At 42.3% G+C, this 55,837-nt stretch overlaps 1 protein-coding gene across 1 annotated transcript; it reads left to right on the top strand.

The window, feature by feature from the left end:
• The first annotated feature begins 6,379 nt into the window (after window positions 1–6,379).
• DCBLD1 (discoidin, CUB and LCCL domain containing 1) lies at window positions 6,380–54,857 on the top strand. The gene is made up of 15 exons (XM_062632441.1): window positions 6,380–6,788; window positions 22,346–22,558; window positions 32,114–32,251; window positions 32,819–32,870; window positions 33,602–33,674; window positions 35,336–35,469; window positions 40,128–40,168; window positions 41,447–41,662; window positions 43,477–43,607; window positions 45,463–45,610; window positions 45,704–45,820; window positions 47,256–47,346; window positions 48,379–48,428; window positions 49,966–50,085; window positions 52,523–54,857. Exons 1-15 carry the CDS (start codon window positions 6,395–6,397, stop codon window positions 53,038–53,040), a joined length of 2,436 nt encoding a protein of 811 aa, XP_062488425.1. The 5' UTR covers window positions 6,380–6,394; the 3' UTR covers window positions 53,041–54,857.
• The last annotated feature ends 980 nt before the right edge of the window (window positions 54,858–55,837 follow it).

Raw genomic sequence — 55,837 nt, 5'->3', positions numbered from 1 at the left:
ATTTCATAAACAAGCACAATACCACATTGAATACTGTAATTAAAATATGAGAAAATTTGTAAACTTAAGCACATATTTTTTTGAAATTAATATTAAAAGCGGACAAAGGTCTTTACAAAGACAGATAACTTTTGATCAGTTTTTTTACATTTAATAATTACCCTTATTAAAAGCAATTGACAGTGAACTCTTAAACTATATATACAGTTGCAATACGCAGCTGTGACAGTTATGAATTACAGGAATTTGACCTTGTAGTTCATTGGTGCAATGCTCTGATGTTATGTGGAAAAGTTGCACAAGAAGCTTTTTCTCTGTACATAATGATTATTGCAGATTTATGAGCCATGCTTCCACTATGCATAACTGGCTTACTTCTGTGAAGCTCACAAGGAATGCAGACTTCCATAAGGCCCAAAGTGAGCAAAGGGAGAGGGAATGGAGCACAGTCCCACAAACCACTAATTACTGAATTATTAAGCATGATTCTCATCCTTCTCTCTTCAAAGAAATCAACTGAAGGGAAAAAAAGAGCATCTCTATACTTGCTTTTCAACCCCTGAGTTCATATCACACCCTGTAAGAAAACTGGACCATAGCATAAACACTTGAAATTAGGAAGGACTAGATCTAAGGTAAATTGGATGATTTCTGTTACATCAAGCAGGCACTGAGCTCATACTTTATTTCCTTTCAGCTCTCTAAGCTTTTACTCATATAGCCAGGGGTACAGTGATCAATAAAATAGTATGTAAACTGCTCTCTCTACATGAGAATTAGTGCCACACTCACTACATTAGAAATCATGAAACTCTGCTTGCTTGCAGTCACCTTCCAATACTCCATGCTTCCTTTGGAAGAATATAACTAGACCGATTGTTGTCTTTATTAAAAAGGCATGTGAGTCAAACATAATTAGTTATTCCTGGAAGTGACCATGGGATTGCTTAATATTTTGCACAAGTAATTTCTTAGCTCCTACTTGGATGCAGCCTCATAAACATGAGTAAATGATTAAGACTACTTGTTTCTCATGGAAAAAAAATGCAGACTGTGCAAATTCAGCTGCGAATTCCCCTTAAAAAAAAACACAAACAAACAAACAAACAAAAAAAAACAAAAACCCACATGCTGCAGTTAAAAACCACTTATTACCTATATATTAAAAGTTATTACTTTTTAAATGTATGAAGGTTAATACCTTAGAGAAGCAGGAAAACTCTTTAAAACACCTATAAAAAAAAACAATGATAGCTTTGTCACTGACAAATTGATCAAGCATGCTGCCAACTAGTAAGTTATAAAATAGTAGGCTTTGTTTTGACAAAGAGTGTCATGAATCTCTAGATCATAATATTTTTCAAGGCAACCCTAAAACAATATGTTTAAATGAAAAGGAACATTTTGCCCCATATTTCTTGACAGAATTGAAGACAGCAGCATGGCACTTCTGGTTGATCGTCTTCAAAATCTGGATGATCAGCAACTTTATTTCATTTTGCTTGAAAGTGAGTAAAATTATGACCTAAGACTACCAAGCAGCTGTGAAAAACTGCAAAATATGTGACAGTAGGACAAACAATTAGTCTTCCATTTGAGCTCATAATTACATCATAATAGGTGACATGATTGGATAGGTTACAGTAATTAAAGTGATGAAAAGTGCATATTCATCCCCTGTATGGCTCTCATTAGAGTTACACCCAACTGCTGCTGTTGTAGTGAATAAGGCTACATATCCTCTCAGTCTTCAATTACCCCATAGGCATCTCCTGCCAGTGCTGGTAAGGGCCCTGCTGCTGCTCCCACCCAGAAAAGACCTATCATTGTCTGCTGCTGCTGAAAATAAAAAAGTCTCAAAGCATGATGCAGTTGGGTTTTCACTCCCAAAGGTTGTTACCCGAATTTATTGCCCACAATTTCTCCTTCCATGTTCTTCAGGTCTAAGAATATTTATGGTCTCTCCCCAGTGGGGATTTTTACTAGCAGGGTAATTGCATAATGCCAGTATTACGGTTCCAACCCATCCGTGCGGGTGTGGCCCGCAACCTGTGCCAGTACAAGTTAAACTGTTTCTTCTATCTGAAGTTTTGTTTCTGTCTGATTTTTGCTTCATGTTTCTGCTAAAGTAACGAATCGCTCGGTCATTGTGTATCCTCGTAGTCACTTGCTCAGAACTACTCTAAAAGTGGAAATGTTATTTTACTAACTCCTTTCACTCCTGTGCACTTCCATACCCGGTCAGGGATGCTTGCAGTAAGCGTGGGTGGAGGTTGGTGATGTGAGACTCACCAGGACCAAAGCTGGCTCTGACAAGGACAGCCCAGTGCCACAACTTGTTAAAAAAGGAGACCATTTTTGCAGCAGTAGTTAGGTGAATATCCAGAAGCCCAGATGAATGCTAGAGGTCAGCTCATCTCCAGATGGTTTAAATGGTGTACAGACTTAAATAGAGGGTAGCGTTACACTGGTTGAAATGCTTTTGCTGCTCCATGGGCATGGACTTAGACTTCCAGTAATATAAACACTGCACAGTATACCACGTCCATTAAATAAATACACAAGTGTGTCTGAAGGAACTTGCCATGCCACAGCCTTGCAACAGCGCTGACTTTGCTGTACCTTAACCATTTTTAACAGAAGGCTCATAACCATATTCAAATGTTGAATCTAGACACACCTCAGGCTTTTATTTTATAGTATTTTCTGATTATTATTATTTTTTCTTTAATAGAACAACCATACACACTGCTGGCAGAGTGCAGTACCTGAATACACAGAGATCAGCAACCAGAGTATTTTGTTCTCAGCTTTATCCTGTAAATCCATCATAATATTTGTTTTGCACCAATGACAATGCAAAACCTGGCCCATGTATAAAGGCTGTTAGAAGGTCTCTCAATCTGCAAACTATTTGCCTGCTAAATTATGAGATTAACATACCTTTCAATGTCTAGAATTGTTCTTTTGCTTCATAATTTGTAACCTCAGGTCCTCTCTAACTCATTGTGCCTTCCAGTTCCTCCTCTTTCTTTTACTGGGTCAGCAAAGAAAGTCCTTACAGCTTATGAAACAGGAACTTTCTTGTCAGCTGCACAAAAGCAAGACTGCTGCAGTAAGATGAAGTTTAAACCTCTTTGTATAAATAAGGTTTTTTGTCTTTTTTTTCCTAGAACATGTATGAAACAAGATGCTTTTGGAAGAAAGTATATATACGGTGTCAAACTTGCAAGATAAGCTTAGGTAAACTCTTCAATGCGTTTTTCCCTCCTCCTCTGCCCCAGACAAGCTACCAGCTTAATATCACACAAAGCACACAAGGATTCTCAGTATATAACAGTATGTAACAAGTATAGGTAAGAATGTAAATCTGTCAAGGTTTTGACTGTACAGGCCTACAAATGAAACCTATGTATGTCCCCATCATACTGACCAACCACCTTCTAAAATGTTTTGAGCTGACTTTGTCCTGACATCCTGTTTTGCTGTTCATCCTGAGGCAAGGTAGACATACATGGAGTAAAAACATAGTTTCTCATTTGCAGGTGGCTGTGCAGTAAAGGTATCCATATAATGAATACTAGATGAAGCACATTATCCAGTTGTAGATGACTCAGTTAAATACATTTGCATTAAACACATGAAATACTCCTAATCCGTATGCTTGGAAAACTAACTGTACAAGGGCACATGCTCATGCTCAAAAGTAGCCTGTCTACATCCTTGGGTGAATCCTGTCTCTTCCAAATTAAGTCAGTGACCAAAATCAGCTGCATTAAGCTGTCAGAAGTCATCTGCCAGGGAGTTTTCATGTTGTGAAGCTCCCATTGTGTGACATCCCCACAAGTTATTAGTCAGGCTCAATGTATGCTTTCTTTCTGAATTAATCTTCTGCCTTGGCTTCAAGTCCTTGCCTTTAAAACTGTATTTATCTAAAAGCCGCTTTTAATTCTCCTCCTTACAAAAGGAAACTTGGAAAAGTACACATGAACAAATGTAGCAACGTGACAGGGGTTATACAAGTCTTCAAATAACAGCTTTGAGAGCTACAGACTACTCCATTCATCTTAATGATTATTTAATTTTGGAAGCTGACAGTAAGTTCCTTGCCTACAGCATATTCCAAGCTGACAAGGAGAGGCCATGGTAAAGTAAGGTGAATTTAATATAAAAATAAATAATATAGAAGCTTCTGCACTGATTGTGTTATTTATTATCCTACTGCAGTCAGTAGGAAAGCAGTGCTCCGACACCTACTGCAGTTTCCACCTGAGCATTATACACATTTGCAGTGGGAAACGTGGCCTTGGACAAGCAACCAGCTCCTGCTGAGCCCAGCGGTGAGAAGATTGAAAAGGCAGCCTGCCTGACCTCCCTTCCACCAGTGCTCTCCTGTACAGTAAACTGCTTCACCAGTCATGAAAGAAAAACAAATACTGCTCCCAGATACTTTACAGCTCCAGTCTCAAGGGCATGACTTATCATTTTGCTACAAATCGTTGTAACAAAAATAACTGCGCAGGGAAGAATTCTCTAACTATCTGTCCCAGAGGGCACTGCAAAGCCTCCAACGCCCAGAAGGAGAAAGCTTCCTTTCCCAGTCTCAGCCAACCCACCTTCCTCCTCCGTATGAGCTTCCTAAAGGCATGTGACAGCCAAAACCCCTTCTGGCTTTGCTGCTAACTTGCTTGTACTCATTACCAACCACCTAAGTTTTACCAAGAGCTCATCTCTAGCAACATTATCTGCAAGCAGAGGTTTTTGCATATTAACTTGCCCAAGATCGCCAGACCCAGTGTAGCGTACTGTTGCCTCCACAAGGTTACTCGAGATTGACTTGCAGGACTTTTCTGCCAGTATTTTTGACAGCCCTTAACAAATGAAACTAAACCCTGCCCTATTATTAAAGAATATATTCTAAATCTCAGCTGATGACACACAAATCAGTACAATTCCCAGTGCCAACCTGTGTATGACTGACTGGTTTTGATTGCCCACTGGGATTGGTACAAATCTATAACCTATCCCTATAACCACAATATTTTCACCATCTCTGTGTTCTTTTTAAATCCAGTCTTGAAACGCTGTGGCAGAGTTTGACTTTCTCATCTCTTCCCCTCCATAATCATCCACATTTGTATGGATTTCTTCCTGACAATCTGTAAGACAAATAGAGGAACGGGCCACTTTTATTCACATGGATGTACTCCTCTTTGAAAGTCTCTCAGCCTTCACAGTCTTGAATCAAGTGACCCATCACAACCTCCTTTAGTCAGAAGGTTGGTGGCATTTGCTGACAAGGTCCAGTGAGGATTAACCAGAGTGCTAAACTGCTGCAGCAACAAACTCTCTGATTTACACCACATCTAACATTTTAGTTTAGATTTCAAACTCTCCTTTGCAAAGAAGGGGTAAGTCTCAAGTACTAAAAACCTGTGTTAAATACATATAGCAAGAATATAATGTACTGGGTACATGATGAAAAATATGTCTGATCACATATGGTGTCTGAAAAGTTAAAAACCAGACATTAACACTTGCAAAACAAGAGCTCAATTAGAATAAAGGTTTACTAAATTTGACTCCTAAAATACAACAAAATCTTACAATTATCAGCTGTTTCTAGGACATGCAAGTTTTTTACACACTTCAGCTTAGCACAGCAGCGCAGTATTTCTGACCTGCCAGCAATGTGAACCCATCAGCTTCTGCACAGTCAGACGGGCTACTTTGAATTCTCCGGCACACTTTCAAAAGGCCAGCCGCTGGGGCCTATTTAATGTGAGTCTCCTGCGGCTGCTGGCACTGCAGCCACTTCCTTGCCATGCACCTGCGCCCATCCCCCTGCCACAGGTCTTCTCCAGAGCGGGGCAGCTGAGCCCGTCCCACAGGGATAGAGCTGCCCACAGCATCCTTTAAAACATCCAGAATAAATTCAGCCCAGAACTTTAGTGCACAGAAGCAGCTCGCACACGTTGAACACGCGTGTTGCAGCACTGCGTGGAGATGCCGCCCCAGGAGGCGGCGTAGGCGCGGAGAGCCTCAGCACGATCCCGGCTCTGCCGCAGGGCCCGGAGCTCCCGCCAGCCCCACTCGTGTCCCCACCGCACCCCTTCTCGCTGTGGCAGCGGTAGCACCGTCAGGGAATCAGCCTGCACGCATAATCCTGTCTGCTTAAAAATATATATCTGTATGTACGTGTACATAAGCGATGCTTGGGGCGGCGAGGGTTTGCGGAACCCCTCCCCCCCAACCGTGGAGACACCCCGCAGCCCCGATGCAGCCGTGGGTGGGAGAAGCAGCACCCGGGGAGCTGAGTAGAGCGGAGGGGAGAGGGGCCGAGCCAGCCCCTCGGTCCACAGCAGGAGGAGGAGATACCCTGCGCTGCAGCCCAATGGGAATAGTGGCGCTTCCCTTTCTCCCGCTTCCTTTCTCCACCCCCAGCTCGGGGCTGGGGAGGCGGGAGGCGGCGGTGCTGCAGCCTAGCCACCGGCGGGGCGCGGGGCAGTGGGAGCCCCGCTCGGCCCCTTTTCCACCGCCGCAGAAATACCTGCGGGGGACAAGGATGCTGGGGGGCAGTTGCCCCTCTCTGCGGGAGCCGCCCCGGGCAGGAGGAGGAGGAGAGGAAGAGAAAGGAGCAGGAGGGAAGTGGGGAAGTTGCGCCTTGCGCGCCCCGCCGAGAGCTGGAGCCATGGGCCCCGCCGGGGGGGTGCGGGTCGCCCCCTCGCTGCTACTGTCGCTGCTGCTCGGAGCCTCGGCCCCGCTGTGGCTGCGGGCGGAGAAGCTGGGTGAGTGCGGGGAGAGGGCGGGGGGTTCGGCGTGCGCGGCCCCGGGGGCAGCCCTGAGCCGGGACTAGCGGCGGGGTTATGGGAGGGGGTGTCCACATTCTCGCCTCGTTTCTTTGCGGGAGCGTAGCCTGAGCTGCTCTCGGGACTGCATATAGTTGACCTGGTTAATCTTCGCCGGGTTTATTCCCGCGTCTGAGTAGCTGCGAGATTAAAGTGTTAACCGGCCTTACGGTAAATGTACACCACGGCTTTCGTGATCTTTCATTAAATAGGACTCTTTAAAGTCAAATGAGTGAAGGAAAAGTCTCCGGCAAGTTGCAGGCGGGAGGCGGGCAGCGGCTCCGCCCGGTCCCGCCGCCACCCGGGGCCCGTCTCCGGCCGCGCCTCGGCAGCCCCGGCGGGCGACTCGGGAACGGCGGCCGCGCTTGGCCACCGGCCGCACCTCTGTTGCCCCAGAGCCGGAGCTGGCAGCCCCTGTCCCACAGCTGCGTCCAGGCAAGTCCGTTCTCCCCCTGCGTCGCGGAGAGGGAGAGATGCCCTTACTTGTGCCTTGTGCCGGGACAAAGTTTCGTGGGAGTCTCAAGAGGGGGGATGTTGCAAGACCTTTTGCGATACTGAGATTTGCTAAAATTAGGGCCCAGGTAATATTCTCTTTATCCTGTGTTTCTGTGCGGCTCACGGTTAAGCTTCCTGTGTAAATTACAAGCGCAGCTGACCTCCTGCTGAGGAGCTGCAACCTTTTGGCTGTAGCATTGCATGGCCCGATGCATCTATTTTAAAAGTGTTCACCAGCAACTGGTAAAATACTTAACACTGGAAATTAAGCATCATAATGAGTTTGACAACACATTCGGGCAAATAGTCCCCATATTAACTTTCCAACTTGCCTTCAAATTCCAGAAACCAAGTGCTGTGCATTAGCATTGCATCCAGGCAGTGGTACAAAGTACTTTGTTTGGCTGATTTATGCGTGTTTTCCCCATAACTTCCTATTAATGGGGCTTTCAGATGCATGTCTCCACAGAAGGGAGAACTTGGTATGAGTTGTGTCGCCTTTCCACTTGCCAGCTACATGCCAGCTTTGCTATTCTGTCCTCAATATGTTTCCTCATTTTGAGACTCCAACTTGATATGCTCCAGGAAACACAGATGTAGCAAATTAAAAATATGTCCTCAGTCCCCTCTTTTCATCAGTGTTTTGGAGGTTATTTTTGTTAATTTCCTTTTTCACAAGGTTTGTCTTGTGTGTGATAACATAAAGGAGAAAGTAATTTGGAGAGTCAGTTAGAAATAGTACGTTTGCTGGGATTTTGGGGGAGGGAGGTTAATGCAGACAGTGATGCTCAGCAGTAAGTATGAATCCCATTCCTAAATTAATTAGTAAAAGCACTTATGTCGTATTCATGTTAAAAATGTTTCTGCTATCAAGCCAACAGCATGGAAATACAGGTAATATTTCACCTGGTTCTCTTTGGACCAAACTTGGATTTACAACATAGTCTGTTCAGTGTCCAGAAAGCAGAAGAGATTTTGACTCCTGTCTTTCTTTTCTCCTTAGGGGGCATTTGTTTATTTCCATTACCCTATGGAAATACCCATTTAGGGGCTAAGTGTTATGAAGTCACACCGGTGGAGGAGATAAGTGGATACAAACTTCCTGTTACACAAGCTTCTTGACTTGATGTAGAAGTTGTAATGGAGCACGAGAAGTGCCAGAGTGAACCAGGCTCAAGTTTCAGCTAATTCTGTATCCTGTCACCACTGGTGTCTTCCACCAGCTGGTTCAAAGATGTGCTGGTTTAAATATATTGATTTTAAAATACCCATTTTTAGACGTAAAGTAGTACATTTTTCTGGCTGCTTATGAGTTGGCTGCACAGCCTACTTTTTTTTCATGACCAGCTTACCTTCCTCTTTGGTTATTCCTGGGAGATGCTACAGAACAAGGATGAAACTGCTGTTACAGCTTCTGTTCACTTACTTAAGTTTTAAACTAAAGAAAGGCCCCTTTTTTCACTATGGCTTAGTTACTTCATAGCATGGCTCATATCTGAGTGTGACTTGGCAGAGCTCAGGTGGCAGCTCTTTTGCTGCTCTTGAGCATGTTAAGTGTGTGTTGTCCCAGGACATCTATGAAACATGGAATTTTGTTGTTCATAGAATAATGATAGAAAGGGCTGAGCATTTAGGGAACTGATTTTAATTAAAACATGTTTATAGGCTTAGTAGGTCTCACCTGGGGACACATCACATCTATGACTGTCCATGAGTAATAAATAGCTTTGGGATTTATAATGACAGGTTCTTATTTTCCATTTTTATTTTGCCGTATGCTGATCTTAACTTCTCTTGTGGTTTCAATTGCCAGTTCTTTGCTGACAGCTATGAAATGTAACTTGCTCCCCATCTCCCAGGCTCACCCAGCTATGCCTGACCTGGTATCTCTTCTCACAATCTCCTTTCAGATGTTCAAACCCCAGGCAGAAGGCAGGCAAACCTGGACACATTATCTTTACCTTTCACCGATCCCTGTTTCATCCTCTGGTCTCATTGAGCAAGACCTTGAACCATGTAATTATGGGCAGCAGAAACCAGAATTGAATCTGAGTCTTTCTTCTCAGAGTTTTTGAGTTATGTTCTATTACATTTTTGTCCAGCAGGACTTAAAACTGACTTGAGGGTTGGTTGGTTGTAGGAAGATATAAAAGGAATGGGGATTTTACTCTACTTTTAAGCCACTGCTCTTGCTGTAACTCATTTATTTTTGCTTCAAATAAAGTGCAGCAATGAAACAAGCTCATGTGGGATTTGCAGTTCAGCATCCAAACATGAACTTTGCTTGCAGTATTCGTGGGTCTGTTCACTGTTATGCCCAGTGACCAGTTGGAAGAGTTGATGAGCGTTAGACTTTTAAATATGTTGAGGCAAGGCTGCTGTTTAGTGTGCCAACAGCATATGCAGTAATTATGAGAGATTATGCCTGTTCTCAGGGGCTCATGCAAAACCCATACCAAAGAATATTGGTATGATGATGCTGATCCACTTTGAATGCCCATTTCCAGCAGTTTGAAATGCAGACAGAGATGAGTCTTTCTTGTATATCCCCCCCCCCAGTTTCTGAATATAAGTGATTGGTAAATTTTCAGTTTGTTTGCATTTTGTCCTTATGTCTACCTCCTTCTTTGGCTCCATCTCTCCTGCCTTGTGAATCCTGACTAGAATCACTAAAGAGGGAGGCAACAGTTTTCCAGTTGCAGTTCATAAGCAAGGCATGTGCCCACCACATGAATACTGCAATGTTTTCAGTCGTACAGACTTTGCTATAAATAGCTCTAAGCTCTTTATATGTACTTCTCTTTAGGTTATCAGGGGATGTGTTTCAAATGAAATCAGAGACAGGGAGGCCACTGGGAGTCTCGTTGATACTGGTGGGAGAAAAAAATGCCTTGGGAAAGTTGATACCTGCACATGCAAGTAAGATGCATGGCTGTTGAATCATATTTAATGCAAATCATTTGCTGATTTGCATATTCAAAACGCATTCATTTAGATTTATCAAACCTGTGTCACCCTTAGTCCACTTGAGATACATACATAGCACAGTAAAAACTAATTTGAAAACCTGACTTGGAGGATGGTTGTGGTACTTAGAGGTGCCTAATTACCTTCTTAAAAGCACTTATTTAGATACCAAAGTAATATAGTTTTGAAAGCCCATCTGAGCTAACACACCACACCAAGAAATGTGGTCCTAAGTGGTGGCGGGCACTGAAGTCCTCAGTGTAGACATTGCTGTAGTTTGGGGCCAGCTGTATCGTATCAGATCCTCTCCTGTGGCATGTATTCATCAACACATGGGTTTGCACCATCTGCTGAGAACAAAACAAGCCAGGCAAAATCAAAATAAAATTCTTCTGACTGGGTTCAGTGGAATGGTGTTCACTCCCAACTATCTGCAATAAAAAATGTTAATAGCAATGCATAAGAATTAGCACACAACTTCCCCAAAAGGTTTAATTAGTGTTACAACTGGGAGTAGGAAACTTCAAACTGGGACAATCTAATAGTGGTGTTTAAATAAAAAAGGATAGTGGTTTGACTAGTTTTAAGAGTATACAGATATCTTCATTTTTGCTTTCAGAATAAATTATGAACTAATTAAACTGATTTTTGTCTGTGAAAATTATGTGAGTACTAAAGCCACATTTTTGAGGTTGGCTGGATGCTTGCACATAGAGAGGCTGCCAGTAGTTATGGTTGGGTTGTTGATCTGGTATAATTAAGCCCGGGAGCTGAGAGTATTATGAGGAGGAAACATTTTGGTCTTTCATTCTCTCTCTCCCTGTCTCCTCTTTTGACAGAGACGGGACTTGCCTCTCAGGAGTTTCCTTACAAGATGTGAAGGCCTAGTGTGGTGGTGGTGGGACTTTCTCATCCTCCCTGAGCAGGATTTCCAGTCCCAGTGCGACCTTACTTACTATTTCTGTTCCCTTGTGGGATGGGGTTGCTGTCTCGTGGCAGCAGCTACCTGTGCAGCAGCTCCATGCTGCTCTTTCACATAGACAGAGGGAAGGAGGAATGATCCTAGGCCCTGCTTTCTTTGCGCATCTCCAGAGATCTTGAATAAAGGTGTTTTCAAGTGCCATGAAGAGGGACAGGAGAATAAACGGGTAGAGCAGAGCAGAATAAGGTGAGAAACCCAAACCCAAGGCCTCCTGCAAGACCAGGATCTTAGTTTTGATAGTTAGCATTACACACTGATGTACAGCAGCACATCAAGCTGCTCTTGTAATTATGATAATGTTCATCAGGAATTTAGTAAAGATCTAAAATGCTGTTTCTTCCTTCAACTGCTGCAGAAACCTTGTTTCCATCACAGCTTTAATCTGTGATGTTCAAGTTTCTGGCACTACCACCTCAAATCGTTCAACAATATTGGATTTCAGTCTAATGCTTTGACATTGAAATCATGTTGATGTCATCTTCCAGATGTTCATGTCTAGTGAATAAAAATTGTGTTTGTTTGTTTTATTTCAAATTACAAAAACACATGGAGAGTTCTGGATGTGATCCCTTATGCTATACAAAGGCCTGTGTGTCCTGTTAGAAATCAAACAAAACTTTTCTTCATGGTGTAGTAGGAGAGACCTCAGAACACTGGAACCATAGGTGGATTTCTTTGCTCATCCGAACAGAATGGCTTTGTTATATGCCTGAGCCTTGTTGTTGCAGCTGTAGTGACTGCACAAAAGGGAGGCATGCTGCTTCTGCTTGAAACTACTTGTGTTTTGCTATGGTGCCACACCAGGTCTGTGTTGCTGGGTTGCTTTGACCATAGTTAGCTATGCTTCATTTGTAAAATGAGCTCATAATAGAAAAAGTCCATTTTATCCTCCAGATATGAGTAAATGTATTTTAATCTGTAAAACGAATTCAAGCATCCCACACATCCCTGTCCACTGGGAGGCTTTGACAGAAGGTCCATGGCTAACACCAGAGCTGTTGCCCTCTCTGTTGTCTTAGCTTGCTGCCAAAGCCAAGGGTTTGTATTAACCCATGTTTCTTCTGTTAGCATAATTCAGGGTGATTGAAGTTGAAATGCCTGGAAGCCACAGAGCTGGAGGCTTTAAAAAAGAATTTCAATAGATAAGCTGTAATATTAAGTCTTGTGCCACATGCAAGGAGTGGTGGTCATGTTAGCATTTTGAGACCCAAGAAGGAGTCAGCACTTGCTGATCTATTAGTATTTTGGCACAGATAGAAGAGGCATAGTTAAACTCATGGTCCTTAAAATGGGTATCTGAGAACATGCTGATTTTCAACAGTGCTAATGCTTGTATTTTGACAATGAATCTGCTATTTTTTAGATGGAATTCAGCCCCTGTGTTCTTTTGGGGGAAAGCAAAATAATATTGTATCAGGATAAATTAAGCAGTTACGTTGAGGTATTCACTCTTGAGATGAATTAAAAACTTCAGACCTTTTTGCTGTACCCTGTTTCAAAACTTGAGACTGTGATTGTTTGATACTACTGCTAATCAAAAAATCCTGTCAAATAAAGTGAAATTATGGAGTTTCAGTGTAAGTGTTGTGCGCAGGATGGCGTGCGCTATTTTTTCAAATCTATTTGCAAATACCTAATGCAGTCTCATTAACATGTCACAGAAGACACAGAAATGGAGCTATGGATCATAGACAGCACCACAACCAGCACTGTAGTAATGGTGTGGCTGCTTTGCTTTTTTTTAATACTTCAAATATTTGTCGCAGCAACCATATGTAACCAACATGAACCAGAGTGATGGCAGAAATTCCTGGTTTACAGAGTCTCTGAGCCTACCTTTCTGGTTAATGTCTTGGTGATGAGTATCAGGCAGGTTGGCTGCACGAGAATACTGAAAAAAGGCATCTCTTGTGTTCAGTGCTCCAGGTCGGAAACCTGATGTAGCTCTTTGGCTGCATCTTAGTTAATTTTTGCTTTCATTTCTACTGGAGTAGTGAGGAGCCACTTGTTAGATTGCAATAACCAAGGAGGAAATAGCTAGTTGCCTAGAAGTTGGGTTGACTGAGTCAAAAAGCAAACCAGAAAATTGTGTCTTGCTGATAAATGGCAATTATTGTTTCCATCATAGCCCACTTATTTTTTTTCTTGAGGTATTTGTTAATTTGTACCTTGCGGATAATAGGGGTCTGTGTAACTTGCTTTGAGAAGAGTGGTGTGTTTTCTGTTGTCCTTTCTTGCTAACAGATCACATATTCCACCTAGGCATACAGACAAAAAAAGTGAATGTGTTTTTTCAAGTAAGCTGGGATGGGTTTGATTTCAAGAAAAAAAGACCACTCTTTGTCATTGGTAACTGTCAGTCTTGCTTGACTTGTATCACACTAACAAGGGAATTACATATTAAAAAATAAGGGGGGGGGGGGGTGGTTTCATTCTATCATGTTCAGCCATTTCCTCTTACGCAGATTAAAGCTGTTTTGAAATCTTGCCTTCCCACCTGCTACTGTAACTGGAACAGCTCTGCTTCAGCCTCTCCTTACCCTGGTGTCTCTGAATTTCCTGTCCCTGCGGGTTTGTCAGTCCTTAGCACTACTGTGAATATTCCTATTCCTGTGCAACCCAATATTCTAGTCTGGCCCTGAGTTTGCAGCATATGTTTCCCACACAGTCCAAATTTGGTGCAATATACTGTAAGTTAATCTCCAGTAAAGCATAGTGAAGAGAAAAACCTGGGAAGAAAACAGATGGAGAAAGTAGAGCAAACAATTTGCATATATATATGTCTCTCAGTTAAGATTAGCATTTCCTACTTCGCCTGAAAGGCCCTTAATAAAAATCCAACTGCATGTTTGCCCCATATCAGCAGAATCTGAAGAGCTGCCCTACTGGCACAGTGTCCGCCCAACCCAGGGGGAGCTCAGCATGGGGTGGGAGGAGGCTCCAGCACCCACTGTGGCCCCACATCCCTGCCACATTGCTGGGGTGCTCTGGGCAGAGGGATAGGAAAAACTCTCTCTGTGGGATATTTATTCCCCTTAGCCTTTATAGCACAGGAAACCTATGTAGGGTCCCGAGTTACTCTACATGGGTGACTGGTGGAGGGGCATGACCATCTTCCCATTTACTTACAGTCCTTCAAGGTTCCATCTGAACATACAGCTACAAGTGCTTGGGAATGAACTGCTTGGTGCCTTCTCTGTATTTGAGGTGTGTAATGTGGACATGTATCTTAGTGGGCAGGTGTTTATTATAAAACAGAAAATCAACTTCCCTTTTGCAGAAAGGGGACACTACACTGAAGATTCTTCCAGATTTTCCATACATGTGTGGCTCCACTGTCATCTGTTTCCAGAAACACACTGACTGACAAAATGTTGAAGTGGTCAATCACAGCAGTACGCTATCTCCATAAAAGAAAAGCATTGTCAACTATTAAATGCAGCTATGCAGGAAATAAATAAATAAACTGAAAATCACAAATCTCTTTTGTTGCAGCATTGCAGCAGTTAAAAAGGCATAGAAGTTTTCTCACACCCACAAGCTCGAGAGTGCTGTATTTAGAGTGGTGAAAAGCAAATTCCAGTGCTGAAGCTTGCTTCTCTGGAGGACTACATTTGGGTATACTGCCTAGGTCCTGGAAGCAGTGACTAAACCATACTTATTTTTGACATGTACTCTGGTACTGTCTGTCTTTCACAGATTGTGATGGAACCAGATAGTGATCCTGAAAAGCAAAGCCAAACCTAGTTTGCTACTATTTGTGTATTTAATAGAAGCAAAGCAAGAAAACTGTATGACGCTATTTACATTTTTGTGTAAACCTTGTCCCTTACGTGTTGTAGGATCTTGTTCTTTACAGAATGCAGCAACTTCTTAATCCTGTGTTCTCATAAATAATTCATGGAAAAGGGACTACCAGGCTGTAGCTGCCAGTTCTCTTCTTTTGGCAACTGTGATTTCTACGGGAATCTGAATTGTCTTGTCACTGAGGTCTCATGCATAAATGTAGCCAGATAGTGTTAGGTTGCATCCTGACACAAGTCCCTGAGATGTATATACAGCTGATATGGTTGTTTTTCAGAAAGTTATTTGATTAAGCAGCAAAATTAATTGAGTCTTTACGGATGCAGTGAAACTGTAAGAGTTTCTGTGTGTCGTTTCTGGCTTTCTTTTGACATTTTAGCAGCTAAATAAATGAAATCTCAGATCTTACCAGGCTTTTGTCTTTGCAAACTTCTGCAAAGGTGAGAGGCTTCTGGGGTAGTAAAGGCTGCCCAGGTTGGTTGTGGCAATCCTGCAAAGTCACTGCCATGTAGGTCATGTGCCTGCAATTGCTAAAAAAAAAACCTCTTCAACTTTAAAACCACAGAGTTTGGATGTAAGCTGCTCTGCTAGATAAGACACTTCGAATGGTTGTCAGGGACTTTTTTCTGTACTTGATGATGGTGATCAAAGTGGTTACCAAAATAACTTCTTGCATGTTTGAAGTGAGGCATCACTTGAGGTTGGCTGCAGGGGACACCCTGAGAAAAGCAGGCACCCAGCTACAGCCTAACCGGCAGGGGGGTGGGAATCTGTGATCTGTGGCGCCACTGCGGGACCAATTGAAGATCATTTGCTGCCTTCTCTTTCCTAATTTAAGAGGGACATTGCAGTAAATAATGTCTGTGAAGAGGAGAGAAAAACACACTGTGGTTTGTTTGACCTCCTTCTCCTTTTGCACCCCTTTGAAGTTGGTCAGTAAATAATTCGGGCAACGAAATCAGCGCTCCACAATGTTCCTTTGTTTCTTCTGCTGCTTTACCTTCCCTTCCTGCTCTCGGCCCTCCTCCCAGCCACCGCTTGATTAGCTTGGGCAGCAACATGAGTGTCCTGAGGAACTGCTGCAGAACAGGGATTAGGATGTTTCCTGGGAACCTAATGGAGTCAAGCAAATGAAAATGTAATTCAAAGAAAAACTTTGCACACTGTTTATTTTTCCTGCAAAGTGGGAAACTTCCTCCCTGGAGAAAATACTAATGCTAATTTAAAAGCCATGAAAGGCTGAGGTCAGTCTTTTTCAAATGGTGATAGACTTGCCTTCATTTTCAGTGGTTTCTTTCAGTATTTGAAGATAGTTTCTGCTGTATTCACAGAACATCGTGACCAATGTAAGGCTGGAGTGCTGGGGGAGGGAAAGAAAAAAAAGGGCTGCTGTGGATTTATTTACTTAGCAGATGTATATAAATCTGGCTGCTCAGCTGGTGTAAATGGCATCTGCCCTGAAACCGGTGGCTTCTGAAATCTCCAGATGCGTGGCCACCTCCACCCCTGCTGTCCCTTATGACACCTGCAGGTCTGGGCCCCAGTGCCGCTCAAGAGAATGACTGGGAGTACTCACCTGCCCAGTGATGCCTCAGGCCTGTGATGTTGCCCTTTGGTTTTGTTACCTGCTTGAGCCCACTGCCAGGAGAAGCACAGAGCTCTGACATCTTCATGAACTGTTCTCTGGAGAAGTGACAGGTTTAGGTCATGGTTGTATGGTGGTCTCTCTCTTACATTATAATGGCACAGTAAAGCGCTGATGCTCTTGACCCAGGTTTGGCAGTGGAGAGATTAGAGATGAAACACTTAACTCTGGATTTTACTCCATCACCTCAGAAAACGGTGAAGGTACAAACCTGTTTGTGCTTGCAGCGTGCATGATTCTGTTAGTGATGGACATTAGAGTAGCTGTATGAAAACCTGATGTTGTCAGACCACACAAGCCAATTTGGATGGCATCTGGCAAAATATCTTGGGTTTTTTCCTCTGGTCTTTTCTCCTATCCTACATGAGCAGGGAGGGCACAGGTATGACGGGAAAGGGTTGATTTCTTTCTTGGATACTTAACTTTTCTTATGCATAACTCAAATCTTCTTTCAAACACAGGCCCAGAATTCCTTCCTGACTCAGTTAGTACTGTATCTTTTAATAAGCTGGAGTTACTACTTCAGGGAGAGCAATGTGGAAGACAAGACTAATCTCATTTCTCCTCATGGGGCTTCTCATCAGAACTCTCAAAGCCCTACCCTTTACTCAGTGGCATTCTGTTCACTTTGGCTGCATCTATTTGCAGCTGTGACTCTCCAGAAAACACTGATTTCTGTCTGAACCCGAAATTTAGGTATGCAAACTTAGTTTTCTGCTCTCTCCTCTCAAGGGAAGGAGAAGTGGGAAGGAAGGACAGGCCAGTAGCCCCCTGCAGGCTCTGCTCCCTAGCCTCCATGCAGGGTAAGGGGAGCACACCTTGTCTGGAGAACCAGCATGAAGGTGGGCATGCAAAGGGATGTCAGACTGGGAGAGGAGACAAGAGAGGGAAATAAGGTTGCCTTGAGTGTCTTTGTCCTGGTGGGAAGAGACCGGCAGCCAACGGGCAGCAGGAGTCTGTAGGCAAAGAGGCTGAGAGAGGAATGGTGGGTGCCCGACAGGGTAGAAGAGGGCAGGGAGCCGCTGGCTGTGTGTGTGAGAGCGCCTAGGTGTAACACGTATTTAGCACTGGAGTGAGTCCAAGTCAGTTATTAATTGCTTCGTGAGGGTAAACCAGAAGGATGAAAAAGGCAGCTGTTTGCTGCCAAGATACTGTAGCAGTGCTTCTGAAAGTGCACTTTGATACCATGCTGTGTAACCATTTTGTAGTTGGCGGCATAAATACATTTGGTGAAAGGTGCAGCCCATGGACACTTTTTATAGCAGCTATGGGAAAATCTGTAGCCTGTTCCCTAACTTGGGAGCAATGTGCTGAGTGCTTGGATAAAGGCACTGCACTTACCCATTTGTGCATGTGAGAAGGAGGTGGAAAGGCCCAGGGAGCAGTGGAGTGAGAGGCCAGGGTTCGGCTTGTGCACTGGGCTTGGGAAACAATGGGAGGAGACAGCATAGCCAGGTGATTTTGGGTGGCAGGAGGGTACCTGAAGAAGCCAGGTCTATCACTGCTGCTTCTGGGACCACCACTGTTTTCCTGAAGCTACAGTATCTGTCAGGGGCGATGTGCAGGGCAGCTCATAGTGTGGGGTTGAGCTTGTTTTGGGGCATCAATTTCACCACCTACATCCTTGCTGGGCAGGTTAGATCTCTTCTGCCCATGAGCCAGCAGCTATGACCAGACCCAGCTCAGATGTAGCTGCTCAGAGGTACTCCTTCACCTTGTCCTTCATGTATCCACAGTGCATGTGTCTGAGGATGGGAAACGGTACTACCTGCCAGCCACCTGTTACCTCCTCCGGCTCTCTCCATAGGGACATGCACTGGTGTCTTCTAGCCAGGTCCCAGGTTTGGTTTTGCATGCATGCACTGTGTGAGTACGGGCAAGGTGCAAGCGGTGTGCCTGCTGCAACGGCAGGAAGCGTCGGTCATGGTTCTCTCTTCTTGGGGAGTTATTTCCATTGTCTGCCATAGGAGACTATTTTTATCTGTGGTAAACAGCCTTAATTCCAGCGCTGTGTGATCTTTGGTGCAACCTGCGCATAAGCCAAAAGGCAGGAGCCCACAGTCCAGAAACTACGATCTTGATTCAAATGCACATGGGAATCCATTTTACAAAGCATGTCTGATGTGCTTTTAGTAACTCCTGGTGCTGAGGAGAGCTTTTATTAAATCTAAGCATGTTTAGACTTTCTGGCTGCTGAATACCTTATGCTCAAATATTTTGCTTTGCTCTGGTCCAGTGAGAAGTGATGAAACCTGGATGTCTGAGTAAAGGCTGCCAGCTTCTTGCCAAATGGGGTGATAAAAGCAGTTCTGAGAAGTAACGTTAAGTGAAAATGTAGTGTTAGCAAGGCATCTTGTGTCAAAATGACTGGTTGAATACATGTATTTCCAGCCAGAAGAGCAGTGCCTGTAGAAAAGAGTGTGACATAGGTATTTAAACCATGGTTTTCATAAGGACAATCCATTGTGGTTTAAACTCAATGCATTTGAGGTTTGGGCAGTACATTTGTACTGAAAATCAAAATTTCATGTGGAAAATAATGATAAGAGCAAAACTTATGGTCATACTGTTCACATTTTTTATTTGAAGATATGAACAGAGATGCATTTTTAATTCCTTATATTTGGCCTCCATGTCTGAGCCCTTGGTTATACAGTGGGGTTAAATTTGTAATTTTTTTTGTCAATTTAGTCATTAAATATTTAATCATTCAAATAATTAAATTTTTAATGTGAGGTTGATGAGGCACTGGCACAGGTTGTCCAGAGAAGCTGTGTCTGCCCCATCCCTGGCAGTGTTCAAGGCCAGGCAGGATGGGGTTTTGAGCAACCTGGTCTAGTGTGAGGTGTCCCTGCCCGTGGCAGGGGGGCTGGAGCTGGATGATCTTTAAAGGTCCTTTCCAACCCAAATCATTCTATGACTCTATGAAATCTTTCTTTGAATGAATTATCAGATCATGTGTTTTATTCTATCTTCCCTCTACACCTTCAGACTCCTTCCCTAGGGTGCACTTTCCAGCACATTTCACATTGTCTCACTTTCTGGACATTTTTTCAGTTCTTGTGGTGAACAGTCTTTTGTCATGACCATTTCCTTTGAGGCAGTCAGGCAGACAGGACAAGAGGCAGCAAGGGATGTTGCAGGTGTAGGGTGATGCTGTGCTTCCCAGTCATCATCTGGAGTGTTTGAATGACCACATTCCACTAGTGAAAAGTCGAAAAATAGCATTTGTGCTTTCTTCTCTCAAAAGATGTTCTTGTGTTAATAGGTTCCAACACTGATGCAAGGGCAGGGTTTTAGAAAAGGAGTTTCCCCGGGAACATGACCTCATGTAAACTTGACAGAGGAGGATGGCAGGCTGAGGTCTCTGGGTCACAGTTTTGCCAGTTTACTTTCTGCAGAAGTATAATGCTCTGTGACCTGAACAGTTGTCAGGGTCCTACCATGATAGCGATGTCTTTTTTTGAGGAGTGTTTTGTACCACAAAGGATGCTTGGGTTTGTACTGAGGTGACAGAGGCCTGAGCACAGCCCAGCAAGATGAAGACTGTGAGCACTAAACTTTTCATTTTAAAGAGTTCATCCCCATGACATTTGGTTGTGGTTGTGTAGCTTTTCCCTTTGTTTTACCTTTCCTTTTCCAATAAGGATAAGTTGCAAACTAAGCTCCAGTTACTTTATTTTCATCAGCCCAGCTAAAGTAAATACTTACAGTTAGAAACATGCAGTTTAAATTAAAGGTCATGAGCAGGTTTTTTTCACTGCATGGTAGATGGCTACACAGGCAGCAGGGTTGTCCTGTGTCATGCTGGAAGCAATCTGGTTTTATACTGCCTGGGCCTCTGTGACCCCTCCTGGATTCCGAAGGTTGATAGCTCATATACTGTATTGCTCCTTATATTCTTATTCCTGCTGCAGAAAGTTTCTATTAAAAGATGATTTGCTCAGGAGGCCAGTTTGCCTTTCATCTTGAGTATTTTTCCTATGCATTCTGAAATCAATACATTGGATAAAAGGCTTGAACAACAGATGTTTTTTAAAGCATGTGAACAAGGAGATCTGAAAAAATGTATTTAATATGGTTTATGGTGATATGATTTTGGATCTATGTCTCCTGTTCACCTCTATTCCAAGCATGAACCTGCACCAAAATTAAATAGCAGGCAACAAAGCTAGTAATAATGCTTAAGCTTCAAAAAAATGCTGTTGTTTGTGAAAAAGCATTTGAGTTGGATGAAATGGCAGTGTAATTATCTAGTAGCAAGTCAGAGTTTGATAGCTTGGAGCTTATCTTTGCACAGCATGCCACTTTCCCCCCAACCACCAGTGTGGCACATTTCTTTATCAACACTTCATTTCTAGTTGTTCATTTTTAAACAATCTTATCAAACCTTAATTTTGTTTCATAGTGATTGTGAAAGGAAATTCAGATAGTAATTAAAATGCACCGACTAAAACAGTTTAACCAAAATACCCCCCAAAGTAAAATTTTGGGTAGTTAAAGTGAACATTGTGAATTCCCAGCTCTGCAGGATTCTTAATTTTATTAACACTTCCAGGACCAGCTTCAGTTTTGCACTGATAAGGGATAACAGTAGACAAGACTCCTATGGAAAGAGTGCCTGTGCCCTAACTGAGTGAAAACAGGATTGCTGGTTATATGTGCATGCACATGGCACTAGTTCCACTGTTATAATAGTTTCCATTATTTGGAAGATACAGCAAAATGAAATAATTTAATTTTTAATATATACATTATAAGTTACTAGCACACTTTTAGATAGTTCAATAAAAATTGCTTCCTTTAGTAGTCAAGGTCTCTTACCTGATACCTGCTTCCTTTGCCTCCTTGAATGCTTCCTGTTTTCTGTGTCAGTCCCCACATCCCCCCACGTATTTCCATACACCTTTTCCTGTTGTCATACGTTCTGCTGCAGCTGCTCCTCAGGTGCCTCTCCACCAAGGGAAGACTCCTACGCAGTGCCCCCAAAACACACTTTGCGGGCACCTCTCCTCACCTCTTGAGGAAGGAGGCAGCAGCACTTACATCTCCAGGTATACTACCATGGAGTAACCTATGCACTATTAACGATACACATCCCACATTTGAAGCTCCTCTTGTTCTTTGCTTTGTCCCCTGCACTTTTTCTGTTGTGCCAGTGGCACAAGAAATATAACAGGAAAGCAAGATGAGTCAGGTCTGTGATAGTACGGAGTTAAGTCGTGTTTGTGTTTTCATGTATGATTCAGTTACCCTCTCTCTGATGGCTCTTTCTATGGAAATAAAATGCGGAATGAGAATTGGGATAAATCTGTTTAAGGCAGAATCCTATCTATTACATGTGGAAGTGCATCATCAGTGTTTCAGTAGCGTTTGGCTGTAAAACAGAAAGCCAGAGAGACTGTGTTTATACGTGACTGTCAAATGCATCTTAGTTCATGAATGTTTCCAACCCTCCTTTGTACTGCTTTACAAGAGAAATATGACCATGTTTATTTTAGTGGAAGCACACATGAGACACCATTATGTGACCAGTATTTTCTTACTTTTTTTTTTTTGAGGAATAAGTTTTGTTTCTCTTCCTTGTTTCATACCCTGCTGCAGGGGATGGATGTGGGCACATGGTGATGTATCAAGACAGTGGGACCCTGGCATCCAAGAACTATCCTGGGACGTACCCAAACTACACTCTTTGTGAAAAGAAAATCCAAGTGCCTCCAGGAAAACGCCTGATCTTAAAAATTGGAGACCTGGATATTGAATCACAGAAATGTGAATCCAGCTACCTTACCATCCAGAGCTCTTCAACATTGCATGGTATGTAAAAGATAAGATAGCGGTCGGTACATGAACTGTTAGATGTGTGATTAAAAGCCAGCTCAGCAAAATGCAAGAACTGTCAGCCTTTGTCCTTTCCTCCTCCTTTTCATATTCAAGTGTGTTCTCAGTATGGGAGGCCATTGCCCCTCACACCTGATGTTGTTCTGCAGAGGCTGGGGGCGCTGCCATGCTGCACTGCCGAGATGCCAGAGGGGCTTGTGCCCAGCTGTGGCATATTCACCTGAGAGCTCTGCTCTCAGGCCTGCAGAGCTGTACTATCACAGCTTTGGTGCAGTAAATACATGGATCTGTATCAGCCCTGTTCCCTTCTTGGGTAGGAGAAGAGGTAGCTCATGAACTAGGCAAAGACAAGATGAGAAGCTGGAGTCCATGATCCTGCATGTCTCTATTTCCTAGTTCACGGCTCAGAGGGGAGATAACCTTTATTATTGCTAGCTATTAGTTACTGATAACCTTTGCTGATGTACAGGCTTTAATACTTGCAGATATTAAATGCCCACAGCTGGTCTGCAGTCCTGTAAGAGATTTGCACAGGAAGGTAAGTCAGTAATCTGCTATAGCTGTACACTTAAAACAATCATAATGACAACAGGATCTTACCCAGGGAGAACCCGGGGCCTTCCTCAAAGCGGTTTTCCCAGACAGTTGTTGCTGAAACTTTTGATCTGCTCTTTCTGGAAGAGTCAAACTGATTTTCAAGTCAGTGTGCCCTTTTTCAGAAGTCCAATTAAAATTCAGGGCTGCAAGGAGTTCCACAGGCAGGAATAAACTCATGAATCCACAGCTCATAAAATTTTGCCTTCTGGGAATGAGTGATAGCCCTTCAGCCAGCTGAGGCTGAATGTGCTGTATGGGACTTATAAAACAGAATGGATTCAATGGGAAAAGACAGTGAAGAGATGAACTACACAGAGCCTCTGCAGGTTTTCCAGCTCACCCAACTCATTGCTTAGCTCAGAAAAGTGAGTGGTTTCCCTAAGATGAGGACTCATAAGATGTCTTAGTAGTAAGGACGAATGATTACCTTTCATTCATGAGCATGATAGTCCTATTACTCATCCTGTAAGATAAGATCAAGTGAGGTATTAAAACCTTGCTCCCAAACCAAGGTAAAGGTAATTATTGTTCTCACGGGGGAGGTATTACATTTTGAAAGAGCTTCACTAAGAGTGGGCAGTGACATGTTGCACAGAGGTTGATTTGAGGAATAAGGAGCATCTCTGTTAGTGTGTGCTGTGATTTTTTTTTGGTGTTGTTTACTTCATTCTTTACTGTGAGGTTGGTGAGACACTGGCACAGGTTGCCCAGAGAGGTGGTAGATGCCCCATCCTTGGCAGTGTTCAAGGCCAGGCTGGATGGGGTTTTGAGCAGCCTGGTCTAATGAAAGGTGTCCCTGCCCACGGCAGGGGAGTTGGAACTGGATGATCTTTAAGGTCCCTTCCAACACAAACCATTCATTCTATGATTCATTTCAGAACTGTAAGTAGTGAGTTGTGTTCACCTAAAGTAGTCTGTCTGTACTTGGCAGTAAGAAATAGTTTAGTATTGCATTATCATGTCTTTGAACAGTTTTTATTGATGCTATCTTGACATTTCTGATCAAAGGCTAAACAAGGATAAATAAATATATTGTTTTCTGAAGTGAAAAATTAAGCTTACATGTTGATTGAAATTCTGGCTCCTTACACATCAGCCTGAAGACATCTTCACATAGTTCAGTCCTGTAGTTACTCAGCCTGAAAGCACAGAATACCTGTGTATTATGCAATCAAATCCATGTAATGAATTTCTTTAAAGTATTCCCACACCCATTTTCAGACCTGATTGGCAATGTCTGATGCATGAGGATTATAATTTGCATTCTCAGTAACGAACTGCACAATTAGCAGATTTTGCTCATATCTGATTAAACAAGTTTTATGGCTTAGGCAGACATACCATCTGCAATGGTTTTTGTGGTCTGCAGCTCACTGTAGACTTTCCCACTAGAATACCTCCAGAACCTCTTCAGGTAAACCCATCCAAGACAACGTGGAAATAGTGCGATATCACTTATGTTTTAAAAGACACAGAGAAACTCTGATCTCATATATGAATTTCAGTTGTTTCAACAGTTTTGCTATAGCTCTGGGTTTTACTATGCATTTATGTAAGGGAAAGAAGATGCGTAAGTAAGCACTGCTAAATTTATTCAGACTGTTTAGTGTCCTTTTATATAGCTGCTTCTGAGCCCAGATCTCCCCTTCAAAACCTTTCCATGTACAGGCAGGTCAACCTCTTCCCTTTGGGCAGGAATATACTGTCCTTTGCCATTAAAATTCTTTCATAGGATGGTGGAGAGTTGAAAAGATTTTGCAGGCCTTGAAAATATATGAGCAATTAAAACCTTGCATCTTTGCATATTTTCTGTATTTGACCTGGATTTAAAAAGGAAACCTAAAAAAAAGCTAAGTATGAAAGCTGGCAGTGTGAATGTTACTCTTGTTTCAAATTAGCCAACCAGCCTTTGCTCTTTATTTAACACGTCTGCAATTATAAGACAATAGGGGTCCAAAGGGAAATATGTTTTAAATACCATGCCAATCTCTTCACTTCTATAGAAGACAACAGGGTGAATGTCAGTACACTTACAAATATCTGCTGAGGAGTGTATCTGAAGATTAGAAGATTGGTCAGAAACAAAACACTAGATTATGCATGTAAATATAATATTAGTGTAAACAAGTTTTCAGATGACAAAATATTGTTTTCCTTTCAGATTTCTCATGTTTCACATGTTGTCTTTACATTTAACTTTGATTCATTTATCATTATAACCTTCTACTGGGATTCATGCAGTACAGCATGAGTAACTCAATTTGTGGTTGGTGTATTATGTTCCATGAAGTAAGGGAAAGCTGTTGTATATAAATGAATGGATTAATTGATTTATGTTAACCATAACATTAATTTCTTCACTTTTGTAGGTCAGTGATTACAGATTAGACCACTTGCTTGAAAGTTTTATTAAAATTCAGGGCATTCATCAAATTTTGTAGGCTGAGTATTACAAACATAATTCCATCCTAGCAAAGCATGTAGCATTGCTCTGTATGCAGATCTACTGAAGCCTCCCTACTCAACTGGGACACAAATGTGACGCTACAGTTCTCACCTTTGATAGTTCTTAGCTTTGATGGACACGTGAAGGCAGCCATTGCATTTAGATTTCTCCAACATTGTAATCAAAAGATGGTCATTAACTAATCTTTATGAAGCTCTGAAACTGGAGACTTAAAGTGGCTGAACACTTTATCTCCGTGTTATTACTCTGCAGACTGTTTTCCTTAGTGTTCACTGAAGAAATGAAACTGTAGCAAGCCTTTTCTTTCAAACTGTATCCAAACAGATGTGAAAATATTAATCACAAGTCAGCAAAGGTAGTCTAGCATCAGTTTTGGTGAAACTGAGTCACCTTTGTCTGACAATCCTTTAAATATTAGCACAGCTTGGCACATGGTGTCTCTAAGAGAAATAAATAGATGATCATGTTCTATTTCAAAGGTATAGCTTTGCACTCGATGAAAATACAGGATTGTTTATCCCACTAAAGTAATCTAGAATGTAAATTTAATATGAAGCATGATCTCATGCTGTAGACAAGGTGCAACCTTTACTGAAATGCGTTTCTTCTCAAGTTAATTGCATTATCTGAGCATATTAAAAATAACTGAGCTCTGAATAAGAGCTTCTGATTTTTTAATTAGTTAAAGGGATATGTGAAAACAAGATTAACCATGTTGGTCCTGTAGTTCTCAAGAACAAAACTTGCACTACTTATGAGGTGTAATATAAATGTTGTAAAAGTTTGACAGGAACTGCTTTTAGTCAGCTTCTTTTCATGTTTTTATCAGATTTCTGTACATCTTTTGACCTTTTTTTTTCCTTGATTCCCACCCCCCCTCCCGTTTCCCCAACTAATGGCTTAGTATTTTTTCCCTTAATTTTGTGAGATGATCATCAGTCTTGACTGAAGAGGGATTAAAGGAAGAGATAAGTGCCTACTTACTTCTCCATTCACTTGCAGTCAGTAGGAGGTTGATGTGTTCCTCTGGGGTGGATGTCAGATCTACTGAGTGACTAGTAATAATTTGGAGAGTTGTGCAGTTAACTTGTTCTTGCATAATTTACAGCTGGTAACTAGCGTGAAATAGACAAATTGCTGAAAATGCTCTCTCCTCCCCGCACCCAGTTGCTAAGGGTTGCTATAGCTAAGGGTGTTATTGAGCACTTACTGATGTGTGATGGCTACAGAGAGAATGTGTGTGTGTGCACACGTGTGTGTGCGGGAGAACCAAGTGCTTTCGGATGCCTCCTACCTGTCATTATGACTTGAGGGGATTCATCAAACCAGTCTTCCCTTATTATGTAATGTTATAAATGTCTTGCTTGAATAAAGGGTGTGTCCAGATTTCTTTTTCGCCCTCAAAGGAAACTTGCTATTACAGTATTGTTTCTGGTATTTCAGGAAATCCAGGGAAATGCCCAGACATGTTCTCACTGAGGATCAAGTTGAGTGGTTTCCCAAGTCAAAACTCTTGTAACAGTTGGGTTTCGCCTGAGTGGTGGCAGTATCCTGAGGTTTCAGCTTTGGAAAGATTTATGCAACAAAAGATGTCTGCATTTGTTTTATCAAATGCATTCTTTTTTCCCTCTTAGCTGCATAAAGTGTACTGTGTATTTTTCTGTGGTTTTTGTTGAACAGCTGCAGTTCTTTACTCATGATTCCTAACTGTGCTGCTTTGGGTTTGGCTAAAACCACAGCCATGTTAGTAGTGGAGGATCTCACCTGAGGTCAAGCAGACAGACCTACAGCCTGTGCAGATGGCCTAGACTCTCTTTTTTTAAATTGTAATTACTTCTCCAGCCTGTCTTTTCCTGGATGCCCTTTTCTTTCCTTTTTCACAGTCTTTGGTAACCCTTTGGAAACTCTTATTGAATGTTATATTTGTTTTTCCTAAAATGAGAAATACTTATCCCTCAGCCTGAGGTCAGACTGTGTTGCACAGTTATACACTGAATAACCAGGCTGCCTCACCCTGACCACTCTGTCAACTCATATCTACTGAGTATTAAACATCACCTTATGTCCTGCAAAAAAGGACATAGAGCAGCACTTTTCGTCTCCTGGCACATCCTTGCAGGTAGATGCTGGTTATCCCTTTTGCATGTTGGGTTGGAGCATATGTGTATATTTCTCCTCTCTGGGGAGAAAAAGAGTTACTGCTTATGAAAATGAAACATTTATGTGAATGTGGGATGGAGATGAATTTCAAGAATGCAGATGTTTTCATACAACAGATCATTGCAGATTTTGTGAGCTCTTTGTGAAAGACTTGCACTCTGAAGTGGAGCAAGCATAATCCAAGTTCATCATGTCCCCTGACCTTCCCCAGCTACTGAGGTACTTCCGAATTGCTTTAGCTGAACAAAAAAAAAACCCTGCTAAATATAAGGATCAAAATTTAAAACATTTACCCCCCCAAAAGGCATTAGGAAAGGGTAATCCTGGAGAGGCCAATCTGTGGGATCATTGCTACACATTGCTCACCAGCCATGGCTTACCCTGAAAGTAAAGGCAGAAAAATTGGAGAAGATTCTCTGTTGAACAGAAGACATAATAACTTGATATCTAAACCAAGTTTCTCAAAGATCTCTGGAAATGTCAAACTGCAGATTTCAAGTGGTGTTGAGGAATCTGAAAGCAGAATGGGCATAGTGAACCAGACATGCAACAGCTAAAGCAGAAAATAATTGCTTTTAAAAGGAAACAAAAGTCGTACAGAAGAGGTAGAAAGGATTAAGAACTACAGAAACCAACAGCATGTAGGCATGCCAGCTGATGTGAGAGAAGAGAGTCTTCTAGGCACAGCACTTCTTAAGGGAAGTAGAAAAAATAGAGGAACGTAGTTCAACAAAGCAATCTCAGGAAATATGACAGAGCCTGGTTGACAGTAGAAGTAAACTAGACCTCATAAAACCAGACAATACTGTAAAGATCATCAGATTTGCAAACCAACACTATTATGAAAAAGACAAAAGCAGTAGACTATCGCTAATGTTTAAAAAATAAACAACACGTAAAATAGTCTCTTAAGTCTCCAGAGGAGCCAGCCAAAGGATATCTGTGAGGCAATTTACTGTGTATCTTGCAGGATGTTAATACTGCTTGGAGACAGCGATTCCAAAATAAAGTATTTAATTTAAGCCACCTAAACCATACCAACAGATCAGAAGTTCTGGATGAAAGGCATTCAATGTTACTTTAATTATAGAGAATATTAAATTAGATACATTCGAAATCCTTAGGTCCCTAATAGCAATCCTGCAGAATGAAATAAATAAATAGGAAATAAGGAATCTAGAGCAAAGAGATGGAGCCACAGTTGGGTCAACTATTTATTGAGGCATGGAAAGAAGAAAAGACCCTGGCGTCTAGATGTAGTAATACTGAAATATGGAAAACACCTACTCAGTTTCATGACATGCAATATATCTGTTTATTAAATCAAACTCTTGTCTTTGTTCTTAGTAAACAAACCAAATAATCTTGCCTACTTACCCTAGCAGAGCTCCAGCCGAATCACTTCAACAGGAAACAAGGAGAGAGATCAGCATTCACAACTTGTTTTTCAAGCTGAATATGCAAAACAGCCCACCTTGCAACTAACATTAGAAGATGAAAAACTGATAACGTGATCTGGCAATTCTCAAAAGGGAGCTTAAAAAACTTTTGGCTTAGTCCCAGGCTTAGGGATTAAATGTTTATCCAGAGTTAAGTCCAAATGCTGCAGTAAAAGTTAACAGGGCCCTATAAACAAGTTTCACATTTTCATACCAAATATAAAACAAGGCTTTCTCCATCATCCCTCCATTCCACTGTGGTTGTACAGGATTCATATAGACAACCTAGGGAAATCAATAAATCCTAGACGGAATGCACAAAGAAGATGGAGGCACGTATAAGTAAAAGTAAGCAATAAAGTAGTGTTTTTATCGCCTCAAGTGCAAGCGGAAAATACAGACTAGTATATACAGTTGTTAGGTAAATTTTAGTGTGTACCAATGATGATTGGTTTTAATCTTCTAATGCCTATAAAATCTCACAATATAGGTATTCAAGGTAGTAGGTAAGTCGATGGAGAACAAATCTACTGTGCATATAGGAAATGCATCTAATTGAAGCAACCACAAGCTGAAATGCAGAGAGCCTGGGAGACTATCCTTTATCTGGCTTTACAACATTAAAGGAGGTGGAGGATTGCTGTATGGAAGTGTATTAGTCCTAGGCCCCTTACTTTTGAGCTACTGATGGGAATCTCTCAGTACACTGGAACTGTTCTTGGCAGATGATAACCATAACCTGGTAACCCTTCTTAGATTTATTACTTAACAGTAGAAACATGTCTTTAGGCATTGCTTGCTGATTTTTTCTGAATTTTGACTTTCATTTGGATTATACAATTTTATATGTCTTATTTTATGTTTTTGTATTTGATTGGGTTTGTTTATATGTGTGATTTGTTTGTATAATTATATGGAATGTAAGCAGACTTGCTACTGGAGGAGACACATAGCCCTAATCCAACCAGTGTGTGATTGAGTGAATCAGCTGTCTAAATTATACCTACAGAGTAGATAGGTCACTGCCAATTGCTGTGAGGGAGAAAGCCAAAGAGTACTTGTGAGAAAATACCTAGAGACAATCCTTGAAAGAAGAAGAGGACTAAGGCTTTCTCAGATGTTTTATTCTGAAGAAATGCAATACCTTCTTGTCTTCTCCCCCTTTCTCTCTCTTGATAAGAAAAAAATAAGTTAGCACTTTTCTTCTCCCACTGCAATCTGACACAAAAGACCACCCCGAATAAATCACTCGTGCAGTTGTCTGGTATGACACAGTGTCAGATGCTGTCTTTTTGATAAGTTCATTTCCTAAGCAATTCATTTAACCCTTTTTATAGACTTTGTTTTCTCTGACTAAGTCGTGAGTCATTTTTAACACATGAGTACTCCAGGGAAATGTCACACTCATTGCTTGTTTCTCTGCCTGCTTTGCTTTGCTGTATGATTTTTATAAGCCAAAAGACAGAGTTCCTTCTTTGGTTTGCTCGGTTCTGCTGACAACTGGCTGTCATTGGCTCCAGTTGGGCTGATCTTACGGTTGATATAAGGCAAATGAAGTATTTGGGAAAGATTCCCCTCAAGAGAATCAAGCAAAATGAAGATGCTCTTAGGAGCCTGTTAGGAAGGGCTCATCAAATTTGTGTCGTGCTGTGACTGTCATTTCTTGTACCTCAGAAGTCAGTTCCAAGTTGTATCCACCACCAATAAAATGAGGTTGTCTAGGAAAAATCAAAGTGATCGCTTTTCATCCCAAGGACTTGCTTTAGGACGCAAAGGCTGTCATTCACCTCAACAGAACAGATGGGCTGAGGGCTTCTACAGGGACTTGTTTGTTTTTTCTCTTGGGGAAAAAAAAACAAAAACCAACTGTTTACAATTTCACAAAAGCTTTTTCTTAGCAGTTTATATCGTAAGCATCCTTGTAAATTCAAAAGAAGTGTACCCCAACTGCTTTGGATTTTCTGTGTCATCTGTGCCTTGAGTGCAGCCAGGGATAAGTGTTTGCACCCAGGTGTGGTGATAGAAGGCAAGAGAAAAGACTGGGGCAATCTGAAAAGAAAGCTCCCAGCGGGAACTGACTTCTGAAGAAGCAAATGCAATTATTAAAGAGTCCCAGGCATGCCTGCTGTCACAAGAAAGGAGTGTCCCAAAGACTGTCCCAAGATACTGCAGTCAGTAGCTATAAAACCCTTATCTCATTCAGTATGAGCAGAAGCCTCTTGTCTCCCTGTCCTATTCCCTTCATCTTCTTCCTCTCCCTCTCTTTTTTGTTTAGATCTGTAGACTTGAACTGTAGACTTCAGTGGTCTGATGATGTTTATAAAGGGAAAATAAATCAAGAAATTTTCTGAGTAAAGTGATACTGCCTTGTGGTACAGTTCACAGCCTGTGGCACAGAGGTTCTTGAGGGTCAGGTACCCTGTTTGTGATCTTAGTTTTTCCTGAATGGCTGCTGTGCTACACCAGCATGAGCTGTATGTGTCTGGAGAGTTTATCTAGGGGACCCTGTATAGATCCCTTATTTGTTTTCGAACATGCTGTTCTTTTCTTTAATGATTTACTGCTGGTTGTAAGCGCTCTGTACTTAAGAGGCTGAAGGGCATTAATCATTCTCTTAAGGCTTATGTGATGAGAGACATGGATGCTGGAATTGCTACCATGGAGAGACAGCTGGATTCTGGCCACTCCTTGTCAGGGTAACTTTGGAGCTCATACCCCTAAAAGGGCTGAAGCCAAAACCTTTTTGTCAACAGCTGGATTGGTACTGAAGGAGAATGCGTGTGTTATGAAACTCTTTGCTAATCATGAGAATATTCCAGCGTAATGATGTCATCTAAACTTTTGAATTCTTTTGTGTTCTGTCTGTAGGGCCATATTGTGGTAATGTGATGCCTGTCCCCAAAGAAATTATTCTGGACAGCAATGAAGCGACTATTCACTTTGAGAGTGGATCCCATGTGTCAGGACGAGGCTTTCTGTTGTCCTATGCCAGTAGTGATCATCCAGGTAAAGTGAAATCCAGCAGTAGTAAAGGATTAGTGGCACGGTCCCCTGTATTTAATTATCTTCTCTACACACACAGACTTCAGCCCAAATGTTTCATCCTTAAAATTTCCAGATTAGCATGTACCATGATATTTCTGATAGTGTGTGTGCAAGAAGCAGTTGTAACATTAACCAGGTGGAATAGCTGCTGAAATCTTACCTACACAATTTGCAATACAGGCCCAGTGAAAGAGAAAATTAGTACCTTTTCCTTGAAGCTCCACTGTATTCAGAGCGCCAGTATCTACCACACAGTGACAGGATGAAGGGATAGGAGAGATTAAGATTTGATTCCTACAGTTAATACTCTGGGGTATGTGTGACTTTGTTGAAGGTGTAAAGCATAAGAAGAGTAGAAGAGCGAGATGGAAAGACTGAAGGGAAACTGTAGCTATTGCTTCCTATTTAAAAAAAATTGTTTTAAGTATTATACAGAGATACCTTTAAGTGTAATTTCATGTTTAGCCAAATATTTGTCAGTATTTCTACATCCTACAATGGGGATTGACATTTATAAACTTTTCACAGATCTAATCACATGTTTGGAAAGAGCTAACCACTACACACAGACTGAATACAGGTAAAGAGTGTTTGCTGCTTTTTGTGTTCTGGCTTGCTTTGCTCCATCTGTCATCTGGTCCAATTGTCAGAAAATGTCATATAAAGCAAGTACAGTCTTGGATTTCTGGAGAAGTGATTTTTTTTGAGTTCTGATGCTCAAAGGCCTGGTTGTGAGAAGCAGTAGTGCAGACTGGAAGTCTGCAGCGCAGAAAAATGAGGGAATGGAGTTACAGAGCTCTCAGCAGTTCTCGTTAGGATATACATATACATGGTATATGTAAAAAGAGTTTCCACTTTGAAATTCAAAGTAGCCTTAAATTCCAGTGCTTCTCCTGAGAGCAGATCATGTCCTAGCTGATACAAGATTATCTGAGGACAAGCTATAATTTCTTGGTTCCCTGAACTTTGTGATAGGATTTGAAATGGTAATAAATTGTGCTCTTCTGGCTGCTCCCTGGATGTGCATGTAGGTTTCTTATCTGGGCTGTGCTGAAAACTCGCATGGTAGCATTTCTAGAACAAGAGAATTAAACAGAAATGCCCTTGCAAAACTGCTTTTCTGGTTCTTTGCATGCACTTCACTCATCAATGCAAGGGCGCATTTATTTAAGCCTCCTAGACTCAGATCGCCAGCCAGAACTTACTGCTAAAATATTTATTGGTTTGAGAGCATTTCTTCTGTACGAGCTCATTTTTGTGTATCATCACTACAGTTCATGTTTTAAACAAGCTTCTCTTCTCTCCCTACAGCAGATACTGTCCTGCTGGCTGCAGAGACATAGCAGGTGACATTTCTGGGAATATCGAAGAAGGATACAGAGATGTAAGTGCACAGGATAATGAGGGAAAATTTATAAAGACACAACAGAGAAGCATAACACAACTGGGTTTCAACATTTGTCACTTGACTTTTGTCAGCATTTCCTCCCAGCCGTGTTAAATATACCTTTTATTATCAGTATATGAGTATGTTATCAGTATATAAGCACACAGGGACACTTTTCAAACAAACCAATCAATTGTGTGAGAGCAAAGTCCATGGATTGTCAAACACACCTACTGACTTGTGGTTTCTGGCTTTCTGGAAAAGCGCCGCATAAGGTTTATGCCTCTCGAGGTAGTGCTTATGGATGTGCTAAATATTCCTACGACTTCAACTTTTACTTGTTTGCAGTCTATGTGCATTTCCCTAGTAGGAAAATAAAATACACTGCCCAATCACCTCCCACTGATAACTACCAACCTCTGGGGTTGTTCTAACTGCTAGTTCTTTAAAGCAAAGAAGTTGCCTGAGTGATTGCATTTACTCACAGTTTGTATAAAGCAGTGCTTTGCCTTCTCTGTGCCCCTCACCCTGGACTCTCCTCCTGTCATGGCTATGAAATCTTTTTGTCTCTCACAATGCAGCAAGTTTAATCATACTACTGAAGTAAAATCCCACCCTATCACAGATGTACCAGCTGCTGAGTCTCCAAAAAGTCAGTGTTCACGTTTAACCTGTTCATCCAGTTATTCAAGCACTCCACTCCAGCCTGGAAAGTGGCAGAGCTGAAGAAACAAAGAAATGTCACTTTACATTCTCATTATCTGGAGTTATGCTTGCCCTTTCTTGGGGTGATTAGAAAGAAAAGCAGCACATGGCATGACCTCATGCAGATCTTATCTGCGCTGAGGAATTTTTGAATGAAATTTTCCCCCCGTTGCTGAGGGGATTCAGCTTTTCTGATGGGAAGAACCTGCAGGATTCTGGAGACCTGCTGCCTTTGTATTCCCCCTCTCCCACCCCTCCCTGGGGGGGGGACGGGACAGCTTGCCCTGTAGCTTGTCCAGTAGCATAGCCCAAACTGGGTCTGTGTGAATGAGACCAGTCTCTGCCAGCAGCCCCTGGGAGTGTCTCCTTTGCACTTTCCACTGGTCTTTCTCTCCTCTGCCCAAGCCCAGGGGTACGTTATTGCCACCTGATTCCACACAAGTTGTCTTGCCTGTATTTTTCAGCATTACCCACATGAGACGCTGGCAAATGGGCTATACTTAAAACCGGGCTGCAGCTACTCAGCACATAGCCAAATCTCCTAATGTATGTCATGACTCAGATCCTAAGGTGCAATAATAGATAGGTCTGCCTTCAGGCAGGTCCATCAAGTAATTACCATTTTCTCTTTGCAAAGAAGAGTTGCCTTGCCTTTGACTTTGTTTTCCTAAGGAGTGACACAATACTTATTGGATTAAAATCTCACAGCACCTTCTCAGAAGTAGATTATTTGCTTTTTTATTTAGGGAGGAGAGGTGGGGAAAAGGTGACTTTTGGAAACATTTTCCCAAAGATTACTGTTGTTCATCCCTCCCCGCCTCTTACACCTCTTCAGCCTTTGCCAGATTTTATGAGCTCTAACACCTGTGTTCTAGTGGCTTGGAAGTGAAAGGACTAGCCGGTTGTCAGACTGATCCTCTGAGCTTTGGTTTCTGCTGGCTTCTGCCTTTCAGACCTCGCTGCTGTGCAAGTCGGCGATACATGCAGGCATTATCACAGACGAGCTGGGCGGGCAGATCAGCGTCACCCAGCAGAAGGGCATCAGCCACTATGAAGGTGTCTTCGCCAACGGCATCCCCTCACATGAGTGAGTACCAGCAAACTGGGGGCCTGGCTCCAGGAGCAACCCCAGGGGCACAGATCTATGCTCACACCAGCAAAAGCAGATGGGGATGCCTTTTTTAGGAGGAGAAGCTGTTAGGTGTAGGTGTAGGGGCTTTTGGGCTTTGTTCCTATGGATTTATTAAAATAGTGTTGGCATGAGATATCATGGGAAATATCATATAGGAAAATGTTCCAAGTTTTCAGTGGCTCCATACCATGTAGTGTGGTATTTTCTTCTTTCTTCCTTCTGTTCCTTCCAAAACGTACTTGCAAATTACTTTGTTAGCAGATACATGAAAGTACGATGTTCTGCAACAAACACCTTTAATCGATGTGCTAATAAATCATGATAAATACATGCTAAAGTTTAAAAAAAGCTAGGAAGAGTGAATAAATGAAAAGTGCAGTTGAGCCATAGGGGATTTAACAAACAACTTCTTAAACATTTTGCTTTTGTCATGTTCAGGGTTTTACTCTCTTAGAATATTTATAGCAAGGGTGTTACAGTTACCACTTATCTTCTGACTTCTAATTGTGCTGTTGTTGAAGTAGAAATAAATCCTCTAATCTCTATCCAGCACAGTAAGCCCTTCCAGCAACTGCCTCTGTCACTCCTGTTGGTCTATATTTTTTAGTTTCAAATGTTATCTGGATTTTACATGAGGTGGTCTTTTTTTTTTTTTTTTTTTTTGTAGGACGGGAAATCTCAGTCCCATAGCTTGTAACAGCCAAGGGAATGCATCTTTTTTCTACCTTTTCCTGCTTTGCCCATGATTTCTCCACACGCTCCTAACAATTTTACAATCATGGATTCATTCATGAAAAAAACCCAACCAAATATTCAGCGGGTTTGTTGCTGTGTTTAAACTTCAGCACACATAGAAATGCTTTATATATAACAGCACTGGAGTATAAAAGCTGGGTAGGATGTAGACCACTAGCTGAAGGCCTGTGAAGCCTAAATATTTCCTATTTTTCTTGAAAGCTGATTGCCAAAGAAAATTAATATAAACTTGTCTCAGGCAGAGCAGCACTGAGAGCTCAGCTCAGGCACCAAGTCCCTCCATAAAACAAATAATACAGATTCTTTCCACGACACATGCCAGCGTATTGAAACCCTAAATTAAATGTTTTGTGCCTTATCTAAAGATGTTACACAACTATTTACATAGAATGATATGTTCGTGATCCTTGAGAACCCCAGGAGTAACTTGGACAGTAGTGTATAAAATGTTATAATGAAAGGCAGCCGAGATTCCCGTTTGTATTTTTTTCACAGTACAAGAGCTAGTGGGCAATGAATTAAGTGTATAAGGCAGCAAATGTACACGTGCTGTACAATTATGCAAACACTGTTTGTATCATTAACCCATCACCTTACTGCCAAGTGTCCTTTTAATGTTGCTATTCACAAGATATCCTATACATTTCACGTGGATAATAGGAGTACCCACGGAGATGCAAACTTTTCTCTGTTACATCAAGTGGGAAAACTCCCATTTCCTTGAAGCAGAGTTGAAACATGTGCTTCCAGGCTGAAGCCAGCCTCCAGGGCTTGGGTTTAGCCCATTTAACATGAGGCCCCTGAGACAGCACCTTAAGGAGGAGGGCAGCCTCCTCAGCTCTCCTGCATACCAGGTGCTCCTCCACCATGATGCACACTTCAAGGGGACTCAGTTGCCCCAAGGACACTTTCTACAGATTACACAGGGAGCCCTAGGTAAACAGGTTCACACTAGGTTGGATGCCTGCAAACTAGATGGCACGGATTTTGAGACAAATGGGAGTATGAACACAGTGCTTCCGGGATGCTTTAGCTGCTCTTGGGAGCTGGGACAACCCTGGGAGCTGATGAACTGCTGGTGTGAGCTCATTATCCCAGGAGAGGGAAATTGGAGGCTGCAGGGGAATCCTTTTATTTTAAACCATGAAAAACTGTTCCTAGAAACAGTGGGCCTATTTACTAAGAAAATGAACCAATGCATTTCATGCTTTAAAAAGGCTTTTATAAGAGGTATTTCCGAAGCTGCAAGGCTTCCCTGTCCTTGGGGTACCTACACGCTGCAAGAAATTCCTGCTGAGCAGCCAGTGCCAGTGCAGAAAAATTGGTGCTTGAACAGCAGTGATTTAAGAGCTTTTTAGATGCCCTTAAATAAAAGCTTACTCAAGTTTTAAAAATCTCATTTATAGTGGGTTTCAGTATTAAAGATTTAAATTATTTAGTGACTTGAGCTGAAACTGACCTAATCAACGGCTGCTGCTGGAGTGCATCGAGCTGTTAAGTATCTGTGTTGTAATGTGATGGTGGGGTTACAGCTCGCTCCCTCACCAACCCACAAGAGCTGACCTTGACCTCCCTGACTCCATTTTTTCAGTGCCCTTGTTCCACTCCAGCATCTATGAGGTTTACAGCTCTTATGATCCATGTGTGGACCTGCACCCACAAATACCATAATGAAGATCAAATGGATAGATTTATTGGGCAGTTTTGATACCCCAGTACAAATATATGAGGGGTTAACTTTGTGATGTGACCTGGCCTGCAACTGTAGTGTGTTCACGTGAAATCATGTGTCTTTGAAAATGCAAGAGACCACATGCTCATAAACTGAAAGATGAGATTCGGGGTTAACCTGCACTGCTTATAAAAAGCTTCCTTGAGACCACTTGGAACAAAATTACACTGACAGAAATTTACTATGGGAAGCAGCATTCTTTTTGTGCAGAGCTGCTGACACAGGGCTCCAGTGCAGTCTTACAGCTGATACTGTGGGTGAGGCAGCATCCTGAATGTTGTCAGGAAAATGAGGGACATGGGGTGAAAACATCCCTTAAAGGACAGAGTGAAATTTGTGTGACAAATGTCACCTGTCACATTAGAAAATTGATGAATTACCACTTACTGAATTAGTTTGTCCTCTTCAGTGACTTGCAGAATTATACCAGATATATTTCAGCTTGGTTTCTTGGCTTTATAGACTTTAGGAACACTAACCGCCTCTGCAGCCCGCTATGTGAAAGGGATCTGGGTAACTTTTTTATTACAAAGCTTTATCTCATAAATAAGTATTTGAGGAGGGCTGTGATTTCTGTTTTGGGTAGGTTTTACTGATTCCCATACGTATTTATTTTCTTTTTGCTTGAAATGGATAGCTTTGCATTCACTAAGAAAGCAAAATTTGTTTTGGCTGTAATGTCAAACTGGTTTGGAGTGAGCAGAGCACATCTGATTGCCTCTGAGGATTGCCTGGGGAGGTAGATGTGGGAGGGAGGGCTTGAGTTTTTCCTTCTAGCTACTCTACCGCATACATGCCCAAATAAATCAGCTCCCTCCCAGTGCTCTCCGTCATCTCTGAAGGGCTTCGTTTGCCTGTAGTCATTAGTTTTCCCTCAGTGACAAAAAGAGATAGTGTTTTTATTGACCTTGGCATGGGACCACTTTCCTATTCCCCATTTGCAGTGCTCTCAAAACATACAGCCATGCCCACAACTGTTAGCCTGCAGACAGTACCTGGGGGGAAATTTTCCTGGCCAACAACAAAGAGCAGCTTGAAAAGGAGCTGTCTTGACGCTTAAGTGCAGAAGTTGTTTTCCTGCTCAGTCATGCTGGCCATGGCTTTTTGAAAGGGGCAAGATAATCAAAGTGACATTGAAGGGGTCAGATTTTCCTGAAATTCAAACAAATTTCATGTTTAAATCTGGGCTTTTATTTTTATTAGGCAGACAGACAGTCATCACTTCTAGAATGAAACCTCAGGGGCATTTATTTCACTGGAAATCAGAAAGCTGCTTGTTGGGAGGCCAAGGAAAGCTCAGCTTTCCCTTACCGTTGTGATTTTATCTTGTCCTGCATTGTGCAAGGTTGTATGGAGTGACCCAGGAAATGGCTTTTCTCCTGAAACAAAGCAGTCCATGTCAGGAGGAGGAAGAAAAGGGGAGCCATAGATGTGGTTCTGTTAATGGAGCAAAATAAACCATTCCTGATGGGAGCTGTTGGTCATGGTTCTAACAGAACTGGTTCCCACATGGGTTAAAACAAGGAGTAGTTTTCATTCAGTCTGGCTGTAATACACCTGTATCTCAACTAGGAATGAGTTGGCATGGTTTAGTCACCATCACGTGTAACTCTTTCACAGTGCTTGATGCTGGGTTTTCTTCAAAATAGAAGTGGACTTAGACTAATAGAGAGTCATTGGCTTCAGTGAAGTTGTTCCAATTTAATGCAAGTGAGAAGAGACCCGGGCCCGGTAGCTCCAGGCCCTCTTAAGCTTCCCCAGTCCTGGCTCTTTTGAATGCTCTTATATTGCTGGTCTGAGGAGCAGAAGCGGAAAGCTTACCCACAGCAGTACAGGGTCTGTGCAGAGGAGAAAAGCAAAAGTATACAGCAAGAGTAACAGGCTGATGGGATGGGGAGTCACTTTAAAACATAACAAGTGCTCCAAACCATGAGAAAAATGATCTGAATTCAGTCACGCTGGGAGATGCACTAAAGTGTTCTTACTGGGTTGGTAGGCAGCCAACAAAGTAAGTCATTAGCTGGTCAGAAATATTTTGCTAGATAAACAGTGATCCTGAAACTGTACCTCGGCATTCCTGTAACTGCATCCTGAAAGGCTGAATTACCTTTTTCCTTTCTTACAGTGGGTCACTGTCAGATAAGCGGTTTATGTTTACTTCAAATGGTAAGAATAATGGCTTTATTTTTAGTTATTCAAATTTTACCGTCTTATTTAAGTATTTTCTATAGAAGATTTGAAAAGTAATCAGGAGAATGCCAGGCTGTGTCTAGGAGGGATATTTTAGGGCAGCAATCTTTTAAAACTGGCAAGTGAATAAAAAAATTGAAGGGATATGAAGAGAGCTAGGAAAAAAACAACATAGAATAGGAATAGGTCATATGTACATAGGCGAGAAACAGAAATAGTATTCCGCTGTTACATTTCTGATGCCAGCATATGAAAAATGGCAATCAGATAATGCCATTTTTATGTATTTCAGGCAGCAGAAAATGAAAGCAGTTTTTCGTCAGACATTTATAAACTCCATCTTCGTTATACAAGAAGAGAACGAAAACATAGGAGGAATGAAAATATATTTACATTGCACTGATACAGAACGAGTTTTTGTTTATGACTTCCCAAGATGCAAAAGCTTCTTTAAACTGTCAAGCTGTTCATTTGCATAAAACATAGCGAAGAAGGGGAAAAAGTTCACACTCGTTCATTTGAATTATATTTCAGTCATCTGAGATAAAATCATTTACTATTCCACTGAAAACTGTAAAGCATGTACAGGCCTTTGAAACTGCCAGGGAATTATTTTTAACTTCATTGAAACCTTATTCCACTGGCCTGTTTTCTCTGAAGAACCTTGATGTGCAGAAATGTTGTGGGTTCTTTGGTGGAGTTTGTAATACTTACCTGCAGCTATTATCCTCATGATATCACCTCCTGGCAGCAGTATCAAGGAGCTTCTCTGATGAGTAACTTTCCTAGCCCTAACTGCAGGTGAGAATCATGAAATATTTACAGTAAAGTGCTCTTTTCAGTACAGTGCCTTCATCTGAGAAACATTTTGTACAGCAAAATTAGTTAATGCCAATCTCTAAACATAAATATTGTTTCAGAAGAAAAAAAAAACAAGAAATCTTCAGAGGAATGAGAAAAAAAAATGTAGGGATTAAAAGCAAAATGGCAAAAACAGCAGATGTAGTCAGGAGGAGTCATCTATGTAGGAGTTAAATTGGTAAAGGAGTGGGCCTGCAGCACTCTGGTACTGGATCATCCACTACAAATTGACTGGCAAACACACAGCTAATGGATAGCATCAGGCTAGCGCTAGATTAAGCAACATCTGACTTTGCTGTTGTGGGTGGTCTTCATATGTTGCTAGCCTAACATAAAAATAAGCTGTGAAAATGCAAAATAACTCCTTCGGCCTGTCTGTCTGGGGACTTCTAGGCTGCAACAAATCTCTCAGTCTGGAAGAGGGATTCCTCTCTAAGAGCCAGATTACTGCATCTTCCTACTGGGAGGACAGCAATGAATTTGGGCAGCTATTCCAGTGGTCTCCTGACAAGGCTTGGCTTCAAGTCCCAGGATTGGCTTGGGCCTCTAACCACAGCAGCAATCGTGAATGGCTGGAGATAGACCTTGGAGAGAAGAAGAGAATAACAGGTATGCTATTGTCACTGTCTGGTTATTAGAAGCTGGGGTTTCAGCTGGAGGGGAAACTGAATGCAGCTGAAAAGCTAATATTGCAATGTTTCTTTCATTAAATTTAATGAAATGATCTACATTGAGAAATATCATTTTCCTATTAAAAAAAAAAAATCATGGCTATTTACAAGACTGGTCTTCCTACAGGGAGATAGGATTGAACTTAACTGTCCTGTGTGCCTGGTCTGTAAACATGCTGTTAGGCTCAGAACAAGATACTTAACACAGGGACCAGCAGAGTCTGGATGGATGATAAATGATAAAGTCATAGCCTTTGAAACAATGGCCCAATGAAAGAAATTCCTGTTTCCATCTCCTGGTTTATTAAAAATGTAAATTACAGTTCCTGCTAAAGATATAAAGACTGCTGATAATCACAGAATCATAGAATAGTTAGGGTTGGAAAGGACCTTAAGATCATCTATTTCCACCCCCCCTGCCACGGGCAGGGGCACCTTACGCTAAATCATATCACCCAAGACCTCGTCCAACCTGGCCTTGAACACCGCCAGGGATGGAGCATTCACAACCTCCCTGGGCAACCTATTCCAGTGCCTCACCACCCTAACAGGAAAGAATTTCCTTCTTATATCCAATCTAAACTTCCCCTACTTAAGTTTTAACCCATTACCCCTTGTCCTGTCACTACAGTCCCTAATGAATAGTCCCTCTCCAGCACCCCTATAGCCCCCCTTCAGATACGGGAAGGCTGCTATGAGGTCTCCATGCAGCCTTCTCTTCTCCAGGCTGAACAGCCCCAACTTCCTCAGCCTGTCTTCATATGGGAGGTGCTTCAATCCCCTGATCACCCTCGTGGCCCTCCTCTGGACTTGTTCCAACAGTTCCCTGTCCTTTTTATGTTGAGGACACCAGAACTGCACACAATACTCCAGGTGAGGTCTCACAAGAGCAGAGTAGAGGGGCAGGATCACCTCCTTCGACCTGCTGGTCACGCTCCTTTTGATGCAGCCCAGGATACGGTTGGCTTTCTGGGCTGCAAGCGCACACTGAAACCAGGTCATGTTCATTTTCTCATCAACCAACACCCCCAAGTCCTTCTCCACAGGGCTGCTATGAATCTCTTCTCTGCCCACCCTGTAGCTGTGCCTGGGATTGCTCCGACCCAGGTGTAGGACCTTGCACTTGGCATGGTTAAACTTCATGAGGTTGGCATCAGCCCACCTCACAAGTGTGTCGAGGTCCCTCTGGATGCCATTCCTTCCCTCCAGCATATCAACCGAACCACACAGCTTGGTGTCATCAGCAAACTTGCTGAGGGCGCACTCAATCCCACTGTCCATGTCAGTGACAAAGGTGTTAAACAAGACCGGTCCCAACACAGATCCCTGAGGGACACCACTCGTTACTGGTCTCCAGCCGGACACTGAACCATTGACCACAACTCTTTGTGTGCGGCCATGCAGCCAGTTCTTTATCCACCGAGTGGTCCATACATCAAATTGATGTTGCACCAATTTAGAGACAAGGATGTTGTGTGGGATAAGGACTGTAACATCAAAAAGCAATTACCATTTTTTTGAGTCATTAATTTGGACTCTGTTAAAAATTCCATTGCTGTAAATTCTCAATTTAGAAGTTATTTCCATTCTTTTCCCAATTTTTAAATTCAATTTTAACATGGTTTGAAATGTAAATTAAGACTTTGTAGGCCAAGTTCTCTGAACTGTTTTGGCCTCTCTATTTGCATTTAAAAATGTTCCTTTAAAAGAGACACCTAACAAATGAAAATGTATTTTGCATTTTATTAAAAGGGATTAAGACCACTGGTTCTGGATACATGACGTTGAATTTCAACTTCTACATAAAGACATTTACAATGAACTACAGAAATAACAACTCAAAATGGAGAACCTACAAAGGGATTCTGAGCAATGAAGAAAAGGTAAGGGAAAGTGGGAGGGGTAGGAAAATACAGAGCAATAACGTGCATGCTGCTTTGACACTGAAGGGCAGGCGTTCACTGTCAAGAAAGATTAGGAGTTTCAGACTTGTCTAGACTTGGGTTGTCTTCACCACTGTAATTTACGGCCACAGAGTAGATAGTGAGCTTGTCATAACAAGGAAATTATCCAGGGCTTGCTGAAGTTGTGAGACACACACAGCGAGGCATGTGTACGTCTGTATCGTCCTCTTAAAAGAATGGTGTAATTAAAGATGTACAACAGGCTGTTTGGGCAAGTCTTTAGCTCAGCTCAGCACTTGCCTAAGCTGGTAACACTGTACCAATGCAGAAGCATTGGTTAGTATGGCACCAGCAAAGCTGAGATTCAGGTTTAGATCCACCAGGATGGTCAGCCTACCCCCTCCACACACATGCAAAACAACTGACTCCGGTAAAAACACAATGCTGCTGGTGGAGCTGTGCCTGTGGGCCAAGCTTCTGCTCAGGCTGTGCTATGATCACCAGGGCTCTCTGCCCCTTGCTGGCAGCGCTCTGCTGACACAAGTGGGCACAGCCTGCCTCTGTTAGGAGGAACTGATGGAGCTGAATGTAAAATAAATGTTTTTACACCAGGATACCTGTCCACACAACAGCTTTCACGGACTCTAAGCGACTTTAGCAACGAACAGATAAAAGCAGTGCACCTAGCTCCTGCAGACAGTGGATGTGGTGCACAGGTTTGTCTGATAACTTTTTCCCTGAAAACCTCATGTTTCCTTTCAAACAAAAAAACACCCAACAAAAGCCCCCCTCCTTGCCCCACAGGGTTCAGTCAGACCATCACTCATCAGTTCTGAGGGAGCTCAGCACACCTCACAATATGGCTCTACCTGGTCCTCAGTCCTGATGGCAGTTTAGAAAACTTGGTGGAGCTGTAGAGAGATTTCCTACCAGCTCGGATTTTCTCAGCTTGTATAGCAGGAATTTCACTGTGCGATGTTAAACAGTTTAATATTTTTTAAATGTTAAACTAAGCAGGTGTTGGCCCCAAAAGTGACAAAACAACCTAGCAGTGGCTGAACTGTGGATGCTAGCTATTGAAAATATGCAGGCTTGCAGTTTTCTACAATAACTTGTCATATACAAACAATCCTATGAAAGTATTATATATGACCTTAGTTTCAGCTAAGGCACATGAGAAAAACCTGTCCCTTCGGAGCCCCATGTGGCCTGACATTTTATCTTAAGATATGCTGAGTTCACTTCCCTATCTCATCAGGCTTTTTAGTTTTCCTCAATCATGCTGAAGCATCTCCAAGAACTAATTTTGCTAGGACTACTGCTCTGCACATGGGCTGTGCTGATTCTAGGGAATACTGTATAAATGCAGGGAAAAGAAGACACAAATGCATAGTTAACAGTCACTCTTCAAACTTGATACAGAAAACTGACCATTTTACTAAAATATCTAGAAATATTTCACTTAAATTTTGCCTTTTTATATTTTTATCCCGTTGCCCAAGTAGGGGCAACAGTACTGTTGTACAGTACAGTATAACAGTGCTGCAGTACTATTAAATAAAAAATGATAGCATTATTATACCAGCATATATTAACTAGAAATTACATAGAACTGAAAAAGAGTGATAGTCTTTCTTCTCTGAGCTAACAGAAAAATGTCATCATCTGTCAGAGCTAAAAAAGATTATTTCTTTCCAGAACTCTCAATTCCAAATATCCACATTATCACTATATTAGTTTTAGAATAATGAAAACCTTTGAAGTTGGATGTCAAGAGCACTTTGAAGAGAGAGACTTAAACCAGAGCAAACAAACTGTTTATGTTTTGTTGCAGATATTCCAAGGCAACTCCAACTCTGGTGATGTAGTACGCAATAACTTCATCCCTCCAATAGTGGCCCGTTACGTGCGAATTATCCCTCAAACTTGGAACCAAAGAATAGCATTGAAGCTCGAGCTGATGGGTTGTCGAATTATGCAAGGTATGGGGTAAGCATTGCTCCCCAGGGTACCATGGTGCCTCCAAAGGCCCCTGTGCTACCACAGTGCCACTGATGTGCCCTTCTCTTTTGCAGCTAATAGTTCATTTACACATTCAATGTGGCAGAAACCAAGTCAGAGCACAGAAGCATCCCTTGGAAAAGAGGACAGGACTGTTACAGAGCCCATCCCATCAGAAGAAACTAACTTAGGTAAGACGACCTAGTGCTGCATTTTCTCTAGGATGCATCACATCTTCAGCCCAGCCTGAGTGAACTTTAAACTTTCTCAAAAATCAGAACTTTTCCCTTCAGACTTGATTAAAGGTTAATGACAGAGAGGAGAGGGAGAAGCATAGGTTCTCTTTGTCTTAAGGCATGAAAAGATATTGATGTGTGAAACAGCCAGCTTTTGTTTCCCTGCCATATGGTTTATTTGCTGTGCTTGGTAGGTGGTTCAAGGGACTATACTGAGCACTCAGTAGTTTTGTGGATCCCCACTCTCTTCCTGGATTTTGTAACTTTTGTATACGTAAGGCAGTGGTCTCAAAAAATGTTACCTTCTCTCTACACAACCATGACTTTTTATAGAGCAGGTCACCAGCTCTAAGTAGTGTAGAGTAGTGCATGGCTGTGTAATTAAACACTTTCCCATAATGCTTGTGCTCATGGGGACTCAAGACAACCATAATTCATATACTTCTTCCTATATTCGAGTCTTCATATTTTAATGTTGTAGAGGTAACTTCTCAGATTTAAAAGGAAACAAACAAAACTTGCTGCTTATACACTGACTGTTTGGAGGACCCGTAGCCAGGAAGGAATTACCAGACCCAGTGCACCAAGCACTGCTACCCATTAGGCAGCTGATTATTGTAGAAAGAAGTAATCACAGTAAGAAAAAAAGCTCTTCTGAAAGTGCACTGCTCTGACTAAGAGCAATGTTCGTCTGTGCAACGATGTGGGTAGATTGTATCCGTGTTCACTGAAAATGAAATCTACTGAGATTTCATCTGCTAAATTGTAAATACCCTGTGGACATGTGTACTACCATATTCTAACAGCCTGATAAGTGTCTGTAGGAATAGCAGGAGGCGCACTCCTGACACAAGAGCCATCCCACTGCTAGTTCTGAAATCCCTGCCCTAAACCATGTTGTGTTAGAATTTACCAGAGGCTAAACAGATTTTTCCCTAGCTCTACTCCAGGAAATCTTTGAACTATTTTGACTGAAACATTTCAACCAGTTCAGCATGAGCCAGATACTCAGCATATAAAATTGCAGCCTCATTTGACAGTTTCATAAGCAACAGAAAACAAAGTGTGCGTAAGTGGCTTTTGAAAGTTACCTAGCGTGTAATAAGAAAGAACTGCTCTTTGTAAGGATGCATATAGATGTTAAGTCAAGTGTCAGCCTTGACAAAGTATGTTTAAGTCTTCCTCTCAACACTGTTCCACATAGGTCCATGGCAACCAAGTATGGCTGAGGAGTGGTTTTGCAGTTTTCTAGTTTTACATTTTCATGCTCTCTTGCATGGAGTGTTCCTGCAAGATTACCTGCGTTTTGCTGTATTCTCTGTAGTAAAAATCACCAGCTTCAGAGTAATTTGGCTTTTAAACTTTTATCCTTTTTTTTTCCCTTATGCAGGCTTGAAGCTTACAGCTATAATTGTCCCCATCCTCATCGTGCTGTGTCTGTTCCTGTTCTCTGGAATTTGTATCTGTGCAGCCCTACGCAAGTAAGATACTGGCTTTTGTCATTGGAGGCATTTGTGGTTGCTTAGCTAGTGTGTCCAACTACGTGCCCTCTTTCCAGAGCCTCTTTTCCAGGGAGCTGGAAATCGATCCTGTTCTGCAGTCTTCCTTTTAAATAGAACTCATGTCTTGTCTCTGTAAATTGTATTCTTTTTGTACATCTCCCCTAGTCAGACAAAAATGAAGGTAAAGCAGGTCAGAACTGCATACCCCAATTTACAGGTCAATGTAACCAGTAACTGTTTTCTTCAGCCTACAGGTACCCACAAATACTGAGGTGTAAAGCAATCTAAAACAGATTAGTTTCCACATAAAAGCCAAGTAAAAATTCAGTGAAGGGAGGATTTGAGCTATCTATCTGGATCATTTTCTTTTATTTCCCTCCTGTTATGTTTCTGCTTCCTAGTCCCTTAAGTTAGAGCACTTAATCTAGCAGGCTGAAAGCTGAGCCCAGCTATAAGGAGTTGCACACGTACACTGGCAAGCAGCTAAACCCATTTCACAAGCCAGAGGAGTGGAAGAAGCACTGCTAGCTTTGATTCCTGCTAGACGTCCATTCATATGAACCTCCACTTACATGCAGAGCCAGGAAGTGCTTCTGTGAGCAGATGGGGATTTGAAGTATAAGTAATACCCTCGTGAAGTTGCTTCATCAGTAGCAGCACCCAGCTCTGCCCTGGATTGCCGGTAAATCCCTAAACTAGCCAAAGAATTCAGAAGAGCAGACCCAAAACTTACCCTGGAGTGACACATATAGACATGGACACACCAAATTGATGAGTGCCAGACACAAGAAATTTGAACACTGGCACTCACAACTTGCATATAGATGGGGGAAACCAAAATGTCAAAGCACTGGTTTGTGCTCCTTACATTCTAGTAAACACCAGCCTCCAGGAACTCAGTGATGTGTTGTCCTCAGCAGCTAAACCCAAAGGCACTCTCTGATGGAGCTAAGACATGAAGCTGAAATGCTGTGAGTGCCCATGTTTATAAATGCTTTCCTCTCCTCACAGGCGAGAAGCCAAGGGACTTTCTTATGGATTATCCAGTGCTCAGAAATCAGGTTAGTGGAGAATCCTGCGCTGTGTCCTGTCCATTTGGCCCATGGGAAGGGGTTTATGCAACTAAGCATGAAATGCTTATGAAATAGTATCCACGTTTCCTTGTTCAAATTCACCTTTTCATACAAGGGAAGCAGCAAGCAGTAGTCCCACTTGTGTCATCCTAGTGCTGTGCCCTGAGAAACAATATAATTTGGTTTCTATGACAGAAAGGCAATTAGCAAAAGATCTATTATACAAAGTGCATGAATTAGCATCTAAGAGTGCTCCCAGGTGTCCTTCCTTTCCTTCCCTCCTCCAAAATACCTGTTTTGCAGAAAATTGCCTCTTTCCTTTTCCCCACATCATAGGGGATTGCCTTTTTCCAAGAAAGCAAGAGCTAATAATTTTTTTATGGCTTTAATATTTCCATCTCACTGCCCTCCCTGGTTGGGACTGTATTTATAAAGCCTAACAACACTGAATTGTACTTCATGTGTAAAATCTGAATAGGGGATTGGCTTGAGGACTATGCTTTAGGAGATGCTTACAAAGCCCTAGTGAAGTTTATTCTTTGTCTTGCTCAATAACGTTTTCTAGAGCAGTCTCCTGTCACCTTGGAAGCTGGGGTTTAGCTGTTGCTCCTGGCCAGCCAGCTCTGTAGAGGAATATCTTCCTAAATCTCAGCTTTCCATAAGAAAAGAAAACCACTAAGCAATTCACATCTGTCTTGACAAGTGCCTCACAGTAGCTCAGCTCTGAAATTTCATCCCTCATCAGGTGCTGACGTCAGTGAAAGGAATGCTGTTACCCACTGCAGCTCGCCCTCATTAGAAAATTAATTTGTACTTAACATCATATTTCCTAATATGATTTTTCAAGGTCACATCATAATCCTTTTTCACTTGCTAATGAGGACAAATCCCAAGAAAATGGAGATAGCCTCTTACCCAGTCAGTTCATTTTTTGCAAATGTGCTTCACAAATGAAGCTCCTAAGCCCTTGTGGACCAGGCTTGGGACTTAGAAAGCTGGAAGCCAAACCCACCTCTCCACAGACCTCCTGCCGCAGGCTCCAGGCAAGTGCCTGACACTGTAGATTTTTGATTTTGTGTCTCACAAGGGTGTTGTGAGAACAAATTAATCGTTGAGTGCAGGTGCTCAAGGAAATGGAAATGGAAATCAAGGAAATGGAAGCAATGCTACTTTACCGGATAAAGAAAAAAACAGGAATTTTTAAGCACTATTTTTGCCACCTAAGCAATGGCAAAACATTTAACTTATTTCAAGGCTGATACCTACACCTACAGAGTTTTAGCCCTTCTTGCCAAGAAAATCCTCTATAAAGTTTTGTTTTCACTTGGAAATCTCATTTGATGATTCACTTTCTCCCTTTCAATTTAGGTGGATTTTTTTTTTTTTTTTTACAAACTGCCCATTTTAGTCTTGCTTTTTAACTACTTTTATATACTGACACCAAAAATTAAACTTTCTGAGAAGTCTTTTGATTGTAAGCCTTTAACTTGCTGATAAACCTTCTATTTTTATTTCTTTATCACAGGTTGTTGGAAACAAATCAAGCAGCCCTTCACCAGACATCAGTCAACTGAATTTACCATCAGCTATAATAATGAGAAGGAGACACCACAAAAACTAGATCTGGTCACCAGTGACATGGCAGGTAACAACTGCTTGCCTGTGATGCACTCATTTTGCTCTGCGTGCAGAGCAGATAATAGGGGGATGGACACACCAGCAATATTACAAGCTCCAGCTCTCGTGCAAGCTGAGGCCCAGGAACAGATTTATCTGTATTCATCCCAGACATATAGTGAAGCAGCTAAATATATTAGGGGGAAAAAGACCACTATTTTGGAAATATCTATCTTGGAGTTGTTGGGAAAGACTTTATGACTGAAACAGTTACAGCTGAAGGTAATGATGGAAGGCACTCAGGCATGGATGCAGTGCAACAATACACCTAGGATAGGGTAGTTTGTCTCTGCTGACTAATTTTTGTGTCTCAGTTTAAATAAAAATGTCTCTGGGAATTGAACAACATATAATACCCCTTGCCACTGGGCAAATACAACATTACTTGGCTGGTTTGTGGGTGGGACTTCATGCCCAGCTGGAAGTTGTACTGAGTGAGATCCCTGTGCAGCCTTCCTGGTGCCTTCACTATTTTGGAGATCAGGCCTCCTGAAGTGGCAGCAGGTAGATGAAGGAGAAAGAAAAAAACACCGCAGTGCTTCTCTCCTGTTCTACCTTGGCTCCAGATCACTGTTTGGACAGAGCAAATCCCCACATTAATACTATTTGCATCCCAAAGGGATGACTTCTTTAATTCATCCTCTTAGCACGTCTTATCCCTGCCTAGTTTAGTCTGCCTGGAAGGGCTAGTGAGACCAGCCATTTCATGGCATCAGTGATTAGCAATCTTCCAGAAAGATAAATTTGCTGTTTCCGGCCTCTAGACCTTAGAAATTCCTTAGAATTCCTCCAATGCATTTGGCAGAGAAATACATTTGAAAACCAAGTAGATGGTTACTGTAATTCCATATGGTGCTACCCTTGATATCTTTCAAAGACAGTTTCAATCCTTTGCAGAAACTTTCAGTATAAATGTGCAGAGACCTATAAAGCAGTTTTATTTCATGAAGGAAAGGGAGTGAATAAACGTTACTCACAAATTATGATTATCTGGCTCCCCTGGCTATGTCTGGGGAGCCTCTGCTCTCTCCATCCTCCCATACCGCCACATTTGTGGCAAGTCTTAACTCTTGCAGCTCCCCAGAGTTAGCATTTCACCTACAGTCTCCTTAAAAATAAGAAACATGAAATTAAGACGTGAATGCAGCCCAGAAATTTGCCATTTAATTAATTGCAGAGAGCACACAACTTGCATATAGATTAACATGCTGCATGAAATCCCCTCCCATCAAATCCCTGGCTGCCTGCTGGTTCCCAAAGTGGAGATGCTCCATCCTGAGAGAGAGAGATTGCTGGGGATGGTGACAGCGACGCCAGGAAGAGCTGCAGCACTTAGTGAAATATCATAACACCTTCACCCTACATGCTGAAGTTTGGGATGTAGCCAGGAACTGCCAAAAAGATTCACAGGACATATGGGATCGAATTCGACGCTCATGTCAGATGAGCCACGATGCCAGAACAGAAACTGAGCTAAATTCTTCACGCCTGCATCAAAACATGATACTTTAGCAGTGCCACTTACTAGAGCTGTTCAGGCCACCGTATGTATCTGTAAGAGACTATCACTAGCACCAAAGCGAGAAAGTTGGAACACTGAATTTCCTCATAATAGTTATGGCTGGATTTTTTGAAAACCCTTTTATTCCAGATCTCCTCCTTACACAGCAGCCTGGCATCTGCCTTGACTACAGGTGCAAACACATGCTTCTTGAGGCTGCAATTCCTCCATCCCGCTCCTTGCTCCTGCTTGTGCCGTTGCTCATCCCCTGGTCTGTTCCCCTTGACCGGGGCGATCCCAGTTCCTCTGGCAGTGCCAGTCCCACTTCTCTTTCTATGGCTCATCCCCCTTGTGTGCCTGCAGCAGTGCAGAGCTGGCTTAGTGTGTTTCACACTTCCCTTGACTCTCTTGGCTGACGTTCTGCCTAGCTTCATCCTTCTTGTCAGTCAGCTTCTGCAAAATGCCTTTTAAAAAAAGCCAGCACTTGGTCAGGCTCTTTCAGAATCCTCGGGGCATTCTAATTATTTCAGAAGTGGAATCACTTGCTTTGGAGAACTTCTCATTTGTGGATCTTCAGGCGATGTCCTTTTGTCCAGTTTGTTGCTAATGTTTCATTGACTTATGTCTTGGGTTTTAGGGCTTTTCAGTATACTCCAGAAATTATGTTAATTTATTTGGGTGGGTAGGTGGGGAAAGGAAGGGAGGGAGTAAGAAAAGGGGTGGCTTGCTTGGTGAAGAGGGTTATAGGACCAGCACTGGGGAAAGGTTTTCTCACATTCTTAATCACCTTGTGTTTGATACAATCAGAGTCATTTTTCAATATAAAATACGTATCTATGCATAAGTATTGTATACCTAAAATAACCATTCTATGCCTTATTGAGCAGTTCATGCTTCCTTTTAGATTATCAGCAGCCTCTCATGATCGGGACTGGGACGGTGACACGGAAAGGATCTACTTTTCGACCCATGGACTCTAAAGATGAGGGAAGAAGGGGGAGTTTAGAGTTCGAAAATCACTACCACTGTCCAAACAGAGCTAACAGGCATGAATATGCCCTGCCACTGACCAGCCAAGAGCCTGAATATGCCACCCCCATCATAGAGAGGCACATTACAAGAGAGAATAACTTCCCTTCTGAAAACGGCTACAACATACCTGTAATCTCATCTCAGATACACGCGCTTTCTGCTGGCAGCTTCTCTAGTTCATGTAAGACCGAAACCATGAATGGAGACTATCAGACACCCCAGAGTGTCATAAGCTACGACAAACCCAAAGTTAACGGTGTTCTGACCTCTGTGAGCTACAGCACGGACTACCAGAAACCTCAGCCGAATGCCCTTGGGAGCGAGGGTTACTCGACGCCCAGAGACTGCCTAAAACCAATAAGCCAGACAGCAATGACAGCTCTCTTGTGATCTGCCGGAGCAGGAGAGACACTGAGCGCAGGAACGTCACTGCACAGCTTTCTGAAGCGAAAACAGAGTTTGGAAGGACTCTGCTGCGGGAGGCAGAAGGCAAACAAGCCCCTGTGTACATAATATTGCAGTCTTGCTGGGTTCTGACATCTGAAGAAAGCATATGCTGTTTATCACTGTTTATAGCAAGAGAGATGTTATCAGTGAAGACTGTACATCTTATTTTCTGTAACTGATCTCAGTGCTCCACTTGCAATGTGTGCAATTTGTACATAGCTTTTATTTAAGGAGAATTTCTTAAGTTTCCTTTTCACCTGGGAGATTGAAAGAACTGCAGAAATACCTATTTAAGGAAAACAGTCCTCCTTCTCCGTCTTTGTTTTACCTGCTGTTGGCAGCTGTAAATGGTGTATCTTATGGTTGTGGTGATTCATCTCCTTTCTTAAAACTGACAATAGTGCATCACTGTAGTTCTTACTGGGAGGGTAAAAGAAGCAAAACTACTTAAAGCATAATGTGCACAAGAGAAGGCAGCTGAGCATTTAAATTACATGCTCAAACCCACCTTCCTGGCTGCTTTTTTAGCAGCAGTTCTTACATGCTTGAATTTGATCTGTTGTATGACCTGAGCCCGTCTAACTTGCTGTTCATGATAGAAACAGGTAGAAAGGCTGAAACCAGTTCTGGGTTCAAGCCAAGGTGATCGCTCTGCAATAGAAAAACAAACAAACAACAAACCCAACACCTGTGAGTCTGGGGTTTGGGTTTTTTTCTTCAGGAAGTGTGTGTGGAACCAAAATTTGAATTTGCAGCTGGGAATTAAATCCTGTTCAAGTCCTAGCTGATGCTTTTGCTGCTAAACTAAAAGGAAATCTGTTCCTTGGCACAAAGCAGGAAACTTCCTGAACTCCTCATTGCTCCAGTATTTGTCTTACAAATTTCTATTTGAAATATTTTGACGAAGGAAAACATGGTGTGTGTATGGCTTGGCTTGCTGCGGCAGTTAAATTTGCAAGACAGCAGATCAGCACAGTTGTGTTAAAATAGTTTTTCTTTTGCAGCTAATGCTACCCTTAATTCTGGTTTTGGACAAACTTGAAAAAGCACAGGGATGGGTGCAATGTATTATACAGTAGCTGGCTTCTCTTTCAGCAGAGGCGTCATTGAAGCGAAACAGCTTCTAGTAGCAACTGGGACTGTCGGCTGCCCTTCTACCTGCAGTGCTTGGAGCGTCACTTTGGATTCGAAAGATTATCCTAAATTGTCTTCTTGAGAAGAAGAACGGTGCTATATTGAAAGCACCAGGTTGTGAAATGAGACTAGTAAAACCTGAGCTCTTCAAAAGTTGCTATCTGAAGGCTCTCCATTTCCTTGCACATAAATGTGGGATAATTTGCAAAGGATGCAGCAAAGATCTGTAGTCTGTTCTCAGCATGCTTTCAGATCCTCGGGTGGAAAGTGCTGTCAGAGTACAGACTAGTTGCAGTGGTACTACTCACAAATATTGCTAAGTCCAGCCATACCTGACCTTAAGGCAAGCTCTCAGTGAGTTCTTTCCATATGCTTGTTTTGTGGCCATTCCCTCGTGTTGCCACACCATGCATGCGATTCCCGTGCAAAGAAGAAAGTGTCAAGGTAACCTCGTAGCCTTCCTGTGTTTGCTGTCAATACAGTTTCTGTGAAATGTCTAAAACACCTCAGGTCCTGAAGAGAAACAGCAGCAGCCTGTTTGTTAGACTGAGCTGGGCAGTGTTGTTTACCTTCTGTTGTTTACATGTCTGTGTAAATAAAGAACACTGGTATTTGTAAATCAGTCACACAGGCCTGCTGCTTAACTCAGTGCACTTGATCATCTCTGTGCGCCCTATCGTCACATATCCCATGGGGTGAGAAAGAAGTGTTCCTTACGCTCTGCAAAAGCATCAGTTGCACTGCTGCAATTCACGGTCCCAGTGTGACAGGCTAAAAAAAGATCCTTACAGTGCCCCATTTAGCTTGGCTCTTCTGTCCATAAGCTCTGAAGAAGAAGCAACTGCAAACAGCACTGCTGCTGGATTCATATAATTGAGGGAAGGATGAGGGTGCCCTCCTGATGAGCCTGAAACCAATACTCTACCCACACTGCAAATTAGCCTGGCTCGTCACCTGACAAACAAGCTGGACTCAGTAATCAGGGCTACTCCCCACTTAATGAGGCACCTAGGTAATGCAGCAGTGTAACAGCACCAGCCACAGATGACACTGCTTGTAGTATAACAAACTTTTTCATGCCTCTGCCACAGCAGCATGCTACAAGTGTCGAAAGGGTTCTTGGTAGCATGTGCCCATTTCTGCCACCATTTAAATCCATCTTAACACAGTTGGTTTAGCCTAATGAAAAGCTGGATTTCAGTTTGCATCTTGCCTTCATCTCCATTCCCCTCACAAAATCCTGCAAAACAATGGCTTAAAATGAATCTCCAAACATCTCCATCCTCCTTGTGTCACAGTAGCTTGGTGCTGACAGGCACAGAAGCAAGCACAGCAGCTCTGTAGTTGATCACAGCTCACCATTATCACTGCCGCGGTGCTTCACGGTTCACTTCTGAGTGACTGCGGAGGGCAGTTAACACAAAAAGCCTTGGGCTTTTCCACCTCGGCCTGGGAAATAGGGAGCTTCTAGTGACCCTTGCAGCAGGTATGCAAGGGAACTTCCTACCTGTGCAGACTCTCTGTCCTAATGGTGGTGGAGATACTACATGCTGGTGTAGGAAGGAAGGGGGACTGCCTCAATCTTCCCAGTGGTAGTGCTTATCCT

Source organism: Pezoporus occidentalis, unplaced genomic scaffold, assembly GCF_034315485.1.
Source record: "Pezoporus occidentalis ecotype Australia unplaced genomic scaffold, CSIRO_AGI_Poc_V1 ctg39, whole genome shotgun sequence".
NCBI lineage: Eukaryota > Metazoa > Chordata > Aves > Psittaciformes > Psittacidae > Pezoporus > Pezoporus occidentalis.
This window is presented reverse-complemented; position numbering and strand designations above follow the sequence as displayed.

Bases quoted from the DNA above. Each gene is read 5' to 3' on its own strand.
- DCBLD1 (XM_062632441.1), top strand. From the start codon at position 6,395: ATGGGAATAGTGGCGCTTCCCTTTCTCCCGCTTCCTTTCTCCACCCCC. The intron at 6,789-22,345 runs GTGAGTGCGGGG...ACCCTGCTGCAG, and splicing joins GCTGCGGGCGGAGAAGCTGG to GGGATGGATGTGGGCACATG. The intron at 47,347-48,378 runs GTAAGATACTGG...CTCTCCTCACAG, and splicing joins ATCTGTGCAGCCCTACGCAA to GCGAGAAGCCAAGGGACTTT.